The sequence below is a fragment of the Vitis riparia genome, chromosome 11 (assembly GCF_004353265.1).
Source record: "Vitis riparia cultivar Riparia Gloire de Montpellier isolate 1030 chromosome 11, EGFV_Vit.rip_1.0, whole genome shotgun sequence".
Taxonomy (NCBI): Eukaryota; Viridiplantae; Streptophyta; class Magnoliopsida; order Vitales; family Vitaceae; genus Vitis; species Vitis riparia.
In genome coordinates this window covers 2,147,182-2,219,270 of record NC_048441.1, presented here as the reverse complement: position 1 = coordinate 2,219,270, position 72,089 = coordinate 2,147,182, and the positions used below count along the sequence as shown (strand labels likewise).

Here is a 72,089-nt window from a genome sequence, read left to right as displayed (position 1 = left end):
GTTATTGAAAATGACTAATCAGTCCCAAGTAGCCCTTAAAGAGGCACAATTTAAACAAATAGTCCTAGAAGAGGCACATAGTATACAATTAGCTCCCGAAAAGGTACAAGTACCTAACAATGATAGGATCTCAATTAGTTATTTTCATTTAGGAGAAAAATGGAACTGAAATACAGTTATTATGGATAATGTATTTTCTTTTGAAGTGATTATTGCCAACCCTCAATCACAAATTGTGGAAGAATGCCAATATAAAAAAATTGGCCAAAATGGAGAAAAACTATCTAGACAAAATTAGACTTGTTAGAAAAACGAGTAGTATTTGGACATATAAGTTAGACGCTTGAAGTCATCAAGCCTATCAAATGCAAATGGGTATCTGTAAGAAGTGTAATGGCAAAAATAAAATTACAAAATATAAAGCATGACTCGTAGCTCAAGGTTTCGCGTAAAGACCAGGCTACGAGGAAACATATTCTCCTATAATGGACGCAATCACATTTAGATATTTAATTAGTTTAGCAATCTCAGAAGAACTTGATATGTGTCTCATAAATGTCGTTACTGCATATTTATATAGATCTTTAAATAATGACATATACATGAAAATTTCTAAAGAATCTCAAAAGCCTAAAGCAAATAGTTCGAAACATAATAGCATGTACTCAATTAAGCTACAAAGATCCTTATATGGATCAAAATAACTCAAACGCATGTGGTACAACCATCTTAATGAATATATATTGAAATAAGGATATATAAATAATCTTCTTTGATAAACAATTTTAGTATATGTACATGATCAAAATCTTGTTAGAACTCTTGAAAAGCTCATAAGAACAATTGATTATCTAAAAAAGGAATTCAAGATGAAAGATTTGGGAAAAAAAAAGTTTTATCTTGGCTTACATATCGAGCACTTTCCAAATGGAGTGTTAGTCTATCAGTCAACATCTATTGAGAAAGTCTTAAAGAGCTTTCATATGGACAAATCACACCCATGAACTTCCCGCATAGTTGTTCATTCACTTGAAGTGAATAAGGATTTTTTTTTGTCATAAAGAAGATAATGAAGAAATATTTAGCCTAGAAGAACCATATTTCAATGCAATTGGTACATTGATGTATCTAACAAATTGTACAAGATTAGATATATCATTTTCTATGTTACTAGAAATATGTAATTGTGCATCAATTTGAAGACATTAGACTCTAAAGGAAATAAGTAAGTATTTGCTATTGGCTCATATACTAAATTGTCACATTCCTAATGATTCTATTGAAGCAAACAATAGTAGCTACTTCTTCAATTCATGAAATAAGAAGCAAGTTGGGAATGTGTGTAGTTGAGATCTATAATCCAATATACTCGAGAATCATGCATACTATCTTTCATTAAAGACAATTCGACAATGCTACATGAAGGTAATGTTGCATGCATTACACATATTAAAGAATGATGCATTAAGGGTGATAGAACTAAGCATATATCACTCACGTTCATTTAAACTTATATACTCTAGAAGAGCGGTAAAATTATTGTACAATGAGTAAGATTAAGTAATAATTTTGTAGATCCATTCGCAAAGGCATAGTCAATTTCAACACTCAAGAAACTCATATATAACATTAGAATGTGTTGACTTAAAGATCTTCAAGTTGAACTACTAGAGAAGGTATAATCGTGTCAACATGAGGATGAGCGGTTGATAAGGACATCACTCCACTATATGCTTTTAATGAGGTAATCCTAGTAGTCCGAAAGAATATTATACTTTTTTTCCTTCACTAAGGTTTTTCCTAGTAAGGTTTTAATGAGAAATATTTTAGAATAGTTGTCATCCAAGGGGGAGTGTTATAAATATTTATGGTAGTTTATGGGTGACAACACTATTAACATGTCCATACTCTTACCATATTGGTATTACTCTTAGCCTATAAATAAGGGTTTATGAATTAATAAAGAGAGGTCGAACAATTGAGTTATTCTCTCATCCTGTTTTCTTTTCTTCTTTTCTTTTAATTTTTACATTTATTTTAGAATATAAAACAATTTATAGTTGATACATGTATAATCTATTATGAAATTATGGTGATAACTTGTAAATAATCTTTCATATTGATGTAAATCTTTTCTTAACTTTCTCTAAGAGAGGAGAGCTATTAATGAAATACTATTCTATTTTCTATGAGCATTCCAATGTCTTTTCTATATAATTTCTTCTTCTAATTCATTTATTCTATAATACATTATCAACATGAAGCTCTAACTAAGAGTTTGAAACATCATTTTTTTTTTTTTTAAGACTTCCATATCAAACTTTATAAAATAGTACATTATAGCATATGGTTTTTTTTTTTTTTTTTTTTTTTGTCAATTGTCATATGTTATCAAAATATCACCAAAATTTTAATTATTCATAATCAGAAGTTATGTAACCAATCTTCCGGACTAGAGCAAAGGCTAGGCCAAAGGGCATGTTTTGGTGTCCAACCCTAGAGCGGTTCGTCTGAGGGTCCGGACGAAGTTTTTTCTCCACAACGCTTGTTGGAGATTTCAAGTATATTATGTTTTTATCACTTTCATTTTGTACTACTGTTATGCCATCTTTGTTGTTAGCCTACTCATGATCTTTATGTTCGTCTAATACAGGTAAGGAGAGGTAGGGACGCCTTGTATAGTGGGTGAAAAAGGCTTCATTCACCCGTCTTAGCAAGTTATTCGAAATAGATGTTGTTGAATGGGCTCACAGTGCTATTCTATCAAACAAGAACCTGCAGGTGCTGATAAAAAATCTCAAGCCGTTTATCATCCTAGTGTTTCCTTGGCTAGCTCCTCCGTCTCTGGTACCCGACGAACATTTCGTGCTGAAGGATTTGTCTTTCTACAAAGTTGCTCGTTTGGCAGATTCTGAAGCACGCCAGGCTCATCTAAAGGAACGGGAGAAGAAGTGTCTGAAGAGAACATTGAGACAAGCTCCAATAGCTAGTCATTCGACTTCCAACTCCACTATCTGTCATTCTACCCAAAAGAAGAAACCTATGGCTTGTCCCATTCTTAATGCGAGAACTCCGCCTACTGCCACCCCATCTTCATTGTCTTCTTCGTCTCCTTCATATTCTATGTCCTTTTCATCTTCCAGCGATAAAGTAGAAGTAGGGGTGAACCAACTAATGCTCCATATTATTTGTAAAAAAGAGAAAGAAAGGGAGATGGTCTCCAACCTGAGAGTCGGATTCCACAAGAGGCAACATAAGCATCTATCTGAATCTATTGCTATCGACCTCTCTCCTTCAAAGAAAGCCCATCCAACACCCAGTCCAGACTCTCCGTCCAAGCCAACATAGTCGACTCCTACTGCAGATATCACTTCAAGCTTAGATGAAAAACCTTCTTCTATTAACGATATTTCATATCATGAGATGAGGAATCCCTTCGTGTCTCAAGGAACATAAGTGAGGTTTCATTCGAGTGTCTGGACTCTTCTTCTCTTCCCCCAAAACCAACCTATGTCCCCAATCGGGAGAAAGTGTCCGTGTTTTTGAGTCGTGTCCCCTCCTTCGCCGAAAGAAAGCCTCTAGTGCAAGACCTAAGGGTGCCATTTTCGCTTACACAACAAATTCCAGTCAAGGTGGACGAAGACCTTAGCCGGTCTTTCATGGTACGGCTTTTTTATGGTACTTCGGACACTACTATTGCTCGCATCATTCATATAAAATACCACATCGCTTTTGAGACACTAAAAGTGGTAGGTCATCCCCCTCTTTTTCAATTGTGACTTTTCTCATTTTTCCTTTAGTCTCTTGTTTCATAATGATCTTTACTGCCCCCAAGTGATAGCCAAAGTTCGTAACCTCATGTGGCAATAAACGCACCTCTTCTAACGATTTGAAGCAGTTGAAACCATGAGGACATACATTTCCTATAACATGGATAGAAATAAAGAGCTCCTAGTTGGCTTGGAGACGGCAAGGAGTGAGGCTACTACTACCCGAAAGTTGACTGAGAAGGGTTCATGTCTGCTGAGGAAGGCCGAGGAGGAGAAGAAAACATTCTAGGTCAAGGCTCACTGGCTAGCTAAGGAGAAGGCAACTATGGCGGCCGAGAATGAAAAGGTTAAAAAAAAAATTGCTCAGCTGAGGTAAGAGCTACAAGATCTCAGGGCAGGGTTTGCAGCTCAAAATGAGGATTTATAAGCGGACTACCAAAAGCAAGTGGATGAAATGTTCTTCTATGACTATCGGTGCTATATGAAAAAACATGGCATTGCCAACGATACTCTCAGCTTCCTTTCTGATGATGAGAATGATGGTTATTTGAGCAGCCCTGCCCAAGGAGACATGTTTGTGCTAAGAGACGAACATGCTCCATGAAATGGACCTTTCGTTGAAGACGACTTCTATGGTGAGCAAACTTGACTTGTTTTTCATTTCCTTACTTTGGCCGGCAGTGGCCTGAACTTTCATACTAGTATATACAATGCATACACTTTTGAGTTTTTTTCTTCAATATGATTGCACTTATTAATTTTTCTTTAAGTGTGCTTTCTTTACTCATTTGTTCTTACTACACTATTTCCATAAGCAACTTTTATTGATAATATTGCTTTAAGTTGGTTACATTCTGTAAGCAGAGCAGGGACATGTTGTTTAGTGCCTAGAGATGGTATGTCCCTAAGTCCCTTGTCTTAATTACAACATAAGGTCCTTTCCAATTAGCTTGTAGTCTTTCGACTCCCATTTTAGTTGTGTTTTCGAAGACTCTTTTGAAGACCAAAGATCATAGCCGAAAAAATAATTGTCGTGTTCTTTTTTTTGTACTGAGTGATTGTCCTCTGATGGTAAGAAGCTATCCAGATAGCTGTAGCTCATCGCTTTTCATCAACCCAATCTAGTTTCCTTATGAACTCTTCATCACTGTCCATTTAATCTTGTACGACTGTCTTGGCAGTAGGCATGTCAATTTCAGTTGGAATGATGGCTTCCATCCCCTAAGAAATGGTGAAGGGAGTGGTTCCCATTGGCCATCTAGATGTTATCCAGTAAGCCCATAAGACTCCGGGCAATTCGTCTGCCCATTTTCTTTTTACTCTTTCTAACATTTTCTTCAATGCATTCAATAGGGTTTTGTTTGTCACATATGCTTGTTTGTTGCTTTGTGGATAACGAGGTGTTGAGTACAAATTCTTGATGTTTAGCTCTGACCAAAATGTTCGAAAGACAGCGTTGTCAAACTGAGGATCATTATCTATGACAGTTGCTCGTGGAATTCTGAATCGACATACAATGTTTTTCTAGACGAACTTAGAGACATCTTTTTCTTTAATACTGGCATAAGCTTCTGCCTCCACCCACTTAGTGAAGTAGTCGGTTGCAACGAGCAAAAACTTCTTTTGTGCTACTCTAGTGGGCAAGGGGTTGATAATGTCCATCCCCCATTGCGCAAACGACCAAGGACTTGTGATCGTTTTGAGGGCTTCCAAAGGTACATGGGGAATGGGAACGTGTCATTGACACTGATCTCATCTTCTAACATAGCTTTCAATGTCCCATTTCATGGTGGACCAATAATATTCTTATGTGTAGGCGCGATGTGCCAAAGTTCGTCTCATTAGGTGATTGCTGCATACACCTTCATGGACTTCAGCTATGACATACTTGGTCTTTGACTCGCTCAAACACTTTAGGTATGAGCCTCCAAATGATTGTTTATAAAGTTGATTATTAATTAAAGTGAAGCGTGTTGTTTGTATGCAAAGTTTGTGTGTTTGTTTCCCGTCTTTTAGTACATCCCCTGTGTGAAGGTATTTTATGATGTCGAACATCCATCTTGAGTTTGTTTGACTAGTATTGCATATTAGACCAAGAGTGATTGAAGATGCGGCTTTAAGGTAAATAGGCAACATCATCATCCCATGTATGGGGAGAATGGCAACTATACCGGCTAGTGCATCGGTCTTTTCGTTCTCCTCTCGTGGCACTTGTCTAATGATCCATTCATCTAGCTTTTTCAAGCGTTCTTCAACCATGGCAAGGTATCGGGCCATACGTTCAACCTTTGCTTCGTACTCTCGTTGAATCTGTCTGACAATTAGTTGAAAATTGCTTCTAACTTTGAACTTGGCAACTACAAGCATTAGAGCAAGATCTAGTTCGGCCAACATAACTTCATATTCTATCTCATTGTTGGAAGTTGAGAAGCTAAAGCGGATAGTTTGTTCCATTAGTTCCCCAATTGGTGATTGCAGGACCAGACCTACTCCAGATTTAGACACCCTAGACACTCCGTCTACATGAAGTGTCCACCATTGCTCTTTAGGGCGATCGATTGAATGTGTTTGTTTTTTAGGGAGTTTAGTTATAAAGTCGGTCATAACTTGCCATTTCAAGGATAATCGCAGCTAATACTTAATCTCATACTCACTCAATTCGATTGCCCATTTCAACATCCACCTGGATAAGTCTGAATTGTGCAAGGTGACTCGAAGTGGCTGGTTTGTAAGTATGATCACTTGATGAGCCAAGAAATACGAGTGGAACTTTCAAGCAGAGCTTTCAAGCGACACTCTTTAGTGCTAAAGCAATCTTCTCTACTTGGTAATATCGTGTCTCAACATTCACCATCGCTTTGCTCACATAATAGATGGGTCTCTATTTCATGTCTCGTATATGTCGAAACAAGACGACGCTAACAGCGCAATCAAATATGGCCAAATACATGTAGAATTCTTCACCGAACTCGGGGCTGCTTAGAAAGGGTGGTTCAATGAGGTAGTGCTTGATTGCCTCAAATGTCTACTTATACTCGTCTATCCAGTCGAACGTGTTTACCCTCTTAAGTGTGAGAAAGAAATGTCACAACTTATCTATGAAATGAGTTATGAAACGACCCAAAACTGCGAGACAACCTATGAGGTGTTGCAATTCTTTTTTGTTGTTTGTTGTGGGTGTTTCGATGATGACTTTCACTTGAGCCGAATTAACTTCAATTCCTCTTTGGGTTACCATAAACCCTAAAAACTTTCATGTATTGATGCCAAAGGCATACTTAGTTGGATTAAGCTTCATGTTGTATGCCTGCATCAGACGAAATGCTTCTTCCAGGCGCTAAACATGCTTAGCTCAGGTTTCACTCTTTACAATAATGTTGTTAATGTAGACTTCCACAGTTCTGCCAATCAGGGGCTTGAAGATTTTTGTCATTAGTTTTTGGTAGGTAGCGCTAACATTCTTGAGTCCAAACAGCATGACTCTATAACAGTGTAGCCCTTGTGGTATGACAATGGTTGTTTTCTCCTCATCTGAATGGAACATAGCGATTTGGTGGTAATCTAAAAAAAAACGCCTAGAAAGGATAGCATCCTATGCTCGGTGGTGGCGTTGATTATATGATCTATTCAAGGCAAAGGAAAGCTATCCTTCGGCCAATAGTCATTCAAGTCGATGTAATCAACACATACTCACTATCTTCTATTTTTCTTTGGGACTACGACCATGTTCGCCAACCACTCTGGATATTTGACTTCTCTGATGAATCTAGCCGCTAATAGTTTGTCATTTTTCGTCTGGATGATCTTTTGTCTATTTGAATGAAAACGTCGGATCTTTTGCCGAACAGACCGCGACGTAGGTAAGACATTAAGCTTGTGGGAGGCCACGACCAGATGGATTCCTGATATGTCTGAGTGAGTCCAAGCAAAGATGTCCTTATTGCTCTAAAGCATACTCCCTAGCAGTTCCAGTTCATCCTGCGCAAACAAGAAACTGGTGTAGGTGATTTGATCCGTGTTGTGTGAGAGAAGGAGTGGTTGGACCGGATCATCCGTAGAAGGATTTTTCTCCACCAAACTCAGTAATTTCTATTGTTCCCTTATGTTTGATGGCTCCGAATGCGCCTCTTTGCTAACCGGATGTCTGGACTTGAGTGCCACCTAATACCATTGTAGCATGGCTAGCTAGTTGCCAAGGAAATCAACTTACCTCACTTCCATGAGGTAGCTCACCATGTGATGGTACGTAAAATGAATGAATTTCATTTTGTAAAGTCATGCACATCCCATAATGGCATTGTAAGGAGACAGATCATCGACCATCGAAAACTACATGCTTAAAGTGATCGAGTCGGCTTGGACGGGCAACACAACATTGCCTAGGGAAGTTGTTGTAGCTCCATTGAATCCGGACAACAGACATCCTGGATTCTCTAGGGCAGATGACGAGTAGCCCATTTGCCTGTATGCCAACATTTGCAAGAGATCAGCTGAACTACCTGGATCAACTAGGATTCTCAGCAAGTCAAATCCGTCTACCCCCAATTTTAGGATCAAGGCTTCTTCATGCGGTTGCAACACCCGATTGAGATATATTGGAGGGAATGTGATTATGTCGTCGACTGGACGCACACTTTCTTCTACTAAGGTGCCCTAGACGGAACTAATATTTTCTCTTATAGAAGTCGCGCGCAGCAACCTTTGTCTTTGCTGCCTAGAGCTATGTTTTTCATCTATCGAGCCTTCGTGTATACAGTTAATGACAATTCTAGGAGTTGTCAAAGATACAGGGGCTGGGACGACTACCTCTGGTGTCATATCTTTTTGTCCATTGGTTGTGTGAACGTATCGCTTAAGGTGTCCAACCTTGATGAGTTTTTCCACCAATTAATGTATACTCTTGCATTGTTCAATGGTGTGGTCGTGATCCTTGTGGTAGGGGCACATTCTGTTCCAATCCCGTCTAGTTGGATCTGTCTTGATTGGCTCCAACCATCTGAAGTCCAACAAGTCATGGATCTGCAAAAAGAGTCTCTCATAAGAGATGCTTAAGGGGGTGAATCTCACTTGTTGTTGCTACCGGTCGTCTTGTCTTCTGTTGCCTTGCCATAATTGGTTCGAGGCCTTAAAACTCCCCGCCTTATCATTCTTGGTCAAATAATTATTTACCAAGACTTGTTGAGAGGCTACTCGGACATCATCTTCGAGCATAGTATACTTGTTTGCCCGCCTGAATAGGTTATCCATTGTTGTGGGCTCCAAAAATGGTGTGCTCGAGCTTATACTTTGCTTGAAGATCTGCAAGATAGCATCCATACTGTAGGATTCAACTTAAAGCATTGGTTGCCCGAATCGGTTCATGAAATCCCTTAGTGTTTCATTTTCCTGCAACTTGATGTTCTACAAGGTGCTTATATTTTGATTTTGGTGAGCGAAAAATAGGTAGTGGCCTACAAAGGCTTCTGAGACGTCTCAGAAAGTGTTCATGGAATTCTGCGGGAGGCACCAGGAAATAACTTGGTCATGTAGGCTGGTCGAAAAGGCCTTGCACACCAGTGCATCATTCACTATGTTTAGGGTCATAAGTTGTCTAACGTGCATGATGTGGTCAAATGGGTTGCTCATTCCATCATACATTGTGAACTTGGGCACTACAAACCCTCTGGACGGCTCATAGCTAATGATATGGGAGTCAAACGATGTGGAGAGCATGTCATCCAACCGTCGGCTGATAGAGTCAGGCAGGGCTCACATCGTTGGTACTTCTGCCTGCTATTGCCTTGGTGGTTAAGAGAGCCATCTGAATGTGGTTATTGCGGTTAGCTGACCTACACATGCCCTCAAGGTCTCCAACAAGAGCGGTTGCTCCTCCACGTCTGGTGTTTAAGGTCCCAATCGGGCTCGCATCGTGTCAAATAAATGTGACCTTCTGTCATGCCTCATTTTCCTTGATGCCCGGGTAGAGTTAGTGTTTTTGTCCAATTGAGTTTGATGAGTTGCCGAAGGCTCCTCATTGGATCGTCTCGAATAGCTACGGGAGAAAAACTTTGTGCCCCCGAGAAAAGATGCCTCAACAATTCATTTTGAGGTTGTTTGTTGGCTTTAAGTGTGCCGACTTTAAGAGGGGCCCACTGTTGACATTTGAGAGCGCAACTCTTCGTTCTCTTCTCTTAGTCGTTTCATGTGGTGGAGCAGAGTCTACATCTGCTGCTCACTTTCTCGTTAACGTCTTTCCATCATTTCGCGCTAGACAAATTAGTCTTTGTCACCTATAATTGATGATTGGTTTTTGGAGGGTGTTGACATCCTTAGTTGTTTCCCACAGATGGTGCCAATATTGGTGTTGTGCCAACTGGATACAAGTCCGTCTAGCTTCACTGAAGTCAGACAGACTTCTTCCTTGCACAAAAGGATGTCTAGACAGGTAGTTCGGGCACGTCCCTCCGAAGCTTAAGTCAAAATCTAGTAAGAGTGAATCCAATTTTTTTTTAATGACTATGTGCACACGTACTTTTTTCATGCTTCTAGAGAGGTTTTTATAAAATATATGGCGTCATCGTCATAGCATTAATTGTGCATTCATGTCTTTCTTGCGTTGATGTTTGTCATCATGGCAGATGCTATGCCTTAATAAGGTAGTCAATGTTATCATCTCAGTGCAGACTGGACAATCATACCAAACAAGAGCTATTGATTGGTGTCATTTGTTGGTTGTTGTGCAAAAATCTCAGACCATATTGTCGACTGTGCTTCTACGTTTGTCAATGTCCCTGATTGTGTGTAACGATTAATTGACATTGATTTTTGGGTATAAATGTCATCTAAATATTCCCTTAGGCATTGGGTATGATTAATCATTTGTCCAATGCCTGAAATTTCCGATCGGGTTGGTTTGTCTGTCTGGAAGTCCCAATCGGCTTGGTCTGTCCATTCCATCTAGCATTGGGGAAGAGTGAAATTTGTCTATTCTCTTGCGTCAGACAGAGCTTGTCTTGGTCCAGATGAATTGCTCCCATATGGATTATCTGTTTACCTTGGACGTCCAAAGGGTCTTGAATTTAGGAAGGACACAAGGAGGGAAGCTTCCCACAACTTTGATTTGAGGAATTAGGAAATAAGAAGAAAATTTTTAGTATATGTTTTGTTCTGCAATTTAAAGGTAAGCGTTTAAACCTAAATAGCATTTGTGATTTATCTTTTATAGTTGTTCAACGTAAATCTCTTTTTAATACTATGTTAGGAAATATGAGAATTTATTATATTATGAGAACTTGTTGATGATCATCTACATTAAAAAAAACCTATTACGGAAATAATATTCCATTTCCTAAACTGTAACATCCTTACTTTGAAATTAGGGATATTTATGTTATTTGGAGAGATTTGTATTTCTCTCGTTACCAACAACTGAAAAGATAGAAAAGAGGCATTTGGAAAACTTTAACTTGAAGAGTTAGAAAGAAGAAGAAATTTTTAGCAGATGCTTTGTTATGCAATTTAGTGGTAAGCATCTAAACACTAAATAGTATTTTTGATTCATAAATATACTCAGTTAAAAAATCTAAATATAGTTAGGGGGTGATTAATTTATTTTAAAATATAATATATAATTTAGTAATACATGAGTTGAAGAGATCTATATTGAAATCCAAAAGAACATCATAAGATTTTGGTTATTCCAATGACTAACATGACCAAATAGTTTAACAAAATGGGCAAGGTTTTAGGGTGGTAATGGATCTTGTTGGCTAACATCACAATGATATAAAAAATAAAAAATTAAATTAAATTAAAAATTAAAGTTTGCTTTCATGCTTTTTATGTCATGGTTTGCTGGAAAGGTTATGTTTATGGACTGGTTGTGGTTGGAAAGAAAAAAAAATAGTCAAACAAAACAAAAGTCATGCTTGCATAATATGATTGCGCGTTGTGTGTGCCTGGACCAACCTGCATTAAGTCTAATGAAAGTGCAACGCATGCGTTGAGTGATGAGGAAGTATAATAATAATAATAATAATAATAAGTTTTAGCGTTAAATTAATTAAAAGGATAGAATTTGTTTAAACAAATCAAAAGAGGGGAAAAAAAATGGAATTAACTCATTTTAACTAAATTGGGAATTGATTAATTAAATTGATATTGGTTAGAAAGAATATTAGTAATAATAATATTATTATAAAAAATATTAGAAATTCTAAATCATAATTTTAGAAAGATAACAAATATACTAACAATTATTTTTTTTTTACTTATATTTATTTTAGGTCTAGATTAAGTGTTTCATGAATTTTTAAGTGACTTTTTGAGGCAAAGGTTAATAGTTCATTTTATAAGTTTTTTTTATCTGTTTTTATTTGTTTTTAAAGTGTGACAATGTTTAAATTTCTTAAAATAGATCAAATAACATTTTCTAAAATATGAGTTGATTTGTTCCTCGGTTTATAAAATAAATTTGGAATATGGTATGATTTATTTGATTGTTATGCAAATGAATTTTACCTTTTAATAAATTGTTGATCCTCACCAGTCACTACCCTGGGTGGTGGTAACTGGTAAGGATGTGATATAATCCTAATTAAGCGTTGGTAATAATGTGATGTAATCCTAACTAGTAAAAGTACTATTGGCATTTAGTATACGATTTATTGGTAATTGTTTCATCCACTAATAAGAAGAACAAACTAAAACTAGCAATCTAGTGCAAGTCCCACCATTTGGGTATAGCATTATTATCTATGGACCAAAGTAAAATTTTTGTCTATAAATTTTTTTGAATATGAGCTAAGAGTGCAAAATGTATTATGTGGTCTATCTTTAAATTCAAAATACTTGATTTTTTGAAGAAAATAAATTTAATTACTAATTGATTTGTGAAAGAAAATAAAATAATATCTTAGGATTTAATTTTGTATTATACTTTATCTCTCTTATTTAATTATTTTTCCTTATTAAGTTCTTAAACTCATCATTCTCTATTATTCAATTTGTCAGGTATAAGTGAAATTGGTGAAGAGGAATCGAGATAAAAAGGGTATTTCTATTAAAAACAACTTTAGAATTTATTATTTAAGATTATGGGCTTATGACTAAATTCAATTAAGATTTCTAGAACTTTTCTTTAAGTGTTTGAGATAATTATCAAATTTATCGTTAAGATATTTTAATAAGTTTTGGATTAGAAATTTATAATAATTATTTTATTTTCTAATTATTGTTTTGAATCAATTAGAGGTAGTTGTCATGTTAGGTAAAAAGCTGGATAAGATAGGTTAGCATATTATTTTATCATTAATATTTTATAGTTTGTCATTTTTAACATTATTATCATGTTTCACGTTAGATAAGAGGTTGGGATTTGGGGTAGAATATTCATTATTCTTAGATACAATTTTTTGCTTTGAAGAACAAAAAATACAAAAACATGTTTTGATAATTGGAATAGAAAACTAAAATAAGGTGTTTTTTTATCTGTGCATAGCCATAGAAATAATTTTCTACTCTTAGAAATAGAAAAAATATGATGTTTTTTGTTATTAAAAATAAAAAATGAGATTTTTTTTGTTCTTGAAAATAGAAAATAAAATGCTTTATAAAAATATATTTAGTTATTTTCTTTTATTTTTTATGGATGTTTTAAAACATAATTAGACAAATATCAATCATAATTAAAAATAAAGCACCACATATAAAATTTATTTTTAAAAATATAAAATATTTCAAGTTACCAAATAAACCATTATGAAAAACATTTTAACTTCTCAAATAAACTTTTTTTCTTTCTTTCTAAAAAGCATCAAACATCACTTTTGGAAAGGATTCGCATACAAAACTTTACTAAGAATATATTCTAGTTAATGTTAGAATTTTTATTGAACATACTCCATAGATGAGCATCCCAATTGGATGAACATACCGATATTGGGTGAATAAACTTTGGGATGATATCTTGTTCGAGACTTTTTAAAGGATAATATTGATATTATAAAAATTTTATTAATTATAAAAGAACTTTTTATATAAGTTAAAATATAGTTTTTTATATATGAAAAAAAACAATATTTTCATAATTTTTAAAGAACTTTTTCTAACACTTAATTTTTGTTATATAAGGCATTACCAAAAACATTATTAAAATATAATCAAGTCATTGTGTTCACAAAGGTTTCAAATGAAAACATTGATAATAAACACTTTGCAAATTAAAAGCAATTTAATCAAAATACTTTCAAGCTCGGTAAATTTTTAAAATTTTATAGTAGCACTTTAATTTTATCTTTATTAAATTTAAAAAAACACATAAAATCTCCAACCATGAAAAGTAAAAAAAAAAAAAGAATTAATTGATTTAAAATAATGAAATAATTCTCCTATTTATTAATTTAACCTTTTTTTATGTTTTTTTTTTTTAAGTAACTTATTTTTAATATAAATGTCACTCACTATTTCAAGTATTCACAAATTAGGATTGTAATCACCCAAAAAAAAAAAAAAAGCAAGGACGAATAGTACCACAACAATAAAGGTGTGAAGAACACGCCAAGAAGGCATATGTGACCTTCGGAGGGGGCACACGAAACTTCCTGGAAGATACCAATTTCCAAATGAATTTCCTGTCTTACTAAATCTCTGAAGGCAAAGCATATCCATATTTTTTTATGGTGAGATGCTGAAAGCATGGGTATATAATTTTGTGCCCAGCACTTTTTCTTTTCACCGTTCACACCATCTTTCTTCTTCTTTTTCTTCGTCTCTACAGGGACGGCTATGATCAGCTGACTTGTATCTGCTCTGGCTCCTCAGCAAGTGTGTGCAAGGTAAGCATATTATCCTCCTTTCTTCAGTATCATCTTATTTGCAGTAATGTTCTGCTACTTTTCTTTTATGGCTTTATTCGTTGTTTGTGTTGTACACTTCTTCTTCAACTTTACTTTGATTCTGGCCAAATGATTCACAACAACACACTGCCTAATATTCTCAGAGAGAAAAAAAAAATTGGATTGAGTATGAAAGTAATCTCAGATATGGGATTTCAATCTTGGCCCTTTTTGTAATGGGAATTTTTGGATGCTCTGTCTTTTCTTTTCTTTTTTATTTTCCTTTGGGGGAAAATTTCATCCTAATGTTGTGTTTGGAAGTAGACCAGGAAATTTGAAATGAAAGGAGTTAAATTTCTTTCATTTTGTTTGGGATAAGGTACTACAACATAGATGAAAAAAGAATTTTTTTTTAAATATTTTTCTTTGCTTAAATTTTAAATGTTAATGAGAATTATTCAATTACAGATTATATATATAATTTAATTTAATTTCATTATGTGAATTCTTCAAAAGAATAATCATTTTTTACAATGACAAATTATTTTATACTGAATTTCTAAATTTAAAATATAAAATAACTTATAACTCTTAAACTTTATCTAAAAATCAAATACGGACTTATCGATATTTTGTTCAATTTTTTTTTTTTTTTATGGGATGTGGGATGTTAGACACATGATGCATGTAGAAATAAGGATGACAACAGGACGAGTTCGGAATCTCAATATAACAAGAGATGACTTCAACGACTTCTCGTGGAATCTCAATGTAACAAGAGATGACTTCAACGACTTCTCGTTGAGCCAGCCTCGAATCTCAAAGTAATGAGATGACTTCAACAACTTTTCGTTAAACCAACCTTGTCATGGTAATGAAGTAGTTCCAGAATCTCAACGAGAGTAGGCGACTTTGGGAGCTCGTCTTTTTACATATATTTTCATCTTTATCTCAATAAATTAAATGAAATAGAGTTCATCTTTATCATACTCGCTTCTTGGGTTTAATTTTCTTTATATTTAAAATTTTTTCATTATATTATAAAAAATAAGCATTATGATTTTTTTATAATTTATTTTTTCGAAGAATGTTTTTATTATTTTGTGTTAAAAAATTAAATTAAATTATTTTTAATTAAATTTTATATTGATAATAAAGACATATCCTAAATCTCTCAAAACATTCATCGTATTGTCATTTCCTGTCTTATCCCAAATTTATTTTACTTCTAAAAAAGCTCGTTCCATTATCACAAAAAAAGATGACAAAAACAGTTGATTTTTTTTCCTTTTTTTCTCAAAAAATGCCGAAGATTATTCTTTTATTTTAATTTCAAATTTTTATTCATATTATATTTTTTATGTTTTTATATTTATTACTTTATTTTTTTAAAAAAAAATACACCTTATAACTTTATTTTTAATTTTTTTTTCATATTTATCACTTTAATTATTTTATTTTAAAAAAATTACACCATCACACTTTATTTTTAATTTTTTAATAATATTTATTATTTTAATTCTCTTATTTTAAATTAAAAAAAAAAAAAAGTTATGGGTGCTTTGCCTTTTTTCTTTTTCTTTTTCCCTTTTTCTTTTTTGCTTTTTTTTGAGTTGACAAGTTTTACCCAGACAATATTTGATCTTATCTACTTTTAAGATTGAGTTTGAAAACAAACCTAAAAGAAAAGAATCTCGTTAAGGAGTTAAATTTCCTTTTATTTTGTTTGGTATGAGGGCATTTAAAGATAGTAAAATAATTACAATAATAATTTTGGGCGAAAATTTTGGGTCAAAAATCGAAATCCACAAAGGCATAAATGGGAATACTGAAGTAAAATATAGTTGATTTTAGGCCATTTTTTCGATTATTTTTTCAAAAATGCCCAATATTATCATTTTATTTTAATTTTAGTTTTAATTATTTATTTATATTATCATTTTTTTTTTCATATTTATCTCTTTAATATTTCATTTTAGCAAACTACATCTTACCACTTTATTTTTAACTTTTATCGTATTTATTAATTTAATTACTTTTACTTGAACATAACAAATAAAGCGACAAATGACTAAAATATAAAAAAATTAATAAAAATAAATATTTTATACTAAAAAAAAACCTTCTTTTTTTTTTCTTGTCATGAAGAAGTCTAATATTTTGGGAAAAAAATCTTGGTACTCATAAATATATTCATTTTTAAAATATTCAATTATCCTTTATTTCTTTTTCCTTAAAATATTCTAATTCATTTCTTCTTACTTATCAATTCCTAAATAAATCCGAACCCTAGAATAAATTAACCTAAACACCCAAATCTACCATTTTTCTCTTGATGTTAAAAAAAGTCCCTAATTCATGTTTTCTTCATTCACAATCCCTAAAATTGAGGTTGCAACTCATAATTATTGAACTTATCTTAAACCAATCCAAGTCCATCCTAACGTTCCCTAACCTAGAAATTTTCAATTGTAGCTTGGTTAGTGTATTCTTATGAGTTCTTTGGATTTCATGAATTAAAGATAACAAATTTTTAAAAGCTTTCTTGGAGAAAACTCTCATTGGGTCAACTAGTCTCTATGTCCTTGTCCACGGCAAAGACGTATGGCCAGATCAACTTCCATCTTATAAACCAATCATCGAGCTCATGTCTACCATAAACAAATTTGTTTCTATAAATTATAATTTGACTCTATTTACCTTTTGAGATTATCAATGCTTTGTAGGCATAGACATCTAGGTAAGACTACTATTAAATTAGGAGATTGCTCGTCATTGTGCCTTAAAGTTTACACTTCTTATAAAGCATTTGAAGAAATCATCCAAACCCTTTTCACCTAGGGAATTGTGTCACAAATTTTGGTACTTGGTTTCATTATGCCACTTTAACCTATACAATGGCATATAGACATATTATTAGAATATTTGGGTATTTTGCAATATGGTTATAAGTTAGTTATATAATTGTTAGTTATATTTTTGTTTTGTTTGCAACTAGTGACCTAGTAGATTGTTACAACTTTGTTACTTGCCTTTATTATAAAAGCTTTATTTGTATTACTAAAGCATTTAAGTGAGTATATTCCAAAATTATCGAAGAAATCTTTCTCTCTTCCTTTCTTCTTTCTAGTCAATTTTCTAATATGGTATCAAAGCAATTTCATTCGTCTCTGTGACTTCTCTAACTCTCCTCTTCCATTTTTCTGATGCCTTGTGGTGGTGGCACTACTAATTCAAATCAAGCAATGGTTGGCACTCCCAATTCCTTAAATAATGGAAGATTCAAGTAATCCATTTTTCCTCCATAATGGAGATGACTCGGGCTTGGTTCCAGTCTCATATCAACTCATTAGAGCTAACTATAATTTCTAGAGTAAAATTATCAACTCATTGACAACACTCTTCTTTGACCTTCAATAGACGATCTCCTTTCCTCTGTTTCGATTCGTTGTGATAATATGGTAACATCTTAGATTTTAAACTCTATTGCTAAAAATATTGTAACTAACCTTCTCTATGTTGATAGTGCTTTTGATGTTTGGGTTGATTTTCACAATTGATTTCACCAAAGCAATGCTCCATTGATCTTCTAAATCAAGAAGGACTTAGTTTCTCCCGAGTAGGGATCTATGGATGTCAACACTTATTACACTAAGCTCAAGATCCTTTGGGATGAGCTCAAAAATTATCAACTCATTCTTGTTTGTCACTGTGGAGGCACAAAGTCTTGGTTAGAACACCAACAACAAGAGTACATCATGCAATTTCTCATGGGTTTGAATGTGTCATATGCTTAAACACAAACACAAATCTTCATGATGAATTCTTTTTCTCTAATTTTGAAGGTCTTTGCATTGGTTGGACAAGAGGAACGCCAGCATATTATCAATCAAGGCCCTTTTTCGCCCATCAATTCTCTTGTGCCTAACATTTCGAATTCATCTACTTCTATTGCAACAACAAGTTTTTCTCCAAATTCAGCCTTGAAACCTAGGCGTGAGCAACCCCAATGTTCTCATTGTGACATACAAGGACATATTGTGAACAAATGTTATAAATTACATGGCTATCTTACTAGCTATAAGCCAAAATCAAAGAAATTTGAACCAAAAATTCAAGCTACCCAGGCTAATGCAACGTTCATTGATGCTATTAACTTTGGATCACCCCTTGGATCTCTCATTTAAGTTGAGTGTCAATCGTTGCTTGCATTCTTGAGCTCTCAACTTCATAACAACTCTCTTGCTATGCCTAAATCTTAGCAGCTAGGACCCTTGGTTTCCTAGTCCAGTGGTATACTATCTCTTCTAGGTCTTCTAATTTTCCAGTTTCTTCTTTTACCTAGATTTTGGACATGAGAGCCACACATCATGTTTGTTGTTCCTTAAGCACATTTACAGAATCTACTCCAACACAAAATGCTTTCATGACTTTGCTTAATGGTCAATCTATTGCTATTAATCTTATTGGTTCTATGTTTTTGCCTCCTAATCTCATTCTCAATAATGTTCTATTTGTTCCTAATTTCCATTTAAATCTCCTCCCTACCAGTTCTCTTACTTAGAGTCATAAATATTCTATTAATTTCATGGCCGATTCTTATATTATTCAAGACTATACACGAACCAAAACAATTGGGATGAGTAAAAGACATGGCAACATATACTTCTTGAATCCAATCAGTTTTCATTCCATTTCACCACAATTCTCCAATCATTGTAATAATGTTTTTTTGTCTCAAATGAAATTTGGCATTATCGTTTGGGCCATCTTTCTTATGTAAAGTTACAAACACTTAAAGATGAAATATAAAAAAAAAACCAAATTCTAGTGATTCAATTCATTGTTTAGTTTGTCTATCATGTAGCCAAACAATGAAAATTACTTCTTATTTCTCACAATTATTTGTCTGCTTTGCCTTTTCAACTCATACACTATGATGTTTATGGTTTTTTTCACATACTTACCACTAAAGGTTTTTAATATTTTTTTTACTATTATGGATGATTATACTCGTTTTACTTGGGTGTATCTTTTGCATGCTAAGTCTAATGTTACTAATGTTATTCCTAATTTTTTTTCTGATTGATTCAAACTCAGTTTGGAACACAAGTAAAACTAGTTCACTCATATAATGCTCTTGAATTGGCAAATTCTAACTTCTTTTGTGCAAAAGGAGTCATCTCATTTCATTCTTGTGTTGATTAGCCTTAGCATAACTTAGTAGTAGAAAGAAAACATTGACATATCTTAAATATTGCATTGGCTTTACATTTTCAATCACATGTTCCATTGGTTTATTGAGAGGATTGCATACTTACTGTTATATACTTAATAAACAAAACTTCATTCTCACTTTTATCCAACAAAATAGCCTTTGAACTTCTTTGGAAAAAGAGGTCTGCATATTCACATCTTTGTAGTTTTGGTTACTTGTGTTATACATCTACTTTGGATCATCATAGGACCAAATTCTCACCTCATGCCATTCTTGTTGTCTTTCTTAGGTACCCACCTAGTTATAAAGGATACAAACTATTGAATTTGGTTAATGGTCACTAATTCTATATTCATCTCTTATGATGTGGTATTTCATGAGTCTATATTTCCTTTCAAAACTAATCAAGCTTCTTCTCTTTTAGACATTTTCCCTAACATTGTTTCACCATTTCCATATTCTTCTTCCACTCCTAAATTTACATCTTTGCCAATGTCAACAAGTCCTACTATTTTCATGCTTCTTGCATCTCATTCTCATCTCAATCGTGTTCGTAATACATGTGATGACATTTATAAAGAGATTCTATAAAAAAAAAAATAGCTAAAGATTGAGAGATAATGAATCAACCACAATAATCACTTGTTAAAAAGCCTTAACCTTGAGATTTAAGTTATAAGATTGCTGGTAAGAGGCAACTTACAAAGCTCTAATAAACTTTTTCACAAGAAGTGGTCATGGTTAGGAGGTGCAAGGAGAAAAATGAAGTTGAGCAATAAAGTAGGCAAAAAATTAAAATCAAAGTACCATAAAGAATAAAAAAAATGATCAAAGATCGAAATAAGCATTTACACTACTCAATACTACATACTCACGAATCCTCATCAAAATTTAGTAATTTAAAGACTCTAAATAGTCACGATTGATATACGAAGACCTAAGCAAGTGCAATCCTAATTGATAGCAAGTACCATTGAGATAAAAGGCACAACACCAAAGAAAGTAAAAATCTACAATACTGTGTGGAAATGCTAGTTCGAACCGCAATTCTTTCTCCAAAAGTGAATAGTGGGGTATGAGTTCACTTGTTCCTTAAGTAAAGCAAATCTAAGCTTGAATGTAAGCAAAAGGAATGTCTCTTGATCAATTATCCACATGATTTGTGAAGTATTGATGGATGATCAGTGGAATATAAAAAAAAAAATTCATGAGTATACTTGGGGAAACAAAACACTCATGATTTGTTTATGGCATCTTCTTCCTACTAGTGCTTAGGAGCCTTGAGCCCATTGATATTCCATTATCTTTTTTGAGAAGGATTTATAACAAGTTGTTTTGTTACATAAAGACTCCAAAGCACTTAATATCCTTACCGATGGGTACTACATATATCGTATCCTATCAGATCTAAGCAGCTCAATTGTTTTAAGGTAGGTTTCAACCAACTATCAAATGAATTGTCAACTCATTAGTAATGCTAGTTGAGTCCTTTGTTGCATTTAATGATAGGAGCTTATTATTACTTGAAGAGATTACCTTTTTGTCATTGTTGGACCAATCATATTAATGGTACCATTTTTAAACATAAATCACTTGTCCCCTTATTATTTCATCCTCAGAAGGTTATAAACCCACACATGAAAGTCATACCATTCACATACAAATAGGTGGTAAGTTATACACTAGGAAAGAACAAGTCAACATATTAAAGGACCAACTAACCTTTTGTAAATGTAATTAAATTATGATTTAAAAAAAACCCAAAAATTCAAGAAAAGAAGTCCTTGAAGATCAATATATGCCTAAGAAATGACAATTATTTCTTAGCCTAACAACTAACTGTGAAGTATCCAAACAGACTAAGCCCCTACAATTAGGGCCTTAAAGACAATTCTCTTATTTCCTGAGGATAATTTGTGGCATGTATTCTTAGGGATGCAATATGTCGATAAAGAAAAGAACAACTTTGAAGGCTTTCTAATTATATGACAATATTTTTAACACAATATAAATACAACTTTTTGCCATGTGTCATCAACTCTAGGTTATTATAAGTATAAACCATTTAGGAAGAAGGTGAGGAAATTCACTTCACACAGACAAATTAATTAATTAAGAGGTAGAAATTGTACTAGATGTTGGATTAAAGAGAAATCCATTGCACAAATTGGTTAGTTAATGTTGTGTTTATGCCAAAAAAGAATATAAAATGATGGGTATGCATATATTTTACTTATTTAAGTGCCTCCAAGGGATAGTTTTCTTTTACTAGAGATAGAACAGGTTTTAAATACCATGACTAGATGCAAACTACTTTATTTATGGATGAACTCTTAGAATATAGCCTATTCCAATGCATCCAATGAACTAGGGGAAGATCATGCATATTTATTGCTAGTTGAGGACTATATTGTTACAAGGTAATGTGATTCAGTTTTAAAAATATTGAAGCAAGTTATCAAAAGTTTGACACTATAATGTTAAAACAATAACTTTGACTAACTATAAAGATACAAATAGATGACATGTTGCTCAAAAGAAAGTATGAGTTGATCACTTATGATACCTACAAGATTTCTTTAAATTGCCATAATAGGAACGTGAATAGATGAACAAATATTTCACAATGGCAAAACAACATAGTTGGTATTTTTATCACTTGCAAATCAATCAAATCTCGTGTATGAAAAATGAACAAGCAAGTGGATTTGCTAACATGACATCTAGCTTTACCATGGTAAGAAACAAAAAGTCTTATGATTGAGTTCATTGAAAGCTCGACACTAAGTGAATGCAAGAACAATAGGATGACCCAAATCTCAAATAATTTAAAGAATGAAACATTGCTTTGAAGTAATAAGGAGTCAAAATTACAAACTTAAGTTGCATAATTCTTTCTCATTAACAACAACCTCTATATGCAATATTTTAAAGGATCTTACTTAAAATTCCTTAGGACAACTAAGCCTTTAATATGCCTTAGTTAAGATGCATGAGAGGATTTGTGGAAATCATCAAGGCAAGGCATTAGATGGTGCATTATTCCCTAACTTAAGGGTATTACTGAAACTATTATGTAGAAATAGCCTATGCTAAAAAATGGAATAGGTTCCAAATGTTTGTTGAAATTTTCCATATACTTCCAAAGTTCTTAAGACTTATACCAAGTCTAAGACCTTCATTTAAGTGTATTAGACATTGTTAGACCCTTTTCAATGGTCCCCATGTAGAAGAGGTTTTATCTAGATATGTAGAGATTGAAGTGTACTCCAATATAAAGGTTATTAATGTAGAATTTTTCTTTCTTTTTTCTTTTTGGAAAATTTGTGTCCCCAGACTCTCAACTTCAAGATAGAATATTCCAAGCCTTGTTGATAGATAATGGGTCTTAGTTTGATAACCAAACTTTCAAGAACTTCTATGAACAATTGGGCATTTGCTACTTTTATTCTACTCTAGTATTAGTAATTCAATTGACAACTCAAAGAAACTAATAAGGCCATCATGGGTCATCTCAAGCAACATCTTAAAAAAATCAAAGGAAAATGGGTAGACAAATTCACTAAGGTACTCTAGAAATGTAGAATTATCCCTTGAAAGTTTTTCTAACTCCAACAAAAATAAAGATGTTTAATACTCGATCAGATGATATAATGGAACATAACTATTAAGTTACCAATTAACCTAAAAACTTGAGTTGTCAAGTAGTAGGACAATAATGTATATTAGGCCTATTTGGGCTTTAGCATAAACATCTTGCCTTGTGGATGTAGGCTCAATAAATTAGAGAAATAAACAAACAATAAAGTTTGAACTCATGACCTCCCATAAATCTTAGTTTTGATATCATGTTAAGTTATAATCATCCTAAAAGCTTGTACATTGTTAAGTACAAGTCACCTTATTAGACTTAGTAGAAACGAAGACATAAGTGACTTTGATTCAATTAGCCTATTGACCAAGGTGATTTCATGTTAGAGACCTAGTGCTTTGAAAAGTATTTTAAGAATGTTAAAGAAAAAAGAGCAAGTAAGCTTGATGCAAATTAGCAAGATCACTATAAAGTTACATATATTGGAGGTTCAAGTTATTCAAGCTATAAAGCCTCAACAACATAGTAATTTCAAGCCTTGAAATGAAATGATTTTGTAGCTACAAAGATTACCATTAGTTGATGTAGCTAAACCAAATTAGACTCCATGGAAGTGTTCATCGCGTTGAATAAAATATTCTTCTAAAAATTTACTTGAAACAAAGCTCATTTGGCTTGTCGAACGGTGGCCCAAAGATCCGCTGTACCTTTCCAATTTTTTCTCTTCCTTCTCTTTGTTTCTTTTCTCCCACTTTTCTCCTTATCCGCCTACCCTATTCTCTCTCTTCTATATTCTTATTTCTTTCCCGCACAAGACATTCCTTATTATTAATAATATTATTATTATTTTCATTTTCTCTTTTCTTTCTCTTTTCAATTTTAAGCCACCGATTTTCCTTTTCTTTTCTTTTTCAACTCTTCCCTGCAATCGACCACTTATATATATATATATATATATAATTACTTTCCTAGTAAAATATTATTCTCCAATATTACAATTACTTCAGTAACAAATACCATGACATTCAACCTAATATAACATTTAGCCCTTAACCTAAAATAACACCTATCAATGTGGCATAGCCCATAATACTTATTAAGTTCGACCTAAAATTAAAGATAAAATAGAGAGAAATTTATTTGAAAATGATAAAGGAACACTTGTAAGTAGATTTATTATGTAAAGAAGTACCACCAAAAACAATGAGGGACACCTCATCCTGACAATTAGGTGGAAATAGGTAATGAAAATGTATAATTTATTTGGTAGAGAACATTAAAGAAATGTATCAATAAGTAGTTCAACAAAGCTCTTATTATCACATTAATTTATTATCAACTTTCCTTCCTATTCAAGGGTGGTTCATTTCATGAATTGCATGGAATTTAATATAATATTGTAAAATAATCTCATTTATGCTTTTTATTATTATTATTATTATTATTTTCTCTATTGAATTTTATATTAATGATATTTATGTGTTATTAGTACTAAATTCTCATTTGTTGATTCATTTGAGAAATAGAAAATAAAATTTTAATGCTCATATAGTTTTTTTTTTCAAATATCATATTTTCATTAATAAATATTGATGGGGAAGAGTGTGTAAAATAGGAAAATTTTAAATAATTATTTAAAAATAATTAATATTTCATACATTATTTTTTGTCAATTATAGTATCTTTAACTATTCAGGTACTACTTTTTAATGTTATAAGTACTATCTTTGATCATCTTAGATATTACCTTTAACTAATGAATTTATGAAATTTAAATTATTTTTAGAAAATTCATATTTTGTAATTATTTTTATATGGGTATATGAAATAAACTTTTTTCTCGAATAAAACTCTTTACCTTTTTAATCTTTTTATTCTAAAAACATGATCAACTTGTAAAAAATTTACTAAATTCTTAATTAAACGTATTATACGATATATTATACATGTCATACTAGCACTTCCATTATGAAAAAGGAATGTTATTGATTCTTTATGAACAATTTTGTCAAAAAAGTTTCAATAAATAATGTTATGTAGATATGATGGAGGCTGTTGACAAACCTTACAAGGAATCAGATTTCCACCCAGCTGGGTCCAATTTGGGGAGACTTTCCTTCATCAATTGAAGACTTCCAACAAGGTAGGGATGATAGCAAATTCAATTCATCTTGCTTTTTAGATTTTTTCTAAATATAATTTAGTCATATTTAAAACTAATTGATTTATAGGCAAAAATTGAAGGCTAAGGTTGTGTTGGGTCTTGGGAATTTTAAAGAAAGTAGGAAGGAAATAAAATAAAGAGAAAGAGTGAAGAAAAATAAAAAATAAATTTATTACCTTTATTTTAATTAATTGATATAAGAATTAAATAATTTAAAAATATATAAGTGTTTAATTAGTTTTAATTATATTTAATATTCTTTGATATTTTTTAAAGGACAATCAAATATAAAAAAAATATTTTTTAAAATTATTTTTCTTTTTCATATTTTTTAAAAACCAAACATATTCTACAAAATAACATAGATTGTATGATTTTATTTTATTAAGGTTTGGAGCAATCGGACGACTATTGTTTTTTTAGATTTCAAATGTTAACTTCGTATTTTAAGATGTGGAATATACATATTCATGTATTATAAATTTAATTATTTTTATTAAATTTTTAATTTTTTATATTACTTATTTTATAAAATAAAATTTATTTATCATAAAATTGAATTTATGATTTTAAAAAATAAAAAATATTTATAAAATAATATTAATATATTTATTGTTTTATATATAAATATTATTTTTATATATTGAATAACATATAAAAAATTATTAAAAAATTTAATTTTTTTTAATCATGAATATTATTAAAAATTAAATATAAAAATAATATAACATAAAATATCTCATTGAATATATTATTTTAAAATATCATATCAATTAAAAATCATATCTTATAATATGAAATAATAAGATAGATATTTAGGATATTTATCTTATCATAAACAGAGACGTAACCAAAACAAGCATGTTAATTTTTATTTATCTTAAAAATTAAATATAAAAATAATATAACATAAAATATCCCATAAAATATCTCATTAATCATATCTTAATATGAAATTATGAGATAGATATTTTAGGATATTTATATGTTCTCATAAACGGGACACGTAACCAAAAAAAAAAAAATAAAGCAAGAAGCAAAACAAAGGCATGAAGAACACCTGTCCTGATATGGCAGAATCGTAACAGATCGGCAGGCACCGCCCCATCTCTTTTGTGTCCTGATATTTCTTCCCTCTAACGGCACGAATACGCTTTCTCTCTTTTTAAATATATTTACGTTCCTTTGAAGTCTCTCTGTCTCTCATGGTTATTTGCTTGCTCCAAATTTCTTGTTCACAGTTACCTAATAAAGCAAGGGAATAAATCGAGGATACTTTCTCAACAACGCTACGTTTTCTTGTGATATTTAACGGTAAAAATTAGCTGATTATTTAATGTTAAAATTAATTATCTAATTTTAATTAATTATCGTTTTTTTATTATTTTCACTTTTCGGTCATATGAATGTAATTAATGTGACCGGGGGGACCGAGAGTGCTTAAAAAAACCCTACCGTCGGTTCGTTCACTGGTTTCAGAGAAAATCTGGGTTTTTAAGGAGAGTTGGGGGGATGAAACGGTGTCGTTTTCTTTTGAGATCTTTCATTGAACAGATTTTGACGTTAACGGTGTCATCTCTCCTGCGACAGTGAAGTCTTAGGACAAAAAATGAGTCGTTTCAAGGGCTCGCCGTACCGGCGGCAAGATTTGGAGGTCGGAGACAGCCGGTCTGAAGGCTTCGACGGCGACGACGACGCCAGGGAAACTTCTTCTGGGCCCTTCGATATTGATAGCACCAAGAATATCCCCATCGCACGGCTCCGACGTTGGAGGGTATGTTTGCTTCTTCTTCTTCTTCTTCTCTCTCTCTCTCTCTCTCTCTTTCTGTGCGCTGTTTGGTTGCTGAGGAAAAGGTGGAAAAGTGGATGTGTATCAGGTTTTTGAAACATGGGTTGCCTTTTTGTGGAATTTTTGGTCATGGGGTTTCTCTTGTTTTTTGAGATTGAATGTTCATTTGACTGTGATTATTGGTTGTACAGGAAATGAATTTCTGAGGGGGATGAGTTTTGTTGTAGCATGAAGTGTTGGGTCTTAAGGGTCTGTTTGGATCTAGGAAAGAAGAGGAAAATGTTGAAACTCCCTTTTTTTTTTCTTTATGGGCAAAACATTAATCGCGCTTGATAAAACAAAAGTGTTGAAACATACTAAAACTGATGTCTATGTTCAAGCTATTTCAGAGCCTAAAAATATAAATGGCTTCATATATGTGTAGATTTAGTCAGATAGTTTCTTAAAATCCAAATCTGTGTCCATTTGGAAGATTGGGAAAATATTGAAAAGATGTAAGGTTTCGTTGAAAAGTCTTATAGTGCCCTGAAAACATAACAGATGTTTATATTATTTGGCTGAAAAGAGATATTATGTCCCAAGATAAGTGAAATCATGGATGGAATGTATTGCATTCTTAACTGGGTGTGTGGGATAATTTTATATTATCTGGAAATTATGCAAATCATCCAAACTCACTATCTAGAGAACAGTTTTCTAATTCAGAAAGCATGTTTAACTTTTGATAGAAAACAGGGTTTTTTTATTTTTTGGAGGATTTGTTCTAAAAATAGATTGTTTTTGAAAACAAATTTGTGGTGTTTTCAGTTGTTTTTTGCAAAGTAACAATTGAAAGTATGGATAATACTTTGAAACTTTTATATTATCATAAATACGTGTACAATACTTTCATAGAGAATAAGCTGAGAAAACGGAATTTTGTTGATTTAAAGGTCTGTATATTTTCCTTTTTATCTATCAAAAAAAAAAAAGTCTTGGATTTGTATTTATTTTGATTTGTTGGAGGTTTTGGAAATTTATTTGTAAGACTTCTTGCTTCTGTTTATTTTGAAGTGATATCATATTGTGTATGATTAAAGCATTGTAGCAAAAGGCTGTGGTCTCATTCATCCCCCCCTTGTGCACTAATAAACATGAACGCACAGGGGGAAAAGTTTTTATCAATGCTTGGGCTAACTGAGCTTTGTCTTTTATAGCAAGCGGCACTTGTGCTAAATGCTTCTCGCCGATTTCGATACACATTGGACTTGAAAAAGGAAGAAGATAGGAAGCAGATAATAAGGAAGATTAGAGCACATGCACAAGTTATACGGGTATTTTTTCTCTCTCTCAATCTAAAAATCATTTTCCAAGGAAAATATATTGTTCTCATCACTTTTTTCTTGTATCTATCCCCTTATAAATGAGTTGTGGTGTATTAGGCTGCATATCTTTTTAAAGAAGCTGGGGATCGAGCAAATGGTACTTATCTTTCTGTAATTTCTTGTGCTAAATTTACATTAATCATTTATTAAGAAAGTATGTTGCCATGTGATATGGTTTGAAATAGGCTGGTTTGTTTTATGTTTTTATTGGTTTAGTGGATCCTTTTTTTAGGGATACCAATATCACCTCCAATCCCCAATGGTGATTATGGCATTGGACAAGAGGAACTGGCTTCAATGACAAGGGATCACAATTCTAATGCTCTGCAGCAATATGATGGGGCAAGTTCATCAAAACACATATTTCTTAATATCGAGAACCTTTTTCCTTTATATTATTGTTCTGCATCATTGTTTGACATATTTTAATGATTCTTATCCTATGTCAGGTTAAAGGGTTAGCAGAGTTGCTAAAAACAAATCTAGAGAAGGGAATTCTTGGAGATGATGCTGATTTACTACGACGAAGGAATGCATTTGGATCAAACACATATCCCCGAAAAAAAGGACGGAGTTTCTGGGTATTTATTTCGAAAATTTTAAGTTTTGAGCATCATTTTGTTTTTTTTTTTTTTTTTTTATGTATTAGAATGTACTCTTGTGGATGATTCATTTGTGTGGTCTCTATCATAGATGTTTCTCTGGGAAGCTTGGCAAGATTTAACCTTAATCATCTTGATGATAGCTGCAATTGCTTCCTTGGCGCTGGGTATAAAGACAGAGGTGAGCTCAAGCAAACATAATTACCTACACTATCCCATAGAGAATGGAGATGCAATAGAATGTTAGGTGTTGTGTATAGAGAATGTAGATGCAATAGAATGTTAGGGTGTTGTGTATTAACGTCTATATTTCATGAAACGCTCATCCTCATCTCTTAGGTGGATTATAATCTTTGCATCTTTTGCATTTTAGAATTCTGCTGCCCATATTCTGTGCATTGTTTATATTAACTGTTGTCATTACATATATATCTAAGCTCTACAGTCTGTGATAGGATTTCAACCTAACCTTGTGGGCCAAGGAGAGATGATTAGGCAAATTCAATTTAATCATGATGGATTCTGTAGGTTGTTTTTGGAATAATAGATGCTTTGGACATTATGAAATTTGATTCCGAATTTTTAATGTCATTTGATTTTATAATTGTTGAAAAATAGTTTTCCAAGTTCATATTTGTTGGACAACCAATTTTCCCAAAAGTTTAAGCTTGTAAGATTTGGATCTATGATATATATCATGCTTCCATACCACCCATTTGAGGCATAGACAACATTAGTGGTAGACAAATCACATTTTTGTGATCATAATAATTAGATAAATAAAATGATCAGGGAGATATTGAACATGAGACCCTTAGTTAACTATATTTAAAAAAACTTAGGTGTCTGTTTGGGAATGTTTTCGAAAACAATTATCAAAACATAGTTTTTGAGATGTTTTCTAGAGGATTAGTTAGTTTGAGAACTTGGAATGTTGCCAATTGGGTTTTTCCTTTGAAATATTTCCTAAAGATAACTTTTATCTGTGGTGCTTTATTTTCAATTGTTTAGATAACTTTTATCTGTGGTGCTTTATTTTCAATTGTTTAGATAACTTTTATCTGTAGTGCTTTATTTTCAATTGTTTTCCATATGTGGACAATTATTTTTAAGAACTACCCTAAAAAATAAGTGAAAACAATTAAAATATGCTCTCAAAAAACACCAAACGTGTTTCCGAGTCTAGAAAACAATTTTCTAAAACAATTCTTGAACAGGTTCTTCAGTTCTTAGTTTTTGAATCTACAATGTATATTCTAAGCAGGCTTTTAAGTTCTCAAGTTTTGAATCTACAATATATATCATGCTCTAACAATGGTAAATCACGACTTATCAAAAAAAAAAAAACAATGGTAAATCACATGATTGCAGAAGTGATCATCATTTAACTTGTCTAAGTTCTGTATGCATGAAAGTTCCTAGTAGAAGAAATACTGATGCTAGCCTTAATATGCTTGTGATATTTTTTGGGCTTTATAGGGGATATAGGTGAATAGTTGTTGGGTTGACAAGATAACAGGTAACTTTTATGTTGGCATTGGGTATGGTGGCTTTATCTGTCGTATTCTTTATCCTTTATGTATTTGCATTAAATCATAGATTCTTGGCTAAGATGCTTTTGGTTATACCATTTGCTTGTTAGTCTTAAAAACAACAAATGGTAGTAACCTCTGTAGGAGCTCTTAATACAAAATATAGGGGGCCTTACCTTATATTTGTAAAGACTTGCTATTTTAGGACTTTTTTTTTTGATAGGTAAAGAAAGATTTTAGGACTTAGAAAACACACATGACAATTTTTTTTATTGACAATAAATTTTTGAGAATTTGTTCTGATGGCAGGTTGTTTTCGAGAACAAATTTGAGTGTTTTTTTTTTTTTTTTTTTTGGAGATGTTTTTGTACAATGTTCTAAGAAACAATCGAAAAATATGGTGACTACTTTGAGAACTTTTAAACTTGTACAGTATCCATAGAAAATAAATCTAGAAAGGTAGAGCTTGTTTTGGGAATTGCTTCTAAAAACAAGCTTTTGTTCTTAAAAATAGAAACTTATTTTTCAGACTTAAAATTATGTCTGGTAATTTTTTGATGGAAAACTGTCACATTTTAATTATTTTCGCACGTTTTCGGGGGGCTATTTTAAAAAATAATTTTACAAATATGAAAAATAATTGGAAATAAAACAGTACAACAGAATTTTTTTAAGAATCATTTGGAAATATAGAAAACTGGTTATGAACATGTCAAGTTCCCAAACAAACTTTTGTTTTAAAAAACATCATAAAATTGTTTTTGAAAATTGTTTTTAAAAATTGATTTTTTGAGAACTGTTTTTGAAAATGTTTCCATAGAGGCCCTTATTTTCCATATTTGAGTTCTCAAATAGAATATTGTTCTTGAAAACAATTGAGAATTGTTTTAAATAACTATTCTCAAAAATTGTTTTAAAAAACTGTTTTCAAAAAATATTTTTTGAGAGGCATTTTAAAAAAATTGCCAAATAGACCCTTAATTTTTAAAAGTTGAGGTAGGAAGAATTTTTTAATACATATTTTTTTAACAAATTTAAAAACCATAATCTTTTTAAAGTAAGTTTCTACTACTTGTATGAGGGTTCCTATCATTTTTTATTTTTGGAAATAGAAAATGGAAAATCTATCCAAACACCACCTAAATGTGTGGATGTTGAAAGCCGGTTTGTGAATGTGATATTTTATTGGGAAGTAAGAAGCCCGTTTGACATGCTCGATGTGAAAACACAAAGACAAAGGGTTGATCTTTGAATAGGAAAAAGAGTGGATCTGCAGGGTCCCAAATGAATTGGCTTATTCGAAAAAAGCCTTGTTCTTTGGAAGATATATCTCATGTTTGGTACCACATGGTTCCACTTGGTGAGAAGTTCGATTCATTCTCTTGAAGCTCATCCTCTTCATCATAAATGATCCGCTTGCCCCGAAAAGACCTGGCCCAATAGGGAAATCCCAATTCATTGGTCCTTTCGATACAATCAAATAGAAAGCCCCAAGGGCGCCATATTCTAGGAGCCCAAACTATGTGATTGAATAAATCCTCCTCTATCTGTTGCGGGTCGAGGGCTCCTTCTCCTGCCCCTTCTTCAAACTCCGATTCGTATTTTTCATAGAGAAATCTCTGATCAACGATAGAACAAGATCCATTTTGCATCATATCTAAGGGATTCCTTGGTTCGGGCCGAAGAAGCAATGTCACTCGATCATTATCAAACTGACTGCAATCTTTTTCTGTCCGTGAGGATCCCACCAGAGCGCCTTCTACTTCTAATAGGCCGTGAACTAGATCAGAATCATTCTCAACGAGTCCATAAGAAGTGATCCCATTTTTTTCATCGGGTCTAGGTAGAGACCAAAGTCCTGAGCAATTGATCCAACAGAATAACTCAAAAGATACAGAACTATCATGATCCTTTTTTTGTCATCAATTCAGGTAGAGACCAAAGGTCTTGAGCAATCAATCCAATAGAACAACTCAAAAAATGAAGAAGTATTGTTAATTTCTTCATTCTCATTCCAAGTTCGAAGTACCATTTGTACAAATAAGAATCCCCTTCGTTACATGATTTCTTCTTCATATAGATAGATATAGGATCTATGGGGCAATTACAATGGGTTGATTTATGTTCTTCCGATTACGGATGTTGTGCCACGCACTTTGGTGCCTGAATCTTGGAGATAAGGCTGCTACTCTGTCTTTGTTATTAGTAGTGGAATGAGTAAGGTTGTTGCTACCAGCTTTCTTTCTTTTCCTTTGAAGTTCAGTGGATAGAATAATGATGCTTCTTTATAATCCATGTGAACCATATATCTTTTTATTAGTTTCATTTGAGTTTTTATGGCTTCCATTTTATTTTGTCTTCTTTAGGGTATTAAAGAAGGATGGTATGATGGGGGGAGCATTGCCTTTGCAGTTATTCTTGTTATAGTTGTTACAGGTATTAAATTGTACTTATTTTTAAACTTACCGTTTCCTCATACTACTGATCCGTAATTTTTTTTCAATCTGGTAATTGTGGGAAGACAGACTAGGAGTTCATAATTTTGTTGAATATTTAGTCTATGCTTGTTTTATTGGATTCATACTAGTTTAAAACAGTTCATTTCCTGTTTTGATTGAAGAGAATCCTACAATTATGTTGTAGGAAGTGGTGAACTGATAGCTGTGGTTGTCATTAAATCACACCTGGTGTGAAAAATATAATTCTTACAGACCTCAGTAACTTTTTTGTGGGCTCACATTTTCCTAAGTCCAATATAACTCTACATATGAAAATCCTTAATTAGACTTATTTTAATTTTAATTTTTATAGAAATGTGGAAATATTAATTAAGTGGTCTAGGAATAATGAGTTAATGAAATGCATAGTATGATCTCTTATGTAACAGTGTGAAAAATTACATCTTAAAAGATGGAAGTAGTTCAAATTGCTATGGCAAATTTGAAACCTAAAGGGCTATCTAATAATGGTGCTATGGTACTCTTTTGGTGAACCATTTGAAATGTACCATGTTTCACAATGATCTTACCATGGTTTATTATAATATCTTGCACCTTTATGAGAAAGAAACATTTAGGGAAAAATGGAGGTAATATAACTCTGTAGACATGCTCATATATCTACACTTGCTTCTTGTAGTTGTTTGCTTGCAATATTCGTATCTTGCTGGTTGATGTCAGAACCAGATAAAAATGCTATAAAAGGTTAATTTAAAATATATTTGACGAAACTACTGGAAGTCAGTCAATGACATGTAATTGTAACCATTATATATTTTTCAACTATGTTTCAGACACAAATAAAAAAAAAAAACATATATATATATATATTTGAGCTTTATAGTGAACATGCACAGATGGACTCTCAAAGTTAGGCTGGGGGGAGTTGCTGTGTTTGACATCCCTTACCTCATTTTCAAACTAGACTAGATAATGGTGTTGACTATGGAAGGTAGTTTAAAGGATGCACTTTGCCAATTTGATCGTGCAGGTGTGTTTTTTTTCAATACATGTTGGGATGACTCATCTTAAATCATTGCCCATACATTATTATCCTGTGCATGAAAGAGGGAGAAAGGGGGTTATTCCTCTCAATCAGCGAAACAGTAGATTGAGACACAGATCTTCCCCAATGTGTTTTTGTTTTTTAATTTTTTTCTGGGACCCAATTGTAAGGATCCTATATACCTAATTGCTCTACCATGGTAACTTCATCTGAAATTTTGATCAGACTTTAATCATCTATTTCAGCAATTTTTAAACAGTTTTTTGATAAAATATGAACTTGTTCTTATTCTCCACCATATTATAGATTGTTTGTTGAGATCATTGGAATTTGTGTGTACATAGGGTTTGCCCCCTTTTTATTAGGTGCTTTTATCATAGGTTTTGTTTTGGCTTATCAAAAGAAAAAAGAAAAAGAATTTGAAATTCCCAGGAAGTCTGCAATACTTGGGTCAACTTTTTAAATCAAAACAAATTATCCTATTCTAGAATTATTGTGCATCATTAGTAGCACAAGATAGGGAAGAAAATAGTTTTTGTAAAGAGGAGTATATTACACACTTTAACATTATATTTAATTTCCACTATGTTGTCCAACTCCAATAGTAACACTCCCTATATATCTTTACATATAAAGAAGGCACTTCTGGTATTAAATCAAAAGGAAACTGGCATGCAGCCTGCACAAATTACAAAGCATAGGCAAGTTTGAATCAAATATCACTTTTAGAGAATCAAAGAAAGCAGTGCATGAAAAGTTCATATCCATTCTTACTGGCATTAAAGACCAATTTGAAGTAGTTGAAATTTTCATTATTTTGTATTGGGCCTATTGATGTGGGTTTATTAGGTCATATAAATGCAAATACCTTGCTTGGTGGGAACTGCTATTTTAATGTTCTCAATGGTTGCTATTTGTCTTGCTAGGGTGTGCAGTCTGTTAAATTTAGGCAGACATGTATTTTTATATCATATTATATCACTGTACTGATAACCGTAACCCTTCATTTTTTGCTTCTCTCTCTCCTTCTACAGCTGTAAGTGATTACAGACAATCCCTTCAATTTCAAAGTCTAAATGATGAAAAGAGAAATATACATATGGAGGTATGCTTTTCTACAATGTGGAAATGTTTACCTTGAAAATCTATAATGTTCTATTTTTTCCTTTTTTAATTTTATACCTACGTGCATAGATCATTAGAGGCGGTAGAAGAGTTGAGGTTTCAATATTTGATGTTGTCGTTGGTGATGTTATACCCCTCAACATAGGGAACCAGGTAAATTCTGAATTTCTTATTCCTGTTTTATTTTCGGTCTATTTGTTTCAATGCAAAATAGAGCTTGAATTTGTTTGTGTAGAATGGTGTTCTCATCATGCATGCTTGAAAGCAACTAGGCGGCAGAATCTAAATGTTTTATATGATGGATTATGGTGAACTTCCCTTTTTTCCTCCATAAGTTGTTTTCTGCTTGTTATCCAGAAAGCATTTTACTTTTCCTCTGTATGCAAAACGACACCCTACAGAAAAAAAAAAAAAACCCAGAAAAAAAGTATAAAGGGGGAAAGAAAAACTAAGGAGCCAATGGATTACTATTTGAAATGAACGACTTTGTGGCGTTACGCTATCAATCAGATTGCGCAGATAATCTGGTTTAACTTGTAACAATCTGTCTTGATAGTGATGCATTGTCATCTTGCTATGCAATCAAGTGGGGCATCATTGATGCATGTGGTTTCTGTGCTGCTTCTTGCTATTAGTGCAATTTAGTTATACATCTCTTTTTTCCATGACATTGTTTAAAGTTCTAATCTAATATTCCTTGCAATTAGGGTGATAAAGAATCTGGTTCTACTTCTTTGATCACTAACTTATACACATGATAATGATAGCTGTTGGTACCATATTTTTTTTTCTGGAGGAAAAAAGAAAACGATGAAGTGAAACTTGGTTTCTTCCATGAGTTTATTTTTTAGTTTTTATGTTTCTTTTTGAATTTTCCTTTTTCTTTTTTGGTTTATTCAGAGAAATAAAAAAAAAAAAGAACTTTTTACCTATTTGATGACTTGTGAATGGGATTAATTTTTCAATCTAATTTGAATAATTTATTCAATTAACAAAAAGTATTACAGTTGATATTTTATCCACTGATTGCAATTGGGTTTTTGGATGGGTGATACGAAGATCAATTGAAAACACGTTACTGAATACCCTCGATGTATGCAAGCAATAGCCAAGAGGTGAAGAAAAAATACCACTGTATGAACCATAGGCTGTAAGCATTCCCCGCTTCAATATGGTCCATACAATATGGCCCCCAAACCGCTGATCCACCCATTGATTGCCTCTATACAAAGATTTAGGAAAACTATTGTTCATTTTCAACTTTGGTAGCTAAGGGATCTTTGATTTCTTAGCTTCAAATGTCATAGTCATTCACCACATTTATGGCTCATTTTTTGGACTACAGCAGTGCTCAACAACAACCAAAGTAATATATTTATTTCCAGCTTTAAAAGATTTTAGATTGATATTAATATATAATGCAGAGAAACAAACAGTGTTTTGTCCTTCAATTTTTATATTTATTTAACATTATCCAATTTTTTCAAGGTCCCTGCTGATGGAATTTTGATTTCTGGTCACTCTCTTGCAATTGATGAATCAAGCATGACTGGAGAGAGCAAGATTGTAAGATTTTATACTTGTTTAAAAATTTAATTTCATAGCCACTCATTTTTTTTTTTTTGTTTCCTAATTCTTAATAATTATCACATCTTTTTAGGTTCACAAGGACTCGAAGGCACCATTTCTAATGGCGGGCTGCAAAGTAGCAGATGGGAGTGGCATTATGCTGGTAACATTTTGGATGCTATTTTTGTTCTAATTTTCCTATTTCTTCTCCTTTCTGATGGTATAAGCGATGGAAATTGTCTTAGACAGATGTTATGAAGTTTCTTGTGTGCATCATGGATTGTAATTCTTATGGTTCCTTCAGCTTGAATCTGACCGAAACTCTGTAGTGGTGGATTTAAATTTGATTTTGAATTGTAATGAATAGACTTGACATTTATTGGGTGTGCACAAACAGTTCCATGTGTTCCTGGTGGTAAATTTATGACATAAGAAGCACCAAACTTTTAGATGTATCTTATGAACAATTAAGACCATATTATGCTTACAAAAAAATATAGGACCATAATGTGTTTTTTCGTGTACATAAATTGAATAAAATTAAGGCCTTTTTCTTCAAAACTTGTATTGCTACATGTCTTAGTTGTCATGCTATTTTAAGTTTAGGTATATGGTTTGGGAATAAGATTCAGCTCCAAACCTTTTCTAAAGATTATGACTTTGGAACTGACTATATAGTAGCAGAAACATAAGAAGAAGAAAAGGACCAAGAAACTTTTAATGTGGCAAACTGCATCTACTGCAACTAGAATGAATTGGTCTTCATTCCAATAAGATAATCTTGAGGGCATCCTAGTGAATTCCTTTGGGATGCTCATCCAAGGTGTCAATATGGATCCTTCATTTTTCAATCCTATGCACTCTAAAGTTGCAATATCTTGCTTCCCTTTCCCCTCTTTTACCCCCAATTTCTTGGGAATTTGGCCAATGACATGATTTCAAACATAGTGGTTTGATGCACACTATAGGTGTGCCTACGCCCCAGGCACAATGACTTTGGAACTGACTATAGTAGCGGAAACATAAGAAGAGAAAAGGACCAAGAAATGTTTAATGTGGCAAACTGCATCTACTGCAACTAGAATGAATTGGTCTTCATTCCAATAAGATAATCTTGAGGGCATCCTAGTGAATTCCTTTGGGATGCTCATCTAAGGTGTCAATATGGACCCTTCATTTTTCAATCCTATGCACTCTAAAGTTGCAATATCTTGCTTCCCTTTCCCCTCTCTTACCCCCAATTTCTTGGGAATTTGGCCAATGACATGATTTCAAACATAGTGGTTTGATGGACACTATAAGTGTGCCTGTGCCCCAGGCACAATGACTCCCCAGCCTCGGCGCTTGTCTTGTCTGCCAAGGTGTGCACCTTGTTGAAGAGGCACACCTCATTTATTTTTCTTTCTCCTCTTTTTTAAATATCATTGCAAGACAAGCTTTTTTTTTTTTTTTGTCTTGAACTGAACATAATTGGTGATATAGGAACATAGTTTGCATTTCCAAATTTATAATGTTTTGTAAATTGTACATGCGTCCTAATGCCTTGCTGTAGCTTGAGTTTTTTTTTTTTTTTTTTTTTTTTAAGTAAAGAGAAGTATATTAAAATGAAAGAGGAGACACCAAACTAGTGTCCTCTAGGTATACAAAGAGTATACAAAAGCAACCCCTCGACTCTAAACCAAGGAAGCGAGCCGAAACCCCTACCTTTAACTAAAGCCTAGCCACTCAAAAAAGCTAATCAGAGATCGCGGGCTCAAAACTATAAACACCCTCACCCATGACCACAGATTACATACAAAAGAATGTTTCAACCTTTGGATTGACAACACCTCATTCCCAAAAGCCAACAAATTTCTTTCCTTCCAAACTGACCAAAATATACATAAGGGGGTCATTTGCCATGCCTTTTTATGGATTTTCCCCACAAACGCTCCATGCCACCCCAGGAGAGTTTCCTTAACTGTACCAGAGAGAACCCACTCCACACCAAAGAGAGAATAAAGAAGATTCCACAATGTCCTCGTCATAACACAATGGAGTAAAAGATGATCCACCGTTTCTGCTTCAGCAAGACAAAGAAAACACCTATTTGCCAAAGAATAACCCCTCCTCTGGAGTTGGTCTAAAGTTAAGATTTTGCCCCAGGATGCTTCCCACGCGAAAAAAGCTACCTTTGGAGGCACACTTGCTCTCCAAATACCAACATAAGGGAACATAGCTGAACCACCAGGCTCTAGAGTAGAGTAGAGCGACTTGATTGAGAAAACACCACTTCTAGATGCTGTCCAAACCATCTTATCCTCGTTCTCCCTTTGCACCGTAAAAGCTTGTGTCAATTTCCCAATCATTAAGCGCCCTTGAGAAAAGAGGGGTCCAACCATCCCCTACACCATCTGGGTTCCACACTTCCGATACCCACACGTCTTTAGCCCGAGAAATGGCAAAAAGAGAAGGGAAGGATTCGTAGAGAGGCTCATCTCCACACCACTTATCCTTCTAGAATCTCACTCTCCGACCATTGCCCACACGGAAGGCTAAACTGCTATACATACCCAACCACTCCTTTCTAATAGCTTTCCAAAGCCTTACACCATGCCTCCCTCTTTTGGCTCGAGTACACCAACCCCCCTCCTCTACACCATATTTGTGACTGATCACTTTCTTCCACAACGCCTCTCTTTCAATGGCAAAACGGCAATTCCACTTACCCAAGAGAGCTTTATTCATCAACGCTAAGTTTCTTACCCCCAAACCACCTTTCTTCCTTTCCAGGCAAACCAGATTCCACCTAACTAGATGAGGCCTCTGATCAAGAGCACCTCCCCCCCACAGGAAGTCCCTCTGAATCTTCTCCAACCGCATCCTTACTTTTCTGGGCCAAAGGAAAAGAGACATGAAGTAAACCGGCAAACTGGAAAGAGTGCTCCGAATAAGGGTGAGTCTTCCCCCTTTGGAAATATACTGTCTCTTCCACATAGCCAACCTTTTCCTAAACCTCTCTTCAACACAACCCCATACCACCTCTGATTTGAAAGGTGCCCCCAAAGGCAAACCCAAATAACTGGAAGGCAGACCACCCACCTTACAACCCAACTCCAGAGCCAAATCCTCTATATCATTCACCCTCCCCACCGGAATAAGCTCACTCTTCTCCAAGTTAACTTTCAAACTTGAGCAAGCCTCAAACCACATGAGAAGCCAGCTTAGATACATCAACTGATCCTGAGACTCCTCACAAAACACCAAGGTGTCGTCTGCAAAGAGCAAATGAGATATCAAAATCCCTTCTCCACCCCTACCTCTAGCCCTCCATCCAGATAAAAAGCCCCCACTGATGGCCCTTCTCATTAAGCAACTAAACACCTCCATAGCTATCATGAACAGGTAAGGGGATAGAGGGTCACCTTGTCTCAAACCCCTTGAGCTTTGGAAGAATCCGAAAGGAGAGCCATTTATCAGAACGAAGTATCTTACATTTGAGATACACCACTCTATCCACTTAATCCATCTCTCCCCAAATCCCATTTGCTTTAGCACAGCCAACAAGAACTTCCAGCCAACATGATCATAAGCCTTCTCTATATCCAATTTGCACATCACGCCCCTTTGATTGCTTTTCAATCTGGAGTCCACAACCTCATTAGCAATCAAAACTGCATCAAGAATTTGTCTACCCTCCACAAAGGCATTTTGGGGTTCCGAAATCACTTTTCCCATAACCTTCTTGATTCTATTTGCCAACACCTTGGCCAACAACTTGTAAAGGCTTCCCACAAGGCTAATCGGTCTGAAATCTTTCAAATCTTCTGCCCCTCCCTTCTTAGGGACTAAAACCAAGAAGGTTGCATTTAGGGATTTTACAAATCTGCCCCTTTTATGGAATTCTCTAAAAAAACCCATAATTTCAAACTTCACCACATCCCACTCAAAAAGCCAGAACGCCATTGTAAAGCCATCTGGCCCCGGGGCTTTGTCTTTGCCTAGGTCCGTAAGAGCTGCTAACACCTCTTCCTCCAAGAAAGGAATCTCCAACCCCTCAGCCTCACTGTTATCTAACCTCATAAAAGAGATCTCGTCGACACTTAGCTTGAGTTGCATCTTGCTCCTTTTAGAACTATGTTTTGGAAACAAAAATTTGATTGGAAATGTTGGAATTCCCAATGATATATACTTTTTTTATTTTTATTTTATTTTAACTCATGTGGTATTTATCCAAGTGTCACATTCTTCCCCACTTTAATTACTGAAGAGATATTGGATCCATTAAACATGGTCACCGTAGAACAATTCACTGAAAACTGTCAAGCACTCTCTCTCAACCATCAAATGGATCAATTGTACATTTATATCTTGTCCATTCAATCTCAAATCTGAGTTTTGTTTGGTTGGGTGATCCAGCAAGCATAATTCAACATTTATTTCCTTTCCATTAGCACTTTTTGTGTATGAACCACCTCAGTTCTTATGTGGGAACTCCTATGTCATGGTTACTATGCTATATTACTCGATGGATAAATCCTAGTTTTTGAGAGGAATGATTGTGTGAAATGATCATGTGAGCATCATATGCCCATCTTATTACTTGACTGCTGTGGTGATAGGGAAGAAAATCTCAATGACGACAATGGTGAGATATGTGATTTTGCCAATATAGAAAATGGTAAGAGGAGCAATTTTGAATCTTTTGAATTGGTGATGTTGAATTAGTGGAGGAAGATGAGTAGGGTGAGATGAGATGCTAATGCGAAATTGGTGCCTGCAAGATGGGATGGTGATGGGAGTGAGATTTGACAGGTGTCTTTCATTGGTTGTGATGAGAGAGAGTTGGCAGAGAATTAGGGCACAGATAGGGCTTCTGTAAATAGATTAACACTAACAACCACAGGTGTGATTTTAGATATTTTGATTAAACAATAGTATAAAATAACGTAAAAAGGACAATATATTGTAAAATAGTAGTATGTTATTTAATAGGTTGGTTTTTTGGTTTGCTCTAGTTCTTACCCAAGATCAACCTGAGATGCATTTTTTTTCTTTGTTTGCTTTTGTTTTTTGTGTTTGTCTTTTGGTTTTTTTCTTAACATGTCTGTGAAATACAAGATATCGCAAACCTTTTTCTCTTATTCATGAACCAGATTGGAACCTGAGGGTTTCACCCTTCAGGGTTTTGTATTGGATCAGTTCTGGTTCAAGTGGTACTAGACTGGGACCAATAGGAAATGGTAATAATGTTTTTACAGTCCAATTATGATCCTACGAGTAACTGAACTATGGCTAAACCAATTAAACTTATTTTTTCCCATCAAGTGAATTTTTATGCATATTTTTCCTCAATATATTTTTGATGCTCTTATTTGTGATACACAAACTTATTTGTAGTCCCTTTGCATCTTATATATGGTTGTTTTGATTTCTTTATCACCACTATTGTTAGCTAAACTTTCCTCTGAGCTCAGGCTAGACAAAGTTGACATCTTGTTTCTCAATCTAATCTAACACATTTAAATGTACCTTGCATTTGGGTCTGTCATATGTTTTTACTGATTCTAAGCTAACTTCCATCACATCTATATGCTTTCAGGTAACAAGTGTTGGGATAAATACTGAATGGGGATTGCTCATGGCTAGTATATCAGAAGACACTGGTGAAGAGACGCCGTTGCAGGTTACCTTTACTCTAATACATTCTACTTTCAACCTTGGTTGTCAAGGTGGTTCATGCTTCACAATACATGACTACTTGTCAATGCCTTATTTATAGGTACGATTAAATGGGGTTGCGACTTTCATTGGTATAGTTGGGCTCCTAGTGGCTTTGGTTGTCTTGGTTGTTCTTTTGGCAAGGTAGGTTTTTTTTCTTAATGAATTCTCTCTCTCTCTCTCTCTCTCTCTCTTTATATATATATATACTCATAATTTTCAAATTTTTGTATCTATAGGTACTTTACTGGCCAAACCACAAATTCAGATGGAAGTAAGCAATTTATTCCAGGCCAGACAGGTGTTGGTGATGCCGTAGATGGAGCAATTAAAATTGTTACTGTTGCGGTATGTGCATTTCTATTAAGATACAGGTTTTGTATTTTTCTGAATTTATGCCTAATGTCAGAACCATTTTAGGTCACAATTGTAGTTGTTGCAGTGCCTGAGGGGCTTCCTTTAGCTGTTACCTTGACGTAAGTATGCATGACTCAAATTTTATGTCATTTGTTCAATTTAACTCAAGACTCAGTGGGTTTTAGGATTTACAACTAGCTACTTGCTTTTCAATCTATTTTTGATCCAAATATTTTGTTGAATCATATTCTTTCCTTTTTTTTCACTCTTGTTCTCTCTAGTGTTGTCTTTATTATTGTCACCATCATGATCTGTTTGCTCATGTTTCTTCTAGTGTTCTTTGTCATATTAGCTTGTTCAAGTTGAACCAGATGGTTCTTCCTGGTGTTATTAATGTTTTTATTGCACATAAGCTCCAAATTGTCTCATTTTCCTGTTCCTATGTGGTTCTCAAATAATGCACCTCTTAACTTCTGATGAATCTGAAGGTTATAAATATGTTTTATATGTATATGTAAATGCAAATATGTTAAAGACATATTTTTTTTTTCATATAATATCTTCCCCTGATTCTATTGCTATTGTATTCTTTGACTTTGATACAGCCTTGCCTACTCAATGAGAAAAATGATGGTTGACAAAGCTTTGGTATGTATGACAAATATTTCTGAACTAAGCTTCCACAAGATTATATATGTTATGTGGGTCATGAGTATATGTTATATATGCATCGGGTGGTTTAACAGCAGTTGAACTGCAGGTACGGAGGCTTTCTGCTTGTGAGACCATGGGCTCTTCCACAACTATTTGCAGTGATAAGACAGGAACTCTAACTTTGAATCAGGTTGATTATATGGCAATTACTTTATTACATATTTTGTCACTGAAGTCCTGAATCTGGCTTAATTATTTGAATTTGAAGGTTAAATTTATTTATTTGGGGTTATTTAGTTATATCAAATTTCTGTGAATGCTCAAAAATGGACTTTATCCTTTTTAATACCTGTATTAAATCGCTATACTTCAAACTTATCAAAAAAAAATTAAATCACTGTACTTCAGAGATTTGACATGATGAAAGTAGCAACAGTCTCAGGTGGATGGAATATCATTTTGGACTTCTTAGGTTTTATATAAGTCACGTATTTGGATATTAAATCTTATAATGCAGTTATTAGTTGGTGGGATTGGGCAGAATGAAACATACTCTAATTATGGCAAACTCCTGTTACAGATGACTGTTGTTGTGGCTTATGCTGGTGGGAAGAAAATTGATACACCGGATAGAGGCTCACTCTCGTCTTCCCTGCTATCCTCTCTACTTATTGAAGGCATTGCACAAAATACAAATGGCAGTGTTTTTATTCCTGAGGCAAGTGCAAGGAATTAGTATCAGTTTGTTAAAAGATTCTTTGTCAAGTTTGGCTTGCTTTTTCTTTTGCAGATATTTTGGCATTCTAAAATAGAAATGGATCCCATCCTCTGTAAAACTTCCCTGTATATATTGATGAAAATAATATTAATGGTCCCATGAACATATATTTTTGACTGATTGGTGACAGGGTGGTGGAGATGTAGAGGTTTCTGGGTCCCCAACAGAAAAGGCCATTCTCAATTGGGGAATCAAGGTTCCTTTGCTAACTTCCTCTTATTAGCTACTTGATAAATTTTCTGTTTAGAGCAGATTTTTTTTTTTTTAATTAACAGTAAGTGTTTCACAGATTGGGATGAATTTTGAAGCTGTCAGATCAGGCTCTTCAATTATCCAAGTTTTCCCATTCAACTCAGAGAAAAAACGTGGGGGTGTTGCTATAAAACTGGTAATGGAATCTTATATTCATAGAGTCATTGTTTTTCATGTTGAGTAGTCCTATCATTAGCCCATGCCTGATGTAGATGATAGAACTGTAGAATGAGATTCTCTCTTGGCCTTTCTGCATTGCTTTTTAACTGCAGGTACATATTGCAACACACATTGTTTTTTCCTTAATAGTCTTTTAGCCTGTGAATCCAGACCTTGCTCGGAAAAAATTATGAGCCAGTACTTCAACATTGCATATTAAGTGTTTCTTTGGATTCTAAGAAAGTACAGGAAAAATAAACTTTGAGAAGATATTGTAAACCAAACTGACCTTTGGTAAATTTTAAGTAAGCCATCCTGAAAATAAAACTCTTAATGCTATGTTTACCTTATTGGGAAATAATAATATTTGAGAATACAAAAGGTCAAATCTCTTTTGAAGCTCCAATATCATGTGTTAATGAGATGTTACATGCTTTTGGTCCAAATTCCAAAATTATCTCTTAAGGTTAACATGTAATCTGGAATTTCAGAAATATATGCAATTTTCAGCTTGTCAGTCATTATAGAATTTATACTAATGAGTCTCTCTTTATTTTCTTATGATATTGTGCAGCCTGATTCTCAAGTTCACTTGCACTGGAAAGGGGCGGCTGAAATAGTGTTAGCCTCCTGTACTAGGTATATTGATGAAAATGACAATGTGGTCCCAATGACTGAAGATAAGGTTTGTGAGAAGTTGTTTCTGACATCAACAGTGTCTTGTTGTAATATTTAAACTGTTGTTTCTTGATTTAGAATGCATTTTTTAGGGTATTAGACATAATCTTGTCATTTATTGATTACTTGTTTTTTATTTTTATAGATAGAAACTGGATTAAAAAATGAATTCTAATTTCCAGGATGTTACTTTTATATTTGGATCAAGTGTTCAGAAACTAGAAAATATATAGATGGTTAATTTTGCTTTTCATGAAAATAGAATTTATGTGCTCTTTTTAGTGAAATTAGTAAGTATAGAAAAGGCGTACATATGAATGCCAATATAGCCTTGTGTTCCCTTTGTTTCAATGGAGATGATAAAAAAATGATGTAACCCTCTTTCTGGTGTCTCTAATTATTTTTTCATGCTTACCAAAATATCAAAAATGAAAAAAAAAATACAAATTAGATCATCTGTGTTGTAATAGAGTATTAAAACCACACATATCTTAAGATAGTAGTCTTCCAAACTTTTCATCAAAAGTTTCCTGGTAAAAAATCTTGGTTTGGTCTGCAGGTGTTATTTTTCAAGAAAGCCATTGAAGATATGGCTGCAGGTAGTTTGCGTTGCGTTGCCATTGCATACAGACCCTATGAAATGGAAAACGTCCCAACTGATGAAGAGCAACTGGATCAGTGGGTACTTCCTGAGGATGACCTTGTTTTGCTGGCTATTGTTGGTATAAAGGTAATATAATTTGCTAGGGAACACTATTGAAAGTTCTAGATATGGCCTTGGATTACTTTCATTTGGAGAAAACATATGCAAATTAAAAATCTTTCTTGCTTTTCTCAATGCTGATAGGGATAGATTCAACCTTTGTTTAATATCCTGCATCGAAGTTGCCCTTCTTGTATGGATGGGTGTATGGGATGAACTACTCAATGCTGCAAAACTAAAAGGGGTTCAACTGAAACTGAATTTTAAATGTTTTATGCATTTTTGGTAGCTAAATATTAAATATTACTTCAAGGTTCACAAGTGGAGAATATAAAGAACATTCAGTTATGTCTCGTTAGAAATACCCAGGAAAGAGTTGTTGTCATAAATTCATCCTGGATGAATCCTTTTTCCACCATGTCCATGCTACAGTGTGCCAAGTGTCCTTAGCATGCCCTCCCTCTGTCTGTTGCATTTCACTGCTGAGTCTTTGTCAGAGTCTGCCAAGACTCCTCTAGATCCACATTGGTGGTTCGTTGATCAGTATTGGCAAATTTCTAGCCTTAAGTTTGTTTCAGCTATCTGATATGGTATGATATCCAACGTGATTTACTTGATAGGTCTCATTTTTATATGGTTCTATTGTTATCCATTACTTTTGTCTACAATGATTTAAAGCTTCATTCTTTTCAATTTGGCCAGTATATGGTTTAGTGGTAGGTTATGTTAGTTAGCCTCAGATTAGTTCTCTTCATAACATGCGGTGCAAGGTATTGTTCTTGTAAAATTTCAGAGCATCATTTGAAAGTGTTCTCTTAAAGAATATAGTTAAAATGAGCATGTTACTTACACATGGGTGTTCAGATGTCAATTAGTTGCATATTTAATTTTTCAACCATTTAATTAGGTTGGTGGGTAGGGTGGATAATATTGATGACTTGGCCTTGGGAGTTGGGTTGTAAAGTGGGCGGTCTCCCATCCCACTATTTGGGTCTTCCTTTGGGGCCCCACTTCAAATCTATGGCGGTTTGGGATGGTGTTGAAGAGAGATTTCAAAAAAAGGCTAGCCATGTGGAAAAGACAATAGATCTCAAAGGGAGGAGGCTCACTTTAATTTGGAGCACTTTGTCTAGCATACCAATCTATTTCATGTTTCTCTTTTGCATGCCAAGACAAGTGAGGTTGAGGTTGGAGAAGATTTAAAGGAACTTTCTTTGGGGTGGTGGGGCTCTTGTGCAGAAATTGCATTTAGTAAGGTGGAAAACAGTTTGTTTGGAGAAAAGGAAAGGAGAATTGGGTGTGAGGAATCTCGCTGTGATGAATAAGGCCCTCTTGTGCAAGTGGAGTTTGTTGTATGCTCATGAAAGAGAGACCCTTTGGAAGCAAGTCATCAGTGAAAAATATGGAAAAGATGATGGGGGTGGCATTCCTGCGAGGTGAGTAAGAGGTTTGGTATGGGGTTGTGGAAAGCTATTAGGAAGGAGAGAGATATTTTGAGTAGCAGGTTGGCTTTCCAAGTGGGTAATGAGCAGAGAGAGGTTTTGGAGGGACAAGTAGTGTGGAGATAAGCCACTTTGTGAGTCATTTTCTTCCCTATTTGCCCTTTCTATGACTAAGGAAGCTTGGGTGGCGGATTTTTGGAACCCTAGAGGTGAAGGGGTTGGATGGACCCTTATTTTTTCTAGGGCCTTTAATGATTGGGAGTTGGATCTGGTGGAGCGTTTTCTACAAATGATTCAAGTAATTAGGGTACACAGGGATGTAGATGATAGAATGATTTGGACAACTATGAGGTGTGGGAACTTTTCGGTCATGTCTCTCTATTATTTTTTGGAGCCTGGTGTTTCTCCTTTGTTCCTTAGTGGTAGCATTTGGAGATCATGTGTGCCACCTAAGGTGGCTTTCTTCGCTTAGGAGGATTCTTGGGGGAAAGTCTTAACTTTGGATTAGATTCAAAGGAAGGGGTTACTATTTAGCAAATAGATGTTTCCTTTGCCTCTTTGAAGTAGAGACGGTTGATCACTTTCTTCTTCACAACGGTTTGTTTGGAGAAAAGGAAATAAATAAAGCCTTCTTGTACAAGTGTAGTTGGCGGTATGCTAATGAAAGAGAGGCCCTTTGAAAGCAAGTCATCACTAAAAAATATGGAGAAGATGATGGGCGGTGGCGTTCCCGCAAGGTAAGTGAGAGGTTTGGTGTGGGGTTGTGGAAAAGCTATTAGGAAGGAGTGAGATATTTTGAGTAGTAGGTTTGCTTTCCAAGTGGGTAATGGGCAGAGAGTGAGGTTTTGGAGGGACAAGTGTTGTGGAGATGAGCCACTTTGTGAGACATTCTCTTCCTCATTTGCCCTTTCTATGGCTAAGGAAGTTTGGGTGGAGGATGCTTGGAACCCTGAAGGCGAAAGGGGTGGATGGACCCTTTTTTTTCTCTAGGGCCTTTAATGATTAGGAGTTAGATCTAGTGGAGCTTTTTTTGCAAATGATTCAAGTAATTAGTGTAAATAGGGATGTGGATGATAGAGTGATTTGGACAACTTTGAGGTGTGGGAACTTTTCGGTCAAATCTCTCTATTCTATTTTGGAGCTTGGTGATTCTCCTTTGTTCCCTAGTGGTAGCATCTAAAAATCGTGTGTGCCACCTAAGGTGACTTTCTTCGCTTGGGGGAAAGTCCTAACTCTTGACCAGATTCAAAGGAGTGGGGTACTATTTAGCAAATAGATGTTACCTTTGCCTCTTTGAAGTAGAAATGGTTGATCACCTTCTTTTTCACTATGGTTTGTTTGGAGAAAAGGAAATGAGGATTGGGTGTGAGGAATCTCTTTGTGATGAATAAAACCCTCTTGTGCAAGTGTAGTTGGCAGTATGTTGATAAAAGAGAGACCCTTTGGAAGCAAGTCATCAGTGAAAAATATGGAGAAGATGATGGGCGTGGCATTCCCGCAAGGTAAGTGAGAGGTTTGGTGTGGGGTTGTGGAAAGCTATTAGGAAGGAGTGAGATATTTTGAGTAGCAGGTTTGCTTTCCAAGTGGGTAATGGGCAGAGAGAGAGGTTTTGGAGGGACAAGTGGTGTGGAGATGAGCCACTTCGTGAGACATTCTCTTCCTTATTTGCTCATTCTATGACTAAGGAAGCGTGGGTGGTGGATGTTTGGAACCTTGAAGGTGAAGGGGGTGGATGGACCTCTTTTTTTTCTAGGGCCTTTAATGATTAGGTGTTAGATCTGGTGGAGCGTTTTCTGCAAATGATTCAAGTAATTAGGGTACACATGGATGTGGATGATAGAGTGATTTGGACAACTTTGAGGTGTGGGAACTTTTCGATCAAATCTCTCTATTCTATTTTAGAGCCCAGTGATTCTCCTTTGTTCCCTAGTGGTAGCATTTGGAGATCATGTGTGCCACGTAAAGTGGTTTTCTTCGCTTGGGAGGCTTCTTGGTGGAAAGTCTTAACTTTGGATCAGATTCAAAGGAGGGGGGGTACTATTTAACAAATAGATGTTTCCTTTGCCTTATGAAGTAGAGACAGTTGATCACCTTATTTTTCATTGTAGAAAGGCTCGGATTCTTTGGAATCTGCTTTTTTACCTCTTTGGTGTGTCTTGGGTTCTCTCATGTTCGCTGAAAGAAACTCTTCTTGGGTGGCATAGGTCTTTCATGGGTAAAGCTTGTAAAAAGGTTTGGCAAGCGGGCCCTTTATGTATATATTTTGAACAGTGTGGAAAGAAAGAAACTTGTTATCATTTGATAATGAGGAGTTATCGATCCAAAGATTGAAAAATTCTTTTGTATGTAATTTGTGGTCTTGGTTTCGGGTATCTGTAGATATGAGCCATTTTTCTCTTGTTAGCTTCATGGTTAGGCTCATAGTAAGGGCAGGTGATGTTTTTTGCTTATTTCCCTCCCCCTCCGGGTTGAGCCTTTAGGCTTTATTGTATACTTTGAGGGCACTGCTTTTGGTGTCTCCTCTTTTCTATATATACTACTTTCCTTTACCTATATAAAAAAAAAAAGTTTCTCTTTATGTAGTTTACATTTCTATTAATAGTTACCTTAGCTGATATGTATGACATGTATATTAGCTGATAGATATATGACATGTTGTAGGATCCTTGCCGACCTGGTGTGAGAGAAGCAGTGCAACTATGCCAAAAAGCTGGTGTCAAGGTATTTCATGTGTTGTTAAAACTTTGTTGTATATCTTGTTGGCATAGTAGTTAAGAACTTATGATACAAGACCATACATTTTTTATGGAAATTAATGCATATTGCAATCAGTATCTTATCTTAAAATTATATCGTAAATACGATACATATACATACATGATATGATATGTTGTGATATAATGATACAACAGTATATATATCTTCAATTATTTTTCATAATTTTTAAGAAAAATCAAATTAATTTTTTTAAAAAAATTTGTTATGTTAATTTTTTAAAATGTACTAAAAGATTAAAATTCGATCATGAAAAAGAGAGATAGGTAAAATAATCTTTTATGAAAAGCTACATTCTTGTTGTTAAATGCCATTTTAGAAGTCAAGTTTATTTTTACAATGAATATAGGAAAAATTTTCAGTTGAATGGTTTGAATGTTGACATTGAAAAATGATGGTGATTAGTGATTAGTGACATTATGTGATGACTATTTATTCAAGTCATATTCCTACTATTTTGCATAAAATTGGTTATATATTACTTTATGCACCAAATTTTCAATGGACATGCACGCATATACATATTTTTTCTATTGTTTTTTACTATGTAAAAAAACTTACTATACACGATACAACACATACAAAAAAATAGAAAACGATACACAATTTGTTTTTTCGAGTTAATGACTATGCTTCTTGTAACCTTATGGTTGCAAATATTGATGTGAATTTCCTTATTTGGTATTACTTGGGATTTTAATGAATTATGATTAGTTTCTACTGCTTGTGAGCTACATCATGAAGACATTCCTAATGCAGGTTTTTGCTTTTAGTTGTGTTAAAAGGTATTGACAAATCTGCACTAGGACACTGTTGGGTATGCCAACATCAATATCACATTTTATTTTCTTCTGGAGTCAGTTTGCATTAGAAATTGTATTTATCAAATTTAGTCTCATTACATAGATTCTAGGTTGCTTACATGATTCTATAAAATATATTCTCCATTTTTATTTTGCCCTTGTAGACTTGCTTCTGCCTTGGAAGAGTTTTTTTTTTTTTAAAAGAAATTGAACACCAATCTTTTGGTAAATGATGGACATACTGCTACATGTGAACAATTTGATCATGCTCATCTTTTATTCCTTAAGTTCATTACTGTTGGTAAATATTTAGGATACCCATGTGTGCTCTGCTTGCTAAATTTTTTACATATAAACGCTACAGTGGTCTCAAGTTCATGGGATGTTGGTGCACAAGGAACTATGATCTGTTCTATTCCTACAATGGTTTAATCATAGCCTTTCGCTAACTAGACATGATTTGAGTCATATCTTCTGTTGTTTTTTTTCTAGGTCATATAAATTACTACATCCTGGTTATTTTATATATATACATATGTACTTATTATGTTTTATTTTTCTTTTTGGTGAAACTAAGGGTGATACAGAAACACCTAGATGATACTGAAATCTTAAAAGCTAAAATTGGATGGGAGTGTCTGTCAAGGGGCAAAAATGTGCTCTCCTCTTGGTCAATCAGTTGGGTACCTGATTGGATGCTCTATGTAAACATGAAAAATGCGTAAACAAACCCCCTTCCCCTAGGACTGTATCCTCTTTAACCAGCACTCTGGGTCCTTCCCTCTTCGAAGAAATTTATGAAAATTACCATATCCCTTCCATTAAGGCCGTGTTTGGTTACTGAAATGGTGAATTGGGAATGATTGTTGAATTCTTATTCCAGCCATTTAAGTGTGTGGCTCATGCACAAACATTTGGTTTTTTGGGGGGATTGAAATTCATCAAGGGATGTGAATTGGCTAAAAGGAGTACTAGAAAGGTTTTTATCATAATTCAAGCTGACCAATCAAGTCAACTTCATTTGCATACTGATAGATCAGAATAAATCAGAATTATAAGATGTTCTAGACAATGAATCAATTAAGATAAATTACTCATTTGTGACTTTATCTTTTGAACAAAGAAATTCTATTTTAATCTTTTATATTTGCAATAGATTTCGGTTAGAACTTCAATTCATCATGCAAGAATGTCAAATGAAAGTAGTCCTACCAGGGTAGGCTAGTTGGTGAGGGCGAATGTTGGGTGATATGGTCCCAATAAGAGGTACATTTTCGAATCATGCCACTGATGATACCCTAATTTACCCGATGCTAGTTGTTGTGGGAGCGGTTAGAACCCTGAGGTTTGAGTCCCTATGGAGAGTCTTAAGGGCTTGGTCATGGAAAGTTCTTTAGTTATCAAAAAAAAAAAAAAAGAGGGAGAGAGACAATGTAAATGAGAGGATTTTACAAATTTTGGGTAGATTCACATTTTATTCTCTATTATTACTATAAATCGTACTTTTAGAATATTTTTTACATGAAAAAAATATCATTGGTGTTATTATCAATCACTTTTGCTTTTTGAATTTTTTTTCCTGAAAACTATTATTATCCTTAATATTACTATTAAAATTTGAACTCATTTTAATGTATATGGAACGAAATATAAGTTGTGAAGTCTTGTTGATTTTTATAACATATTTAATCTTGAATTTATTTTTGAAAATTTTATTTTTTATTCTTCATTGTCAATTGATTTTTATTATGAAAATGCTAGGATGATATTTATGCATTAGGTAATTATGGATATTATTATATTTTATTATATGTTTATATGGGTATTGGGGTTATAATCATTTAAATGGCTATTTAAATTTAAAGGTATTTTTGTAAATAGACTTGTTAAATGGTTTTATCATAATGTGATATTCTATAATAGCATACATTGTATTTTATAGGTTTTTGAATAATTTATTTGTTTGAGCATATGGACTTGAAAGCATATTAGTAGAAATTTAGCATAAATTTGTTTTCATTCCTATACAAACAAATATTGAAACAGAAATGGAAAATAAATTTATGATTTTGAATCTTGTCCTTGTTGTATATTGAGTAAGAAAAGTTGAGTCCTAGTTTCTACTTTCTAGGAATGGATAACGCAAGCCTGTAATGTCATTCCATGAATTAAATAAAGCCTAAAAGATTCCTAACGCCTAATGCATATGTCAGGCAGGTGAGACCAACAGATTTCTCAGAAACTTGAAATTCCAAGTGAGAGAAGAGGATGTATTGGAATGTAGGACTGTAGAGAGAAAAGTATATAGAGTAGTGAAATAAAAGTAGAAAAAAAATCTAAATAATTATGAATATTATTAATCAAAGTCAAGAGAAAATTAATTCCTAGTATGGGACTAATTTTAATATTGATATAAAGAATCCTAATTATGATAGAACTCCATCACAAAATGATGATGACCCAAAAATAATATATTTAGGCTCAACAAAAATGTGTAGTTTTAACATCTTTATCTCTTGGTCACATGAGGAACTAGGAAAATGACAAAACAAGAGCTCTTTATGCTAGGCAGGTGAGAAATGTGATTTCTTGAAAAACGGAAATTCCAAGTGAGAGAAAACTGGGGGTGTCAGGACCTGTGCTAATGTTACCTATTGAAGAATTACTTCATATCGAGAATTGGGATAGGCAGGGAGGAGAGATTGAGAGGTTGCTCCTCGTATAGAAATCTTTCCAAAAATGTGTTTTAGGGATATTTTTTACATTGCATTTGATATGAGCACAACGGAAAATATGGAGAAATGGGTTTTCTGTGGAAAATCAAAGTTTTAATGGTTGGATTAGCATGCCATCCATTTATTTGCAATCTGCATTTATTTTTAATGTAAAATGTCAGGAACAATGCTCTTTTGGAGAACTTTAAAGTCACTTTCCAATTGGAGCCTTGTTCCTCAAAGAGATCTTCCCAATACCTAACTCATCCTCAAGCTAAGGTAGTCACCCAGAGACTCGATAAATGGAAAGAAGCATTTTCTCCTTGCAAAGATGGTCATAATTCAGTTTTTCTGATAATGAAATCCCACTTATTTCTCTATCTTTAAGGTTCCAGTTAATGTGGCTAGCTCGACTGACAAGCTTCTTGCTTTTTTCGACTCTTGGAGAACCAACTAGAGCGCATGGGGTTCACTGGGGAATACCAGAAATTCCAAGCACTAGGGTTTCCTTCCAAAGGAAAGATACTTCAGAGGCCACTCCTTGGCCTATCCTCAACCCCACTTGCCAAGTACATCTTATTTGGGTGCATTTTGCAACTAGATGGCCAAGGCTTTAGGATGAGCCTAACATTACATTGTTTCTTGTTGTGCAAAGGAAGAAAATGGTATCATCAACAAATTGGAAACGGGTTGCACTTATCCTTTCTTTACACCACGCTTCACTGTAATGTGTCATTTATTTCGAATTATCAAAGTAGACAATTAAAACAATTGCTTGCAGCTCCTGATCTCCAGTTGAAACTTTGTTTAACTATCCCTTGTAAGCTTTTAGGGGTGGTGACCTTTTGGGTATATATGTGCGTGGGAAGGTGATGGAAGGGGCAGCAAGGTAGGTGCTTTTATGTCGATGTATTTGTCAAAAAAAAGGGAAACAATAGATACATAAATAGAAATTGGAATATAAAATGTGTTTTCCATTTTTCTAATATATGGAATATGTTGATTAGGGTGATGAAATTATTTTCCTGTGTTTAAATGTGTTTTGTCCATTAGATGAAGTTATTTGCCACAATTAATTGAAAAAAGAAATGTACATTCCTTGGCCTATAGGTACGGATGGTTACAGGTGACAATCTTCAAACAGCTAAAGCAATAGCCTTGGAATGTGGAATACTAGTTTCAGATGCAGATGCTACCGAGCCAAATCTCATCGAAGGAAAGTCATTTCGTGCCTTACCTGAATTGCAAAGACAGGATATTGCTGATAAGATATCGGTATGATCTCAAGAAATCATGTCATTCCTTAATTGTAGAATATTGGCTCCACATACCACACTAATTGAAGTGCTGTGTGATTATATTTATAGGTCATGGGAAGGTCTTCTCCAAATGACAAGCTTCTTCTTGTGCAAGCATTGAAAAAGAAAGGGCATGTTGTTGCTGTAACTGGAGATGGAACTAATGATGCTCCTGCACTACACGAGGTTTGGCGAGCTCTAGATAGAATGATAGACCGATGGTAGAAATCTGTTTGAATCTTTGGATAAGTCACATACTTCAATTACTTGGCCACTGTTAACCTATTCTGGTTTGGTGGTCTCCTATTCCTAAACTTGCTATTTAAGTGCCTTGATTTTATGGTCCATTGGATGTTCCTGGCATGGTGCACATTTGGACAATAACCTCCATGCATTAGGTTAAGAGTACATAATTCTTACCATCTGGCTCAGGGCATTCTCTGATGTAAGATGGATCTAGAAGGCTCTTCCATTTGTGCACGAATGATTTTTCTGATAGACTGATTTCTACTATCGGTTTCATAGGTTGTATTTATTTGAATTCTTTTAATTTTGTTTCAGCTAGTCTCAAATAGGTTTCTAATATCTTTTATAAAAAACATTTTTTTATATTTTCCCCGCTCTTGTTCGCCTTTTTTTTTTTTTTGGACTTTAGGCAGATATTGGTCTTGCAATGGGCATTTCAGGAACAGAGGTTGCAAAAGAGAGCTCTGACATCATTATCTTGGATGACAATTTTGCGTCAGTTGTCAAGGTTAGTCTGTGCATTGTAAGAGTATTTTAAGTGATCAATAGCAAATATGTAAATGACTGCAACTCCCACAAATGAATGTTTTCATCCAATCTTGAACAAAGAAATTATAAGCTTCTGTTAATCAATTCCGTAAGTGTGATTTCAGTTCATTTATTGTCCTTGGAGGAGTTTAACCAGCCTAGGCAACAATAGGCATTATGACCCTTGGTGGCATGAAGTTTCTCACAATTGTCTTTTAATCTCTCTTGTTGGATTATCTAAAGCCTCTTGGGTCTTAATCCACACCATATCTCTATTAAAAGAAAATTACTGAAATTGATAATTAAGTCAGGGTTTGACTTCGAGTTTGTTGATCAAAGTTTCCCTTCGATGCCTACAGCATTTGGAAAAGTTGAAGAAGCTGGGATCTTTGTAACTGTTGATTTCTCTTGTTGCATTTAGGTTGTCAGATGGGGACGATCTGTATATGCAAATATACAGAAATTCATCCAGTTTCAGCTCACAGTTAATGTTGCAGCTCTAATAATTAATGTCGTGGCAGCAATTTCCTCTGGCAATGTTCCACTAAATGCAGTGCAGGTTGGTGGCCCACCCATTGCTGCCTCTTGAGTTGACAGTTCTATTATGTCGTCTCATTTGTTTAACTCTGTGTTGTCTACTTTGCTTATAGCTGCTCTGGGTTAATCTTATCATGGATACTCTTGGAGCACTTGCATTGGCCACTGAACCACCAACAGATCACCTGATGCACAGGCCTCCAGTTGGTCGAAGGTAATTTTTTTTTAATGTTGGGAGATCCAATAAATACTGTTTATAAACTAAGTGGAAAATTGGGTCAGATCTGTCCCTGGAGGTTTGAATTGTGCTTCATTAATTAATGGTTTTCATGTCCTTGAATCTTATTCTAAGAAGAGTAAGTGAGAGGTTAGAAAAGAAAGATTAAAAGGGAATTTTTGGTGAGGAAGGAAAACTCTTGGAAAAAAGTCTCATTTGGTGAATTGTTTGAATGTCTATATGCATAAAAAGTACGGAGGGTTGGGCATTCATGATCTCTCCAGTTTGAACGAAGCTCTCCTTGGTAAGCGTTGTTAGAGGTTTGAATCAGAAAGGGAACTCTTTGGAAGTAGGTCATTAAAGGGAAATTTGGGGAAGAAGAGGGGGGTTGGTGCTCTATGGAGGTGAGGGAGGTGTATGGTGTAGGGTTGTGGAAGACAATTAGAAAACGGTGGGCATATTTCAAAGGCAAAATTTGTTGTGGTGTGGGCAATGGAAGGAGGATAATTGAATAACATGTGGTGTGGGTATTCTTCTCTTAAGGGTTTCTTTCCTGTCTTACGCTTTAACCACCTCTAAGGAAAATTGGGTAGCGGATGTTTTGGAGAAGGTAAATGAAGGGGCATTGGATTCCATGTTTCTTAAGACATCTCCATGATTGAGAGTTGGATGGCATGGAAGCATTCCTCTTGATATTGCAATGTAATTCTACAAGAAGGGATGCTGAAGATAGGGTGATGTGGAGTGGCCACAAAGAGTGGCATCTTTTAAGTCAAATCCTATTTGCTTTTGTTTGGAGCATGGGATATCAAAGTCTTTTTATGTCGGATATTATTTGGAATCCTTGGGTTCCAATGAGGGTCAACTTCTTTGCATGGAATGTAGTTTGGAAAGGTATGTTATGGACGGTTTAATGAGAAGAGGTTGGACTTTAGTGAATAGATGTTTTATGTGGAAAGGTGGAACTGTTCAAAGGCAAGAACTCTATAGTAGTTAGTCCTCTCCTTATTTGTAATTTTATGGGTGCTAAATTCATTAGTTAAATGACACGAACTTTATGTTGGGAAGAAATGGAAGAAAGTATGGAAAGTTGCTGTTGTGTTTGTTTTGAACCATTTGGAAAGAGAGAAGTGGAGGGGCTTTGATAATGTAGAGCTACCAGATCAAGAGTTTAAATCCCTTTATATCGGTGGTCTTTGAAAGTAGGTCAATTGGGGTTTGAAGGATGTGTCAATGTCTATGATAGATTTTGTGGATTGGTTAGGATGGAAGGGAAGAGAGTGCTTTTTTGTATCCCTTTGTTTTGATTTTTGCCCTGTCACTTTGTATATATTCCATGTACTTTTGCACCCTTCATTTGGGGCGCTTTTTAATATATTGCTTTCATTGCTTATTAAAATAAATAATATCAATTAATGGGTTTCTGGCTATTTGAATCTTTTAAAACTGGTTGGATTGGTGACTCTTTTTTCTCTCTCTCCCTCTCTCTTCTTTTCCTTTTCCCTTTTTTCCCTCTTTTTTAAAGGTGGGCAACATCATTTACCTTGCTAATCACTCCTGGACGCCCCTTCCCAAACCATTTCCGCCTGTAACGGCCTTCAAGGGTTGGTTGGTTCAAGTTTGCCTGTTTTTGCCAAATGCCTCCTTGAAACTTGAGCTTTCAATATTTTAGTATAGCTTGCAAACTTGTTATTGATTTCTTTTTCCCCAACAATTTTTTTAGTATTTTATGAAAAAATTGATATAAATAGCTCCATGATTTTTTCTTAAGAGGCTTTTAACCAGCTTAAGTTAAATCTGACTTTTACTTCACCCAAATTCATGTGATAGCCATCAGCATGTAAAACATCCTCTACTGCATAATGACTAATGAGTACTATTTTAGTGGGAAAGATTCATTCCTCAAATTCCTTTCCTCGCTGCAACCCTAAGCCCCCATAGAAAAGAATGAACATTTTGGAGTAACCTTGTGGCGTTATGTTTGAGACACTGCTAGGATTTGTCTCTTCTTTTTCTTTTTCTCTTTTTTCTTTTTAATATAGTTTTGTTAAAGATCTCATGTTTTATTCATATGTGCCTATTACCTGTTGATGATGACACTTGTCTTGCAAATTGAACCCTCTTCCAAGTGCATGCAAAGGAGGTACAGGTACATCCATTTTCCCTTTGATTTTTGTAGGCAATGCATTGATGATATCTTATTCATTTCTCAGGGAACCATTGATAACAAATATCATGTGGAGGAATTTGTTGATTCAGGTACATTTGTTTTGTTGTTTTTAACCTATGATAAAATTCTTGGAGAGAATTTTATGTGTTTTGGCCATCCCACTCTCCTTTTCTCAATGGATTTGTTGGGTTTGGTTGCGAAATTGCAGGCCCTATATCAAGTGATCGTCCTGCTTGTCCTCAATTTCCGAGGTACAAGTATTCTGAAGTTAGGTGGCACTCCTGAACGTGCTTCCAAAGAGAAGAATACAGTGATATTCCATGCATTTGTTCTTTGTCAGGTATATTTAACCTTTGATTTATTAGATCAAATCTTATTTTGTAAAATGGCAATATGCCTACCCATGGATTCACGTGGGCTTCGGATACAACAGAGTGAAACAGTTTCATTGCATTTTTCTAAAAGCATTTCAATTGAGTTAAGAGTTTCCTAGTGACTCCCTCCCTCTCTTTCTATGTCTCTCATTTCTATATTTGGGCTCAATACATAGAATTAATGAAATGGAAGACATCAGTAAACAACCTCATTTTGTATTCTTTTGGTGCAATGTCCTCATTCTAGTTCATCCTATGGGATTGCATGTGGCTTCAAAAGTTGTAGAAATTGATACTGAAGCATTAGGGGTCAATATGCCCCATTAGCAATTAAATAGCTTTAACTTAAAAATGTCTAGTCAATTTTTCTTGGGCTTCCCTATGAGAAAAGTTGTCAAATCTGCTATTATGTCAAATCTGCTGGGATAGGAAGCCCAACTCCAGTTACTGGAATAATAAGGTATCCTATTTGAGATCAAGAGCTAACCTATCTTGATTTTGGGGTCAAAACTGCAACCGCCTAGTATAACACAAGTTCAACGCAGATATTCAATGAGTTTAATGCACGGAAGCCGGATGAAATTAATGTATTCAAAGGAGTCACTACCAACCGTCTTTTTATTGGGATAGTGGGAATAACTCTCGTGCTTCAGGTAAGATATCAGTAGCTTCATCTGTTTTTTTTTGGGTCTTCTGGTTTTGTATTGTGGAAGGTTTTACTTATCTTCTACTTGTTATGCTTCAGATCCTTATCATCGAATTTCTTGGGAAGTTTACATCAACTGTCAGATTGAATTGGCAGCTTTGGCTTGTTTGTATCGGTATTGCTTTTATCAGGTAAAGTTTGGTTACTTGTAACATTCCAAGTCATATTACTTATAAGGATGTTTTAGCATCCCATTTTAAGTTGCAAAACAAACAGTAACTGTAAGTATCAGTGCAACTCAGGGTGAGCTTACCTGACATAGCTACTTTACCTGATTTTTCAACAGTTGGCCTCTTGCGGCTCTTGGAAAACTGATACCAGTCCCAAAAACTCCTCTTAGCAAGTTCTTTACAAGGATGTGTCGCTGTAGGCGAGATTCCCCGCGGCGAGATTCCCAAAGTAAGTCTCAACTCATTTCTTGTTTGAGCATCAGGAAACACTTTTTTTAAGACTGCTCTGACATTTGCTTGTCTTGTAGGTCAGTAAGTAGATAGAAGGCTTGACAATTCACTGACATCAACACGTTATATAGAATACAAGCTCCAAAGTCAATTATCCCCTGTTGGGTGCACGGTTTACATGGGATCTCAGCACCACTTTTGCACCACTTTGGCTAAGGCTTGACAATGCCTTAGCCACTCGAGTTATTACATGGTGTGGAAAAACCGGCTACCCGCAAGGTTCTGTTTTTTTAGACATTGAACCTTGCTTTTTATTGATATTGTGCTAATGTTTTGAGTACAAAATGTTGTGAAAATTTGTGAAAGGGTGTTTCTGCATTGGAGTGATTTTGAAGAAATACTTGAACCAAGCTGCTGTTTTTTGTGGATTGTTGTGATATGTTATGGTAAATGTGTCAGTCATCCATCTTTTGCCCAGTAATGTGTTCACCGTTATTATATGAAATATTAAGCTTGATGGTGAGCAAAGTTAAAAAGAGTTTTTGTACGGAACACACAATGGAACTTCAAGAAATTTCAAACTAGAACATAAGAGAAAATCATTTAGTTAGGTTCTCATGAAGCAGGCAATGGAAATGGTGCATGGCCATCTCGACAGTAGGAGCGTACCTGCCACTGCAATACGCTGGTGACTCGAGGCCCCTCTGGACGCCTTCACATAGTATGATGTCTTCCATCTACATATTCTCAAACCAGTCATGTATTAGTGGTACGAGATTTGCCAAAAAATTAATTTCTGACACGGGACAAGATGGTGTTTCTACCTGTACTCTTTCACTATCTTCTAGACTTCTTTCTATGAAAGCTTTGTCATCCTGAGGCAATACAATGGTAGTTGATTAAGATGGGTTGATGAATAATGTGTCTATCTCTGCCCTAAGTGCAAGAATCAAAGCTAAATATCCACTCTTAATCAATTTTCTTACAACAACCCTAAAAGAAACAATTTCTTAAATTTATCAACCATGGCACTCACACTTCCGAACTCAATTCATTCTCATTCCGGAGAAAATTTTAATCAAAATTTTTAAAAATATCAAATTTATCCTTCTTTTTTTTTTGTTTAATAAAAGCTTATTTTAAATACTTTCAAACATTAAATTTAATATCACAATAATAATAATTACTTGTGCTTCTACTTTCAAATATACTTTCACTTGTAGCATGTTAATGTAACAACTATGCATATACAAACCTTATGAGCGGCATTAACTCTGATTCCACTATAATAATGCATTAGCAGACAGAAAATCACCTTAAGGGAAGCTTCAAGAAAGTAATCAAATACCACTTTGCATGTCCTGGGTCCAAGTGGGAGAACCAGGTTGGTGTCCATCCAAGGACCATACCTATAAGTAACCAATAAAAAGCTCAACATATTAGACATTACTGAATTATCACAATAACAATATTGTTTTTCAAGAGAAGAATCATTACTGAATCAATTATTGCTGCATGCAGTGACCAAGTAAATACCTATTAATCATGAAATTTGGATAGATGAAAGCATATAGAGCTTTTGTTCCAAGTCGATCAAAATCATCTTCACTTTCCCCAGGACCACCTTCACAACTTTGGATGCTAACCCTTTCAAACATCTATTTCACCAAAGGCAATCACTTAGGTACTACAAAGTTCCACCATATGGACTAATATTCAAACAACCAATCTTAAAAGAAATACATCCTATAAATATTTTAAAATTTGTGATATACTGTACTTCTTAGAGCTAAACTATATATTTTATAAAAGAAAGGGGGAAATAGGGAACATACTGTTGTGGAGTAGGACTCAAGCTTAAGGCCAGAAGCAAGACTTTTATGTGCATATGGCACATGATAGCCACCATCTAAGTAGTTGTCACAGAACACCTGCAACAAGAAACTAATAAAAATTATCAGTAGTCCATGGAAATGGTGACCAGGCAAGACTTTATATATGCGTAATTGAAAAAAGAAACTAGGTGATTAAAAGGAGTAATATTTCCTAATTGCTAGTATGCGGTGAAAGCTGAGTTTTGAAAAGGACTCTCAATTGAAGACAAATTGTAAGTAAAGGACCTTGGGCATGAATTCTAAGTGAAGCATGTGCAGAATCAAACCTTCCAGTTACATTCAATGGTATATTCACGTCTACAAACATAACTCAGTGAAGTATTAATTCCACCATTACTCAGAATGTCTGAAGAGCTGCCAAGCCATTCCTTCCCCACTATTTTGCTATCAGCTTCGTGCTGAGGTGAAACGTCATTGTCTATATTGAGAAGAACAAATGGCCCCCAAGTGGCGATGCGCAAAGGTATAAGCCCAAATTCCTATTTTCCATGCCCACACAAACCAAGCCAAATTATCCCTCAATTTGGAAAATGTTGTATATAAACTGGAATGAGATTGCCAGTGCAGTAATATTATTGCATACATTTATACTGAAGTCCTTTATTCCTGTTATTCTGGTTGCCTTGAGGAGGGCTCCATCTAGCCCATATGTCCAGGCCTACATAAAATATTAGAGTTACTGGTTTAGGTCATAATAAAAAATAAAATAAATAGAGCATTAATTTTGTCTGTTTCCTTTGGTAGCATATTTTTTATCATTCTGATGCGTATGCAAAAGAAAACAACAAGTTGAAACAATAATACAAATAGAACAAATATAAAGACAGCACATATTTAGACATAACTAAGTGTGATAACATTACAAACAGTTTTCTATACCCCTTTTGAATCAAGAATTTTTCATCAATAGTAAAATTAATATACTAGTACAAATTCTACTCACAGCAGTGCTTCTGAGGGTTTTTTTAAAGTAGTTTCTAAAGAAGACATCACAGTCTTCTAGGAGACTCATGAGAAAATTATTTAATAATGGTTTGGGCCCCAGAGGCATAGTAACTTGAAGGAGCAAGAGATTCCTTTGAGCTTTCATTGTGAATTGTGAATCCCTAGGAGAGGAGACGGAAAAGAATCTTGTGGATGATTATTCAGACTGCAATTCTGGATCTTTGTTCTGTTTTCCCTTTTTTTGATAAGCACGGTAGAAAGATTGATTAAAATATGCAAGATGGGCCGTATCCCAAGCACAAGAAACAGAAGGTTGGATAGAAAACCAGCCAACAGTTGCACCTAGAACAAGTCCTTGCCAACCAACCATTAGAGGTCTGATGAAGATTTCTTTTAACTTTTATTTGAAATATAACCCCTTTAAAGGGATCTCCAACCATGCTTTCTCTAAATACTCCACACTGTATATAGTGCAGCTATATCCTATTCTCTCCTCTTTCAGAGAACTTCCCATGCCAACACAACATCACTCCTTTATTGACTGAGGGATAATGCAATAAACCCCAAAAATAAAAAACATCAAAGACCATAATTCTTAGGCTACAGTGCAGTGATGAAGGTGATGTTTAGAAGATTCCTTCATTCCTTTTGCATGTAATACCCCAATTAATAAGAAGCATCCTGCTCTTTCAAAGATCAATCATTAATACCTTTTCTATACAGTTGGCTGCATGAAAAAGCCACCTTGAGGGATCAAGAGTCTTCCATATCTCTCTTTTGGAAAACCCTCTCCAACTTTAAGAAACAGCACACTGATGAATATTTTTGTGGTGCAGCACCCATCAGCCTCTAAGCTCCACATCTTGACCTCCATACCCTCATCCTTGAAATTAATACAGTTAAAGCCAGTTCTTGAAGTAATCAATAAGCTCCAACTCCAAATCATTTAAAATCCTAATAAGCCTAATTACAAAAGCTTCCTGTCTTCCAATTAATTCTATAATCTACCTCCTTTACTTGAATTTAATCCTTAGAAGCAGCATCATACCAAAACCTCATTCTCCATTCCTTGCATTGAACCCAATACACTTAGAGAACACCTCCCACTCTTGTTGATGAACTTCAATCTACTCCTTCCCAAGGATCCCACATTCTATTGACCTCCAGCACCATTCTCCCTTCCCATGCTTCCATTAATTAAGGAGGGAAAGACCTACATCCCACCAAACTAAATATACCCTAGCTACTCCTCTAAGGCATCACACAGAAAATCCTCCTGCAAGTTTTCCTATATTTTAATAATGAAAGCATGAAATAACAAAGGTAAGCTTGACAAGGTACATTTGACAGAACTATTTCTTCACCCTGCTTCCTCTCCAAGTTTGTCTATCAACCTATATTGCATGGATTCAAGTCTAAGTGCCGAGTATGGGTATGCGTGTTTGATCCTTTATGTTGGAGAGCATGATATATATTTTGTCTTTTAAGAAAAATGGTTGGTGGGAGGTCATGTGTTCTAACCTCATCATCGCATGTTTATTTCCCCAATTTATCAAGCCCATAAGTAAGCAAACCCATACATAAACCCAAAAATGGAGGTTACATGTGAGGGAGGGTGTTAGAGAGCATCATATGCATTATGGGCCCAAATCTTACAAACTTAAGCTTTTAGGCAAATTGGTTGTTCAACACTTCACATCTATAAATTTTAGGATACAAGAATTTGGCTAAAAAGGATCTCAAGAATGGGTATAGATACTAGAATACAACATAATAAAAGGAAAAAAAAAAAAAAAGGAAAGATAAAAGTGATTAAATATGGATAAGAAAACAAAGATATCTTTGATAAAAAATGTCCTTTTTTATTTTATCCCCTATCTTTTCTTTTTTATCCTTAAGTATTTTTATAAAAGCTCACTTCCATTGTGTCATGTCGACAAGGGTATGCTGGGCATAGTTGGAGGATCCAGGTATCATAATTATCAATCTATCCATATGATGAAATATTGTTTCAATCCCCCTTTTAAACTGAAGCTCTCTAGTCTATTTCCTCTAATCTTTCCAATCTCTATGATAAGATTAGCCCCTTAGGGTTTAATCATAAAAGGAAGCCAAAGGTATTTGGATAATTCCATAAATTTTAGTTACTTGAAGTTAAACTAGTAGTTAGTCATTTGAATTCTTATCGTATTTAGAAAAAATTTTATTTTGTAAAAGTTTCTAGGTTTCATTTACTTCCATTAATTGGGAGATATAAGAGTCTTAAGAAAATAATTAGCATCTGAATAGGTTTTAAGTTTTCTAAAGCTTATAAATAAAACTAATAATGAGTTGTATGTATTAGTTTTTTTACATCTTCGCTTTTTAGTCTTTATAGTGAGACCCTATTACCTAAAGTTTTTATTCTATGAGAGATTCTTAGAAAGCCTCAATAGGACCCAGACCTTTATGCCCTGTTCCCCCTTTAAATTCAAAACCAGAGGAGCTCTAACTCATGTATTTGATCATAGGCAGCCACCTTGTAGTTGTCCTACATCAATTTTGGTATAAGAGCAAATGTTTTGGGTTTGAAGGTGTGAGTAACTAAGAGTGAACTGCTTTAAGCAACCATGATGAAGGCTATAATTGTCTAATGGAACCACTAGTGATTACACCAAAGTGAAATAAAGAGGAGAATTTATGAGCCACTAGCAATTTCCAAGGTCATATTTCTTGAGAAGAGAGACTATGTACTATGGTCATTAATGTAGCATAAACATAGCTTTACAAGATCCTATTAACAAGTTAACAAGCTTGATCTACAAATGAAGAAGCATCCCAATCTGTATCTAGTAGCCTGGGTAGATTACCCCTCAATCCAGGCAAGATCTTGTCTTTTGGTAATGATCCTTACTAGTAACTGCTTTGAGCAATCAGTGAGGTGTAATATTTTGTTAATGAAAGAAAGTCAATAACATTTTGCTTAAAAAGACCATGGCTTTTTGGTTCAAGGATCCGATATATGACTATGAAAATACCTATACTCTTATGCACAAAAGGTGCAAAAGTCCCCTTAAGGCTTAGGCGTGAGGCACAACACAAAGCACACACTTGGGTGAAGTGGACACATATCAATTTTATAACATATGATCTAAAATCCAATTCAAGCAATAAACGTTTAAGATTCCAAACATTTTGAAGGAATTATTCAACAAAAAGGTCATGAAATTACATAAATTTCAATATATAGTTAGAAATATTAAGAACAAAATAGTTAAAAAAGGAAAAATAAAGTAGATGAGTTATGTTTTCCAACATGGTGCACACCTTAGCAAGCAAGGTGCTATAACTAGGGATTTGTTGAGCCTCAGGCGGCATGCTTTAAGTGTGCCCTTGACAACTATGCTATGAACATAACAGCCTCTTTTATTGGATAACATCATCAATGGAAAGACTGGTACAAAATGTGCTAGTTCAAAATGCAATAGAAGCCTATTGAAGAAATAATCTTTTTTTTTTCTTCCTCTTTTTAGAGATAACTAATGCAAAGAACAAGAAATGCAAGAATAAAAAAGACCAAGATCTTTGCCATAATCTGCACATAGCAATGTAAATAAACTCACATGATATGGGCATACAAAGCAAGACTTTTGCCCACTTCCATATGCAAGAAGAGAGGCATGATGTCGACACACATTGTGAAAAGCATGAAGCTTGCCATTGTTATCTTGACATACCACAAATTCAACATTCCCCAACCTGCTGCAGCTAACAAGTTAGCTACATTCAAGTAACGATGGGTTTATAAATCTTCTGTTTGGAAATAGGCAAAAGAGAGGAAAAGAAAAAAGAAATTCAAATTTTGTTCTATGTTGTTTGGTTTTTCAAGAAAGAAGGATATTCTTGCTCCCTTTGCTGGAGGTTTTCCTCAGATACAAATATGGAAAATTGCAAAATTTTAACTTTTAATTTTAATTTTTTTTACCCTTTTCCTATATTTTCCAAGCAAACAAACTGAATATAAGGAAAAAAGCACAAAATTTCAATACTCTGAGGGTATTACAAGAAGTAGACAAAGAATCATAGTCCCATACCTGCCAGTGAAAAAGTCCCGGGGATTTTTTATCTGTTCAGTACACCCTGAAAATCAAGAGATAAAAAACCCTAAGGGATCTGATAAAATTAATACTCAAACAATCTCTAGAATAACTCTTCGAACTATAATTCAAAATTAAAACCCCACTTAGCATGACAATTCTCAGTACTCTAAAATTTATTCCAACACCCATTTGTTTGCTGAGAAAAGAGGGTGGGGGAATCCTAAATCATATATATTCATGTTGTATCAGTATCTGGAAAGAGAAAAGGGGGAAAAAAACCTTCCCGTTCTTACATTGTCTCAACAACCAAATAGAGCAATTTCTCAGCAACCAAACAGAGCAAACCAAAAGTACAAAGAAATAAAATATCGTTCCTGTGTTTTGCTGCTCGGGAGTTCGGACAAAAGAAAAAACAAATCCAGATTTTAGTTTTCCTGGAGAAAAAAAAAATTAAAAATTTAATTTCTCGCAAAAACTCAAGAATATTTTCTCGGAAAAAAGAAATAAATAAGAAAGAAGAAGAAGAAGAAGAAGAAGAAGAAAGAAATACACGATCATAGTTTTCTGGGAAAGGAAAAATTCAAGATTTCAGTTTCCTTGGACCAAAACTCAAAATTTAGTTTTACCGCTGGCGTGATGACGAGACAAAATCTTACACGTCACCCGCTGAAAAAACAGGCCGCCACACTTGCATCTTCCCAAACAAAGTCCATCTTCCTTCTCGGAAACCAAACGCACCACAAGCGCACAAAAAGAAAAACACACACATAGAACTTTGCTTACCAACAGCTTGCCAGCCTCTGTAGAAGACGAGATCGAGTTCAAGGGCAAGAAATGAGGGGTCGGTGTACCAGGAGCTGGGTGGAGTTAGGGCTTGTTCGACGGGGATCCTAGGGTTGAATTTGTGGAGCAGCGTCGGAGCTTTTCCAGCCGCAGAGGAGGAGTTAACGATTGTCCGATTCGGAAAAGGACACCGTTTCTGGAAGAGAATGTGGGAATTTCTGGAGTTGAATTTAGATCTTGACGACGATGATGAGGAGAGTGGTACGTTGAAAATGATTGCCATGTTGATGGACGAGCCTTTGTCTGACAAATTCTGCGCACGCTTTTATTGCTGATTGCGTGTCAACGCCCTTCATATTTCTCCCTCTTTATTTTTCTTCCTTTGTTTCATTTATTTATTTATTTTATAATCCTTCTCAATGCAGCAACATCGTATCATCATCATTATTATTATTATTTTGAAAAATTATGATCCGGAACATTTCAAAAAAAAATTCTCAAAAAACATTAAAAATAATTTAACATTATTTTTTAAAATAAAATTTTGTTTAAAAAGTCAAATATAAAAACAACACTTAAAAACCTAATAGTTTTCAAAATATTTTTCATATTTTGAATCGAGGCTCAATATACTTTGAAAAAACAATTGAGATATTCAAAAAATAATATTTTTAGAACAAATTTTCAAAAGATTTGAGAAAAATGAGAAAAAATAAAAAATAATGAAAAAAAAACAAAAAAAAAGGTTTATATAGTATTTTAACCTCGTTTTACTTATTTTAATTCTTCTTTGTAAAAATTGAAATCATATTTAATAGTCATTTTTTAATACATTTTTTAATTTTCAAAAAAAAAGAAAAATATGTTTAACAATCAAAAAAATAAAAAAAAGATTTTTAGTTGTTAAAAAAAATGGTATTTAAAAAAAATATTTTTTAGTTGTTTTTATTTATTTATTATGACAATTTTGAAAAATATTTATATAAATATGGAGAATGATTAGAAATAAAACATTATAGATGAAATTTATTTTTAAAACATACAAAAAAATAATTTAAGAATATATCAAATTCTTGAACAAATTTTTCTTCTATATAATTATAAAATATTTTTTAAAAACTATTCTTAAATACTGATTTTGAAAATATTTTTCAAAAATAGTTTAAATAATTTGAAAATGTATACACTTTTAATTGTATTTTTTATTCAATTTTTTCTTATTAAAACCGAAGATGAGAAAATAATTTTCTTTGTTTAAATTTTCCTTTTCTTAGCATTTATTTATAAAAGAATAAAATGCTGTTTTTAACAACCATTCCCAAACAACACCCTATTTCCCATATTTTGTCTTTTGTTTTATTTATTTATTTATATACTCAGCTATGATGCAAGTTGACAATGATTTCAAGAAGAAAAAAGCAACATATATATTATGGTATATGTAAGGAACTTTATTTATTTATTTATCAATTTATTGAGTGTCACTTTATTGTTGTTTTATATTAGTCACACAAACAATTTTAATTAAAAAATATTAAATCTTTGGTTCGAAGATGAAATATTTTTTATTTATATAACTTGAATATTTTAATTATGAATATTATTAGTAAAAATAAATAAAAATTGCCTATTGAGAAATTAAATTGTGAAGACATCTTTAAATACTACTAAATATGATATAAATATATCAATTTTTTTTAAATGCCAGACATAACGAAATAACATATTTTCTAGGCAAAAAAGACATAAAAATAAATGTGAAAAACAATATGAGATAAGGTAATATTTGAAAAAATAAATAAATAAATAACAATAATCTTTAGTATGATACACATATCTTCCTTATGAGATTATTTTCGTAACAATTTGTGAGAAAATTGATTTCATCTAGCAAGCAATACACACAAAGAAGCATAATTTTTCAAAAAAAACTATACCGTGATAATTTTTAAGGTTCAATTTAGGTTTAATTGTGTCTACATGTATAATTCATTTAAAATATATAGTTTGAGTTTGACTATTCAACCTATCTAACCCGTTTATTTAATCAATTCAAAATGATCCATTTATGACTCATAATTTATATAAATGTATTAATTTTATATATTAAAAAATTAAATGTACTTAATTAAAATTTATAAATATCATATGGTTAAAAATAAATAAATAATCACCTAAAGTAAAATTTTATAATTTTTTATTATAAAGATTAACAATATTTTATAATTAAAATATTAAATAAAATAATAAACAAGAGCAAAATAAAAATTTTAATTTAGTTTCATATTATAATTAAAATTAAATAATTACATTAATTATGATTTAAAAAAAATTAAAACTCGAAAGTTAATGCAACTAAAAAATATTTTATCATTTTACAATAATACTTTTATATATAAATTTAAAATTTAAAATAGGTTAAATGAGTTATGATCATGGTAACAAATTTAATAAATCATAATCGGGTTAACATATTCTTTATGTCAATTCATACATAATCCAACTTTATTCATTTATTTAAAAAGTTAAACATTTGTATCGTCTTATCCTATGATGAACATAGGGTTGTGTCGTGTTATCCTTTAATGAATGAATCGTGTTTATGTTATATTATTCTGACATGATCATTAAAAGAATCGCATGCTGAGTAGATTGCCACTATTTCTTATCTTAATAAAATATGATTTCGTTACAACATGAACTTGCTATCCCGAAAGATACAAAATAAAATTAAAAGAAAATAGTGTAGCGTAGTTGTCTTATGAAAAGAGGGGCCAAATATAAATTTGTTTCCATATAAAGACAATCACCAATGTGCAAGTTGGATAAGTGGGTCTTACTCCTAAAGAATAAATTGGATGGCGAGCCTAATTAACAACTAATACAAGTTGGAGACACTCTTTGTTTGAAGGAAAAACCATGTGATCATGCATCACCTAAAAAAGTAAAATTTTTTTTACAAAAAGAGATTCAATAGGAGGTTAGGATTGGCCTCCTCAGCATGCTAAGGTACCCTTTTACATCCTGGTTGACCATGATTAGGTAGGTGAGAACCATGGCTAGTGCATCTCATGCAATGGTCACATTAAATTAAGCAGTTATATCACTTATGTATGCCCCCACTAAGATTAATTAATGATGAGCAATGATTCTAGGAAATCTTTTTGGATCTTTTGTTAGAACCCTAGGTGCCAACCAGAGCCATGTGCCCTAAGAAATATATATAGTTCTAATTTGTATTAGTATGCATGCATACATTTGAAAATGTAACATTCATGTCACATACCTTTAGGAGAAAATCTATTGATCATTTGTTAGCTTCTTTCTTTTACACATCTCCCACAACATCATCTCATAGCCAAAAATATCACCTCTTGTCAAGACCTTTAATTCCTTCTAAACCATACTTTACCAAAAATTCAAAGTGTAACAACATTTATGTTAATTTTATCGTCATCTTATAATTATTTTGTATTTTAAATTAATTTATAGAAAAAATGTGGCCTTTGAATTGTAGTATTGAATTATATCATGTGTTTAATGTAGGATTGATGAAAGTTCAATGTCAACATCCTATTAGCTTAGACTTTTAGGAGTGTGTGTGGTAAGTTCAATGCCAACATCCTATTAGCTTAGACTTTTAGGAGTGTATGTGGTCTCACATCATTTTATGTCAAAAGTGAGTTTTGATTTGACTCACTCCTAATTCCTTGATGTGGGTGTCAACAATTGAGTATAAGTGTCTAACATAATACGAGCAAAAGTCTAATGTCCCATATTGACTAATTATTAACCTTAATTAGGATATATATATATATATGGAATTATTTTTGCCTTTCATTAACAGAATTT

General features: G+C 33.8%; 2 protein-coding genes across 6 annotated transcripts; one reads left to right on the top strand and one right to left on the bottom strand.

The window, feature by feature from the left end:
* Window positions 1–14,487: 14,487 nt before the first annotated feature.
* LOC117925711 (calcium-transporting ATPase 10, plasma membrane-type) lies at window positions 14,488–60,945 on the top strand. Of its 2 annotated transcripts, XM_034844794.1 has the most exons (37): window positions 14,488–14,584; window positions 25,435–25,537; window positions 26,800–26,872; window positions 27,149–27,332; window positions 28,544–28,660; window positions 28,769–28,808; window positions 28,944–29,053; window positions 29,161–29,292; window positions 29,405–29,494; window positions 33,212–33,281; window positions 35,384–35,454; window positions 35,544–35,627; window positions 36,963–37,040; window positions 37,135–37,206; window positions 42,625–42,708; window positions 42,805–42,887; window positions 42,983–43,091; window positions 43,164–43,219; window positions 43,706–43,748; window positions 43,861–43,944; window positions 44,335–44,472; window positions 44,663–44,728; window positions 44,822–44,920; window positions 45,518–45,628; window positions 46,181–46,351; window positions 50,428–50,487; window positions 55,169–55,333; window positions 55,426–55,542; window positions 56,012–56,110; window positions 56,552–56,689; window positions 56,781–56,881; window positions 59,098–59,143; window positions 59,263–59,394; window positions 59,974–60,081; window positions 60,174–60,265; window positions 60,421–60,533; window positions 60,613–60,945. In XM_034844794.1, the coding sequence occupies exons 4-37, from the start codon at window positions 27,168–27,170 to the stop codon at window positions 60,618–60,620; spliced, it is 3,252 nt and encodes a 1,083-aa protein (XP_034700685.1). In that variant the 5' UTR covers window positions 14,488–14,584; window positions 25,435–25,537; window positions 26,800–26,872; window positions 27,149–27,167; the 3' UTR covers window positions 60,621–60,945. The 2 variants fall into 2 exon arrangements, with proteins under 2 accessions (XP_034700685.1, XP_034700686.1); XM_034844795.1 differs by lacking the exons at window positions 14,488–14,584; window positions 25,435–25,537; window positions 26,800–26,872 and having other exon boundaries at window positions 27,003–27,332.
* On the bottom strand, window positions 60,892–68,567 carry LOC117925712 (choline monooxygenase, chloroplastic). 4 transcript variants are annotated; one of them, XM_034844796.1, is made up of 11 exons: window positions 68,238–68,567; window positions 67,748–67,888; window positions 67,449–67,494; window positions 66,978–67,116; window positions 63,014–63,088; window positions 62,697–62,909; window positions 62,371–62,466; window positions 62,072–62,193; window positions 61,851–61,944; window positions 61,360–61,410; window positions 60,892–61,272 (listed from the first exon to the last, which is right to left on the bottom strand). In XM_034844796.1, the coding sequence occupies exons 1-11, from the start codon at window positions 68,518–68,520 to the stop codon at window positions 61,135–61,137; spliced, it is 1,398 nt and encodes a 465-aa protein (XP_034700687.1). In that variant the 5' UTR covers window positions 68,521–68,567; the 3' UTR covers window positions 60,892–61,134. The 4 variants fall into 4 exon arrangements, with proteins under 4 accessions (XP_034700687.1, XP_034700688.1, XP_034700690.1 ...); XM_034844797.1 differs by having other exon boundaries at window positions 66,978–67,113; XM_034844799.1 differs by lacking the exon at window positions 67,748–67,888.
* Between the last annotated feature and the right edge of the window lie 3,522 nt (window positions 68,568–72,089).

Bases quoted from the DNA above. Each gene is read 5' to 3' on its own strand.
- LOC117925711 (XM_034844794.1), top strand. From the start codon at position 27,168: ATGAGTCGTTTCAAGGGCTCGCCGTACCGGCGGCAAGATTTGGAGGTC. The intron at 43,092-43,163 runs GTATGTGCATTT...GAACCATTTTAG, and splicing joins TTAAAATTGTTACTGTTGCG to GTCACAATTGTAGTTGTTGC. The intron at 43,945-44,334 runs GTTGATTATATG...CTCCTGTTACAG, and splicing joins GAACTCTAACTTTGAATCAG to ATGACTGTTGTTGTGGCTTA.
- LOC117925712 (XM_034844796.1), bottom strand. From the start codon at position 68,520: ATGGCAATCATTTTCAACGTACCACTCTCCTCATCATCGTCGTCAAGA. The intron at 62,910-63,013 runs GTATGCAATAAT...CATGGAAAATAG, and splicing joins TAAAGGACTTCAGTATAAAT to GAATTTGGGCTTATACCTTT. The intron at 61,411-61,850 runs GTGATTTTCTGT...GTATTGCCTCAG, and splicing joins TTCTTGAAGCTTCCCTTAAG to GATGACAAAGCTTTCATAGA.